This window comes from Macaca mulatta, chromosome 15, assembly GCF_049350105.2.
Source record: "Macaca mulatta isolate MMU2019108-1 chromosome 15, T2T-MMU8v2.0, whole genome shotgun sequence".
Classification (NCBI taxonomy): domain Eukaryota; kingdom Metazoa; phylum Chordata; class Mammalia; order Primates; family Cercopithecidae; genus Macaca; species Macaca mulatta.
In genome coordinates, this window is record NC_133420.1 from 69,779,095 (window position 1) to 69,851,183 (window position 72,089).

Below are 72,089 nucleotides of genomic sequence, written 5' to 3' on the forward strand. Positions count from 1 at the left end.
CCATTTGGAATGGGTATATTTACCCAATGCCTGTGCCCCTATTGTATCTACAGACTAACTAACTGGCTTTTGATTAGGCAGACTCATAGATAGAAGGGACATACCTTGTCTCAGATGAGACTTTAAACTGTGGACTTTTGAGTTAATGCTGAAATGAGGTAAGACTTTAAGGGACTGTTGGGAAGGCATGATTGGTTTTGAAATGTGAGAACATGATATTTGGGAGGAACCAGGTGTGAAATGATATGGTTTGGCTGTGTCCCCAACCACATCTCGAATTCTAGCTCCCATAATTCCCACATGTCATGGGAGGGACCTGGTGGGAGGTAATTGAATCATGGGGGTGTGTCATTCCCATGTTCTTCTCATGACAGTGAATAAGGCTTATGAGAGCTAATGGTTTTATAAAGGAGAGTTCCCCTGAGCATGCTGTCTCTCTTGCCTGCCTCCATGTAAGACATGACTTCACTCCTCCTTTGCCTTCTGCCATGGTTGTGAGGCCTCCCCAGCCACATGGAACTGTGAGTCCATTAAACCTCTTTTTCTTTATAAATTACCCATCTCAGGTATGTCTTTATTAGCAGCATGAGAGCAGACTAATACAGTCGTTTATGTGGCATTTGAACTTAGAAGTGGAATTCCTGAGTTTATCTTCTTCTTGCATCAGTTTGTCCAGTTACATTTGGAGTATCCAGCCAACCTGTCCTGTGTGACTTCTAGAAATAATTATTTTACTCTTGTCTTTCCAATGTGTTTAACTTTGTTTCTCATTCATAAATTAGAATTTCAGCATAGACTTGAGAATACCCTATTTTAGCATTCTCTCCCTCTCTCTCCCTCCTCCCATGCCCATACTACCACCCCCAGTTGTCTTCTTTCTAGGACTTGACCTTGCAACTTCAAGTTGTAGCTACTCTGGTCTCCCTGAAATACAACCTCTGTCTTATATACTCAATAAGTACTGTATTTCGTTTCATTTCTCATTTCTTGTGCCTCAAAACTGCTTCCAGGCAATAAAGTGTTAAAATCATGGAGCTCACCCTTTTTGTTTTCCATCTTATCAGGGAAACTAGCCCCCAATATTTCAACGTAGGTTCTTTCTATTTTCCCTAAGTGTCAGCCTGTCTGAGAAATAAAGAGCAATAGTACAAAGAGAGAAATTTTACAGCTGGGCCTCCAGGGGTGTCATCACATATTGGTAGGACCATGATGGCAACCCCGAGCCACAAAATCAGCAAGTTTTTATTAGGGATTTTTAAAGGGGAGGGGGTGTATGAACAGAAAGTAGATCACAAGGATCACATGCTTCAAAGGGCAATAAAGATCATAAGGCAAGGCAAATTAGAATTACCGATGAGGGTCTGTGTCCCACTGTGCACTGTCTTGATAGACATCTTAACAGGAAACAGGGTTTGAGAGCAGCCAACTGGTCTGACTAGAATGTACCAGGCTGGAATTTCCCAATCCTAGTAAGCCTGAGGGTACTGCAGGAGACCAGGGCATATTTCAGTCCTTATCTCAACCGCATGAGACAGAAACTCCCAGAGCATCTGTCTGTAGACCTACCCCCAGGAATGCATTCCTTCCCCAGGGTTATTCCTTGCTGGGAAAAGAACTCAGTGATATTTCTCCTACTCGCTTTCTGCAAGAAGAAAAATATGGCTGTATTCTGCCTGACCCTGCAGGCAGTCAGACCTTATGGTTATCTTCCCTTGTTCCTTAAAAGTCGCTATTATTCTGTTCTTTTTCAGGGAGCACTGATTTCATATTGTTCAAACACACATGTTTTACAATCAGATTTCATATTGTTCAAACACACATGTTCTACAATCAATTTGTGCAATAGTGGTCCTGAGGTGACATACATTCTCAGTTTATAAAGATTAACAGCATTAAGAGATTAAAGACAGGCATAAGAAATTTTCAGAGTATTGATTGGGGAAGTGATGAATGTCCATGAAATCTTCAGAATTTATGTTCAGAGATTGCAGTAAAGACGGACGTAAGAAATGATAAAAATATTAATTTGGGGAACTGATAAATGTCCATGAAATCTTCACAATTTATGTTCTTCTGCCTCAGCTCCAGCCAGTCCCTCCGTTTGGGGTCCCTGACTTCCCACGACACCATCTATCAGGAATTGCAGGTCTACACTGTCTAAAAATTGTTGTTTCATATGTTTTATCTGTTTTACTGATTTATTGGGGGAGTAAATGCAATCACTATTCAATTCGGCTGGAACACACACACACATACTTCAAGTGTGTGCATGTGTCTACATAGATATTTAGGTAGGCACCCACAAACAAGCACATTTGTTACCAATATCAGTCCTTTATTTCACTCAGATATTTACCTTTATGGGGCTCTTCATTTCTTCCTTCAGATTTAAAATTTCAACATCTGAAGGAAGGAATCTTTTTCTCCAGCCTAAAAATTTTTATCATTTTTTGTGAGGGATTTATGATGACAAGTTATTTTAGCTTTGATCTGTCTAAAAAGGTTCTTAATTCACCTTAGTTCCTGAAGAATATTTTTGGTAGATATAAAATTCAAAATTGATATTATTTTATTTGAAGACAATAAAGGTTGAATTTTATTTGCTTCTAGCTTTTATTGTTTCTAATAAAATATTACCATTCATATAACTTGCCCCCATGTATAAGGTGCATTTTTTTCTCTAGATGCCATGAAGATCTATTTTTTATTATATTTATTGGATTATAGAATACTTAGATCTAGTTTTGTTTTTTTTGTTTTTTTTTTTAAGTTGTCTTGCACTTACTAATCTGCACTTTGATGCCTTTCAAGCTCCTTGGAAATCTCTGCAATTATCTATATTTTATATATCCCATTTTTTCTATTCCCCTGAGACTTTATGACTGTTAAATCACTTTATATTCTCTAAGAGACTGCTTATGCTTTGTCTTTGGACACTAATGTCTTTTGTGATTAAATTATATCATTGTCTATTGACCTGTAATTAGTCTTCTAACAGCCCCATCATTTTTTACTGTTGTATTATTATAGATCCTAAGTATTTTCCTTAAGATATTTTTGTTAGTTTACATAAATATCCTGGAATGCTCTATATTTTATTCATGTTGTTTATGCATTCAGCTAGACCCCTTAACAATTTCTCATAGGTATTTGAAAGTTTATGATTGACAATTCCAACATGTGGATTCTCTTTGTGTTTCATTCCATGACTGTTTCCTCTCAAAAATGTGTATCACATTTTCTTGCTATTCCATAGATTTTTATTTTGTGCTCTACATTTATATAAAAATTCAATGAAGACTGAAGTGAGTTATTTTTATAGCCAGAAGAGTTACAGTCCTGCTCCTGTCACTTCCTTGTTGGAAAACCTGGAATCCTTGGAGAGTTTCCCTCACTTTTTCTTTCCTGCTTCTGTTTGTATGGTGCAACCTCCAGGATTCTGTGGAGGGTGGTGGGTTAGCATTTTGAAGGGCGTACAGTTCTGCTTTTGTCAGAAAATCCTCTGACTCCAGTTAGCCAATCAACACATTGTAATTAAAAGTTTTTAAAAATTAGACTGATTTTCTTTACCCTAAGCTATTACAAATACCTTGCCCTGTCTCTGTTTCAACATGGATGAGAGTACTCCTGGATCTTTTCTCCTTTCATTCTCTGGAGTTTTGCTCATTTCGTTCATTTGTATTTTATTATGTAATGAATGATGAGAAAAAATAATGACAATAACTAAAAATATGTGATTGATATATCTTACTTTCGTTATTAGGAACAAGTGCAACATTTTTTACAGCTTTCTACTTCTGAAACAGAGATATTCATTTTAGCTTTTAATTTCAACAATAAATATTTTATTTCTGAAAGTTTTATTTTATTATATTTAAACTCTCCCTGGTCATTTTTGTAGTGTTTTGTCACTCGCTCTTTGTTTTACTTCATTGACTCTAATATGTTGAAAATTTGAGAGTCTAAATTGTGGATTATTCCTAGAGAGATAAACTTAGTTTTGCTTTGCTCTTCACTAAGGGCCAGAGACCAGAGGGCACCATTTTATTGCCTGTGAATATTTTAATCCTTGCTATATGTGTCTGTGTGTATATATATGTGTGTGTATGTATGTATATACATACACATATATAAATACATAAGCACATGATATATATGTAGCATATGTGTAGTATGTGTGTACTATATTGACACATGCACACATACATATAGTATACACATACTATACATATATACACACACACACACACATACACAAACAAACACATGCACACACACATATGTTGCGGGAAGTCAGGGAGCCCAAACGGAGGGACCAGCTGAAGCCATGGCAGAAGAACATAATTGTGAAGATTTCATGGACATTTATTAGTTCCCCAAATTAATACTTTTATAATTTATTATGCCTGCATTTACTACAGTCTCTGAACACAAATTGTGAAGACTTCATAGACACTTATCACTTCCCCAATCAATGCCCTTGTGATTTCCTATGCCTGTCTTTACTTTAATGACTTAATCCCGTCACCTTCTTCAGAAGCTGAGGAGGATGAATGTCGCCTCAGGACCCTGTGATTGTGTCAACTGCACAAATTGTAGAGCATGTGTGTTTGAACAATATGAAATCTGGGCATCTTAAAAAAATAACAGGATAACAGCGATGTTCAGGGAACAAGAGAGGTAACTTTGAACTGGCCGCCAGTGAGCCGGACGGAACAGAGCTATATTTCTCCTCTTTCAAAAGCGAATAGGAGAAATATTGCTGAATTCTTTTTCTCAGCAAGGAACATCCCTGAGAAAGAGAATGTGCCCTGAGGGTAGGCCTATGAATGACCCCCTTAGAAGCCTGCCGTCTTTTATGGTCGAAGCCAAAGGGATGAAATAAGCCCTGGTCTCCTGTAGCGCTCCCAGGCTTATTAGGACAAGGAAATTCCCGCCTAATAAATTTTGTCAGACAGGTTGTCTGCTCTCAAACCCTGTTTCCTGATAAGATGTTAACAACAATGCGTGCCCAAAACTTCATTAGCAATTTTAATTTTGCCCTATCTGGTGGTTCTGTGACCTTGCCCTGCCTCCATTTGCTTTGTGATATTTTCTTACCTTGTGAAGTATGTGATCTCTGTGACCCACACCCTATTCGTGCACTCCCTCCCCTTTTGAAAATCGCTAATAAAAACTTGCTGGTTTTATGGCTCAGGTAACATCACGGATCCTGCCGACATGTGATGTCTCCCCCGGACACCCAGCTTTAAATTTCTCTTTCTTGTGCTCTTTCCCTTTATTTCTCAACCCAGCAGAGACACCTAGGAAATAGAAAAGAACCCACATTAAACATCAGGGGTGGGGTTCCCCCCGATACACATACATATATATAGTATGTCTACACACATATATATGCATATATCCAGGACAACCTAAATTTTCATTTATGCTGCATATGTCCTATTTAAAATACCTGTTCATTTGTTTATTTATTTGGCTTCATTTTAGTGTATCTTAGAAAACTTAGGGTTTCATTGTATCTTAGAAAATTTATCTAATCACCTGAAAATTCATATATTTAATTCAAACAAATTTTTTGACAATTTATTCAGAAGCTAGTTTCCTGGCATGCTATAGTAAAAGCCTAGAGAGCATTTTATTCATCCTTGATTCTATCGCAATTATCACTGAGTTTCTTGATATACAGAGTACATTCAAAAAGTGTTAATAAAATTGAAAAGCAGTGGTTACATAAATATTAAGTCCAGTAACATATCAATCAAAGGGGAAATACTACAAATTACTAAATCTATTATAATCTCCTGCACACACTTGTCACTAAGTTAGACAGATTTCTATAGAGCTTCATTTTAGATATATTTTGTTTGATGACATAGCAAGGAAGCAAGTATCAAATAGTTTAGATAAGTAGGATGAAATTTGGTGTTAAAATTATAATTAATAGTAAAGATTCCTGGATCAATTAATGCATATCAAATTTGTGAGAGGGTTGTGCTTTCCCTGGAAATAGAGTAGCAATTTTATTTCTTAATAAATGTTCAAATATTGAGATCGAATTACCAGAAAAGAGAAAATCCAGGAACGCCAGAGCAGCACTGTCAAAGAAGACAAAGAAAAAGAGAATTATTTATAGCCATCATACTTGAGGTGTCATTGACACCTACTTGAGATGTTCTCCCATTTATAAGTTCAAGTGTTCTCTTCAATGAATTCTCTACCTTCAACAAAATATTTTACTGTGGAAATGTCCCTGGCCCCATTTCAGACTTTTCACAAATCTTAGCTAAGTATGCAGAATTAGTAGACCTTTAAAATTATGAATAAGTTCATCCCCAATTTTGAACAGCTAAATTATAAATAATGGAAATTTAGACTGTTGGTCAGCATTCTTAAACTGTTTAACTGAGTTTTTTCTTATATTCCACATGGGATAAGATTTTAGCACTTTGGACTGGCGCGGTGGCTCATGCCTGTAATCCCAGCACTTAGGGAGGCTGAGGCGGGTGGATCATGAAGTCAGGAGATCGAGACCATCTTGGTTAACATGGTGAAACCCCGTCTCTACTAAAAATACAAAAAATTAGCTGGGCATGGTGGCGGGCACCTGTAGTCCCAGCTACTCAGGAGGCTGAGGCAGGAGAATGGCTTGAATCTGGGAGGCGGAGCTTGCAGTGAGCCGAGATCTCACCACTGCACACACTAGCTTGGGTGACAGAGTGAGACTCTGTCTCAAAAAAAAAAAAAAAAAAAAAAAAAAAAAAAAGATTTTAGCACTTTGAACACAAGTCTAGCTTCTTAAAATATATCAGTGTTCAAAACCTCAGGAACTAGAAATGTTTGCATTATATGCACAAATAATAGCAAATACAATTCTTTTTCCAAAAAAACCTCCTCTTTACACTTAGCGTGAAACTAGCTATATTTCAAGAGGCTTGAAAGCATTCTTAAAACAGTACTCATCCCCGTACACATCCCACCTCGCCCATTAGGACTTTGAGAGAATGATTTGAGATGAAAATACAGGGCTTGCCTTGCCTTTGTTATTTTCTTTCCTATCTGTGCCCTAATTTTGAAATACTATGGAAGCTTTAACTTCTTCCCCAAGGGCTATCTGAAATCTGCCACAGGGATTAGAATTTGAAAGCATGAGAAGGCAGGATTTGTAGGTGTGAATGAGAAACAAAATGCTTTTTTTTTTTCTTTCAGAATTGAACAAGAGCTTATTATTCATCTGAGGTTTGTGTCTCTAATACACTGGTTCCCAAACTAATAGTGCAATCCTGTAGATCAAGCTTAATGCAGGTATGGTAAAGAGTGTGGTCATTTCTAATAGGTGGTTAGCTCCCCCAGCCATTTAAATAGCAGACAGTAATAAGTACTCAGTGATTGAGATAGAAAATAGATGTCTCATCTAAAAAAGTCAGGCAGTTCATTAATGTATGCCCTTTTAAACCCATAAATGTTTTGTAATACCTATATTTTACAGAAGTTTTAAAAATCTGGTCTAAAATGCCACCGGCACATTATCAGAAACATTTAGAGCTGTTAGAGGCTTCCAACAGATTGTATTATTTATTATACACAGGCTCTAGAGGCTAAGAGTAGCTGAAAGGATGGCAGTGCCAACAGCTGAAAATGAAGAATCCCTAAATAAAGGGCTGGTTACCATTCAGACTGATGTGCAAAGAACTGAAAATATAGTGGAACTCCTAATCAAACAAAATTGAGTTCTATAATTTTTGTGTAACTGAAAGTAGAAATGTTTGTATGCTATTTTATCAAAGGGTATAATTAAAAATAGATCGCTTTCTCCCTTCATGTTTGAAAGAACTTTGATGAACCAATAAGAATCAATAGATATGAAAGCAAATTTTAGATTACAGAGTAATCTACAAAATGTATGTTTGTCTTATCATTATTAATATGATCATGTGAAATAAACACTATTCATATTTAGTTAGTATATAGGTGAATTCTATAAATTCTTAGGAAGTTTCTGAAAGTATTCATTTCTTTTCAAAAATGGAAAATTGTGCTTCTAGTCAAGTCCTTACATCATTCTTAGGCATGAAGCACTATATTAGGCTTGACATTATGACATAAAGGTATTACAGTAGGTAGCTAGTTAGACATGAGCAGGGCAGGAGAGGGCCTCCCCACACCCACAAGGAATGTCAGATGACCATCAGGTGATGCTCAGGCAGTTGTTACATTGTCTCTCTAAAATAATAATGGGTCACAGCCAACAACAGGGAAAGGCAGTCTCCCAAAAGATAAAAACATCTGAAGCTGGTGATCAGTAACCTCCCAATAACATCTCAGAAGTTGGGTGAGTGGACTCAAGCACGCTAACTAAGAGGTAAAATGGCTATCACCTTTCTCTAGGAACACTGGACTAGTAAGGGAAAAATGCCTCAAATGAGCATGCCTACAACTCCTGTAAACACCCTGCACGTGTGGCCCCTCTCAAATGCTAGCAGGTGTCTGTGCATACCAACCTCCCCACCCCAGAGGAAAAATCAGGGGAGAAGGAACACAAGACCCCAGAAGTATGCCAATGTATAAAACCCCAAGTCGAAAGGTCAAACTGCACACTTAATCTGTCAAGTAGTCTTTCTGGCCCTCTTCCAAGTGTACTGCCTCTCATTCCTGCTCTAAAACTTTTTAATAAACTTTCGCTCCTGCTCTACATTGGTCTCCATTTCTGCCTTATGCCCCTCATTTGAATTCTTTCTTCTGAGGAGACAAAAACTGAGCTTGCTGCAGACCCGTATGGATTCGCCATCAGTAACAAAGGTTTGTTGAGGCAATAAAGAAAATATGGTTCCCGACTTTCAATTAGTTCTAGACTCTTTGTCCAGGCACCACAGGAGTCATAGGAGGATGGCCCCAGCAAACTTGTTATTTGTTAACACAGTGTTTTTCAAGATCACTCTAACCACAACATTGTCAGGATTTATCATTTGGGTTGTAGATAAGACCACATGCCTCAATCCTTCACATTTCCAGATTAATGAAAAATCCAGTCTATCTCAACTAAGTTTCAAAATGCTCATTGTCTTAAATATATTTGTACACTTGTGTGTGTGTTGGGTGGTGGAAGTCTGGGGAGAAAAAAAGGGTACACCAGCTGAGCAACAATATAAGGAAGAGAATTGGGGGAGGTAGAAGAAGCCCTGCTAATTCCAGAAAATGTGTGAGAGTAGACGAATGCTGTATGAGCCTGGGAAATGCCACAGATGTGACCGTCTGAGGGAATCAGTGTGGCGGCTAGTGTAGAGCAAGTCCGGAAGGACAACTTTCTCCTTGCTAACACTCAGCTTACAAAGGATTCATTGAGGAAGAACCATCATATCACCTAGAATAATATAAGGATAAGGGAGTTCTACGGCCATAAGGACCTGATTATGGCTATTTTATTTTATTTTATTTATTTTTGACAGAGAAATAATAATTGTATCCATATATTTACTGGGTACCACGTGGTGTTTCCAAGCATGTAAATATTTATTAGTTCTTTGTGGTGAATTTAAAATCCTCTCTTTTAGCTATTATGAAATATGCATTATTGATTAACTCCAATCACCATGCTGTGCAAAAGATGAATATAATTTATTCCTCCTAACTAAAACTTTGTGTCTTTTGACCAACATCTTCCCTTTCTTTTCCCATCTACCAAGTCCCCAGCCCAGCCTCTGATAACCACTATAATTCCCTCTGCAGCTCTATAATGATGAAGAACAGGGAATTTTCCACGAAGATATTAAAGTTTTAAGTTTTACAGTCCTTCACTAGCGCAAACGTCTGAGTTGTGTGATGTTTGTAGTAGTTAAATGATAATTCCCTTTCTCATTCTCATAAAATATTTGCTGCTATATCTAATTTTTGTATATTCCTTAAAGTATATCTGCAAACTGCAATAAAGTCATCGTTAAAGAAAGAAAAGTATCTAATGCAAGAAAGAATGTGCCCTTTATCCAAGGGATGCATCCTGTGCTCTGTCTCCTGTCTCAGACACCAAGCAGAATCCTGGCCTTGCCATCAGTTTTGTTCAAGGAATAGAAATTAATAGTTTGTTATATTCAGTATTAAGAAGTTCAAGCCAAATTGGCCAAGGCAATGTTCAGATTCGCTCACACAATCACTGCTAGGGTGTTTGATTAAATTTCACCTATCTTTATAAATCCTTGACTATTGATTTTTTTAGCTTTCGGTCTTTTGCTGTGTCCTGGGGTTTCCTGCAAGACTCCCGCCAGTGATGAAAATGTACTTTTATTCAAAGTGCGGACTGCATGTCTGGAGGATCCATACCTCTGCCCCAGGGAAATGGTTTCCCTGGAAAATTACACAAGTTTCTTCAATTATATGAATGTATCAGCACTCCAAGTATAGCCAAGGGAATAGATCTCAAAACTACTACCTGTCTGTCAAAAGCACAGGATTTCCTAAAAGAACACGATCCCACTTAGATTAAGCCAGATCAGCAGAAAGACACAGGCCTGGACTATAAAGCGTTGGTCCCTGATGGAATTCCTTCTACAGAATGAGGCTGTGCTGTGTGATAAATATGCTAAGAAAAATTCTCAATAGTAGGACCATTGTTGAGAGGTGTTGTTCATTAGTTTAAAGTGGATATTCTTCTCAAAGGTAACTGTGAGAGAAATATTTCTAGTCTTATTATTGGCCATAATCATATTCCTTAGAAAAATATTAATTTTTACAATATAAATTAGTGAATAACATAAAAGCCATTTTACCCTCTTTATGACAGCCACTTAGAGTCAAATGCGAGGCTCACCCTTGCAGAGATTATACTTGGTATTTCATAGCATGGTTTTTGTGTATTGATCTCACTCCTATTTTCATTTGTTTTCCTGTTGCCACCTCTTTCTTACCTACTTAAAATGTCTTATTTTTTGTAAGCTACAATAAATGAATTTTTAGAAAAGAAAAAGAAACAAATCCACTTATATTCTAATATGAAAAAAGTAAAAGTGTAATAGCAATATCCCATAAACTCTTAAGAAAGATAACACAGAACAATGATCCATACAGGATATAACCAGATATAGAGGAAGTGAAATTTGTGCCTTGTATTTATGCAGCACCTTGCATGTGGTAACTCTTTGCCCCTAATAAAGGATATAAGAAAGGTGTAACCTAGGTGAGGCAATATAAACATATTAAAACTACCACCAAACATCAGAACATAATCAAAAGTTTCTATTAAGCTAACATAAGTTTCTCTGGAAAGAAAAGGCTTGTTTATAATATTTATAAACATGTACTATGTACCATTTATTTTGGAAGTCGTATGGAGACAACAATAACAAAATAAACACGATTTATGCCTTCATGGAGTTTGAAGAACAGAGAGAGGGAAAAGGAGAGAGAGGGAAAGAGAGAACAAGAGAGAATGTTCATATAATCATACAAATTCATTATTATACAATACATATGCTTGGAGTAGCTTCTAATGCCAACTACTGTGTAGATCCTGGGATATAGCCATGAACGAGATAGACAATATCCTGTTATCATGGTACTTTCATTTCAGTGGGATACGTGGGAAATAGATACATTTGATGGTAAATAAATAAGTACAATTTAAAAATTTCATCAAAATTAGAGGATAGAGAATAACAGGAAAAGATATTTTGGTTATAGTAGTAGAGAATAATGTATATTTTCTCTACTACGTTAGAAACGTCTTCATCTTAGTCCATTTATTAACTTCCTTTAGTACATTGTGTCATTAATAAAAGAGTCCCAGTGCTGAAGTGGAAGGGAAGTGGAAAATGGACTAGACTTTTTATGATATTTAAATTTTTTAAAAAGTATAATCTGATTTTCAATTCCACAAACGTGGAATTTACAGATGTCTAGGTATAGATATTTATAAATACTGCAAGGATCTCTGCCAAAATGCTCACAGGAATCATTTTTTACACCACTTTGAATCTGATATAGTTCTAAATGAAAAGTCAAGCACACAGAAGATACTCAACAAAATTTTTTGAATAAATAAGGAGCTAAGAATTAACATTTCCACAGCATTGCGATTTATAAATTATTTTAAATGGACGTACTGTTTTCAGACTTGGATAATTCATAATCCTTGCTTTAGGACACTATATTATCATCATTGATCCAAGAATAGTCTTCGTTCAGTTACGTTCATTTCATAATATGCCCAGCAAGCCATAGTTTACAAAATTTCACGGCATATTTCTTAATAACTCTGTGAGATACAGGTATTATTTCTATTAACTGGTGTGATAAAAGGCTTCAGTACACTAAGTAACTGAATGAAGCTGCCAGTGAGGAAATAACATATCATGGTCTGTTTAGTGCCATACTGTGGAATGTTTTTCATAGTTCATTCCTAGGTTTCAGTGAGATCTCGGTAGGTGGTTGATATGTATTAAATATCACATTCAATGAGATTTCCATCCGTGTTTAGAAAGATTGCCAGCATGGATTATAAAATCAGATAGTTAAAAGAGTGACAGATTGAAGAAGATAAATATGAGCCAGGTCCAAAGGTATATTGGGTGGAGGGGAGAATATAAAGAGTTGGAAGGAGATAAGAGTATTAGAGTTGGGGTAAGTGCAAGATGTGAACTCCTGATACAGACAGCAGGGAAATGGGTGTGGAGTCTCATCAGAAATAGCACCTGAAAGCCCAGAGCAGGTAGATCTTCCAGTCCAGTAAGCAGATGTGACTTTCTGAGGCTAAGTCAGGATTTAGTTAATGTAAAGAGATGGAAGGCAGAGGAAAACAAACAAGAAGCACCAACAAGGCTAACGTCTGTGGATTTTCTCCAGGATTTCTGAGTTTGGCAAACATCTAAACTGCTGAGGAATCCCAAGATGCTCTAAAGGAAAGTTGGCTGTAAGTGGATGCTACTAAACTGAATGATTTCTTTAAAAACCAAATTAATAAATTCAAGTAGAAATTACTAGAAAAAAGTATCTTCTAATGAATCTTCAACCCATGAGTATAGGTGTCCAGCAGAAGAGTATGCAAAATGGAAACTGACCTGCTCTTTGGTTTTACAATATGTGAAAACTATGGTTGGCTAGATATCTAAAATAAAGTATGTGTCAAATGAATTAAACATTTCTTTTCTGACTATCCATATTGATTTCTTTTCATGAAAACTGTTTTTGAGTAAGAATAGTAATGCTGGACTTTTTCCTATATCTCAACTTCATTGCACTCCTAAACTTTCCTATGTGGTACATAAACACTGGAGTCAGAGCAAACTTTCTTTTCTCAAATCTTTTATTTCCTTTGCATGTAACATCTACAAGGAGAGAAAGAAATGGAAATTTCCATTTATTGGGCAGTATCTGAAGTCAAGTGGTATAGATATCATCCCATTTATATATTAAACTATCCAAATTCTAGTTTTCTCTTTCATAAATATAGACAATCAACTGTATTTAATTCATAATGTAATTGTGTGGATCCTATGAGACATATGGATAGTGATTGTAAAGTGATTGTATCAGTGTTAGGCCCATAACCATATGACTGTTTAATGAAATATCATTTAATATAATGCATTATAGCACAGAGGATGGAAACAGGTGGCCCAGGTTCTAATCCTTGTTCAATGATTTTGGGCATATTACTAAGTCTCTATGACTCAGTCATAAAGTGGATACAAAATTGGAGCCTGCTTTATAACATTATTATGACAACTAAATGAGAGATATGTAAATCACTAATACAAATGCTTAATACTAATTAAGTGACAAATAAGTGGCAACTCTTATTAGCATATTGTGAAAGAATAGAATGATAATTTTACACATATGCAGGGATTCTTAATTTTTGTGTGGTTGTAGATGCTAAGTAAATGAACTTTAGGGATTCTTCCACAGGAAGAATAACAACAATAAAAATTATATTTAAAAGCACATTCACACAACTTTTTAAATATAATTTAAGCATTCATGAATCCTTTGATGACCATCTGTGGATTGGCAGGTTACAATAATATTTTGAATATATTTAATTATTGAATAATATTTTTTATAAACTATAAATTATAATATAAAAACTACAAATATATGTTTTATTTATATTGTATATTGTGGAACACTTCAACAAATATTTCACTTGCTTTCTAAAACATTTTTGAGAAAAATTTAAAAATATAACCTGGGAGGTTTATAATTGATGTCATCTATTTACAGAAAATAAAATCTCTCAAAAGTTATCAGTTGCTAAATTTCTGAAATGTAGTTTTACTGAAGAAAAGAACAGCATGGCACCATATGACAAAAATAATACACTATTCTACTACTCAAAATGTCCAATACTTCTCAAAGTAAGCAACATGAATATGGGAATTTTGCCAGCATTGAATTACTTATAATGGTTCACAAGTCTCTAGAAGAGTCCCTCAATATTTAAGTAGTAGAATTTTAATATAAATATTACATCGAATAATATTTTTTCTAAAGAGATAAAATTTAAATTTGAAGTGTTATTATCATATAAACAAGTAACCGCTTATTCCATTATTTAAAATCTCAAGATATGATTTGGTTATACTTCAAAATACATATTAAATTTGCTCAGCGAATTGAACTGTGTTTTTTAACATGCTGTGAGTTCTGGATTTTGAACATGATGTGAGTTCTACGGTACAATTTACAATTAGTTTTTAATGCTGACAATTCCTTATATAACTTACACAGCAAGTAGAAAACCTAGTGTTCCTGTAATAGGTGAGAAACCAAAATGTTTTCTAATAATAAGAGAAAACCATCATAGTACCTGGGGGTGAGAATGATCTATGAACTGGAGGGGAATTCTGACTGTGGATTTTTTGAAAGTCACATCTTTGACATGCTAGGGCTCTGTTTAATTTTCTAATTGTAGAAAATGTCAAGATGGGACAGTTGAAATGGTCCTAGAATCATGAAACAAGTAATGCTTGTTTCCTTGAGTTATCCATTTCTATCTTCTACTTTTCTCACCTTCCCTGTGAAAGCCCTTTTATATCACAGATGCAATTCCATCCTCTGCCCACAGTACAACTGTTCCCAATCTTGCCTTGGCCAGGTACACCCATCATCCCCAAATCCTTCTTTACTTGGCAAAATACCTTGCTCCAAAACTAATTTAAACAAATTCTTATCAAAAGTACTAATAGATGATAACTTTATTAATTACTACTCAGCAGCTTATAAAAAGGCAAATAATCGTGTTTATATAATAATGTATGGGAAGATAATACTAAACTAACTAAACTACACCAACCGGTTGTTACTGCAAATGAGTTACTGTATTTATGACACTTAGAACAGTGCCTCATATGTAGAAGATGCTCTGTATGTTTAACCAGTATTATTATTATTATCACATATAATGGAAGTTGTGGAAAACAATGGAGGCTAGAGTTTAAAAGAAATAGTATGGGCTTATCACTCACTCCAGTTAGAATATAACTTAATTTCATTATTAGTTTGCTGATAATTGCTCATATTATGCCATTTATTCATCTTAATTATATTCATATATCACCAAGGATATAAATGATCTAAAGGAACGAAAACATAATCAAGTATGAATAGTCTAATATACCTCTCATTAGGAAAGGAGTAATGAAGACTTAAAAATTGATTTGAAAATAATTGACATATTAACAATCAGTGCTGTCTGAAAATGAAGTGGGCTATTAGTAGTTTACCTTTCCTGTAAAGATGGGCAAGTAGAAGTTTAGACAACTGATTAATAGGTGATATTTTATAGAGATATATACAACATTAGAACACTTCTACAGTAGTTCTAAACTTTTCCTCTGGTATTTATATCTGAAAATATATATCACCAATCAGATCGATAAATACTTATTAAGGGGCTCCTATGTGTCAGGCACTGGGCAAGACAATAGTGGTGAAATGATGAATTATATAGCTTGGTCTCCTGTCTTATGTGGCACAAGTTATAAATGAATAATAAATTTGTTATGCAGTTGTGAAAATGTATTAAATCATTACAAGAGTATGATGCACTAAATTAGGTTTCAAGTGTGGCACTCCAGGGAAGGTAATAATCTGGAAGGCACTGGCTTTTAGAAAGAGATAAAATATGGAATTTGGGACAGTCTTCAAACACAGGAAATTGTGAAGTTGTGGAATTTAATTAAAAAAAAAATAGGTTTACTAAGAAGTGAGGGTAGAAAGAGGCACTCTCGCAAACCTGAAACTGAGAAAATTGAGGAGAGTGTGCTGAAAAGAGCTGAAGAGGGGCAGGTAGTGTGATCTGATCACAGAAAATCATGGCCATGGTACCAACTACAGATTTTTTCCTAGGACTAAGCCATTGCAGAACACCATAAGAGAACGAAGTAATAAAATGTGCACATATAAAATATTTCTTACACATGAATATTTTATAGTTTAAAGAGTATATATTATTCATTATTGCCATTAATGTATAGAAAACATTTATGATTTATATCAACCCATAGAAAGTTTAAGTAAAAGTTAAATAACTTACCAAAAGGCTTCAAACTATTCTGATTGGAGAATGTGCCTTAGTTTTAGGATAGGTTTCCAAGCTAATAAAGTATTGAAATATTTCTATCCACAACTCAGATGCACAGAAATCTGAAAGAGTATTCATACACATTAGGAGGCAACAGATATTTCAAGGGATTTGGAGAGGCTGAAAGGGAGTGAAGTCAATAAAAAAGATGCATTATTTTGATGGGGAAAAATAAGTTCAAAAATGAAAACGGTGATGGTGATGCCTCACATAAATTTCAGAAATATTTTTCGGATTCATCAAAATATGACTACACCCATTCTCTCTTTTTCTCTTTCTCTCTCCCCTCCCCTCATGTGTGCGCCCGCACACAAACACACACACACACACACACACACACACACGATATTGTTTTGATACATTTATTCCAGGAAATAAAACTGAAAGCCTGGAAGAATTACTCTTAAGATGCCTTCTTGCATAATACTGTGAAGGGAACCCACCTATATGATGTACATTACTGAATTTCCAAAACTGTGTTGAGAAAACATGACATTTTCATGTTATAAATTGTAGACATAAGCTCTAAGGTGTTTTATTTTTTTTTGGCAGCTATTTGGGGGTACTTTTTAAATTTTTATTTATTTTTTACTTTAAGTTCTGGCATACATGTGCTGGACATGCAGGTTTATTAGACAGGTTATACATGTGCTGTGGTGGTTTGCTACACCTATCAACCCATCATCTATGTTTTAAGCCCCACGTGCATTAGGGAACTTGTCCTAATGCTCTCCCTCCCCTTTCCCCCTACACGCCAACAGGCCCCAGTGTGTGATGTTCCCCCCTCTGTGTCCATGTGTTATCATTGCTCAACTCCCACTTATAAGTGAGAATATGTGGTGTTTGGTTTTCTTTTCCTGTGTTAGTTTGCTAAGAATGATGGTTTCCAGCTTCATCCATGTCAAAGTGAGTACAATGAGTACTCATGTCGAAGTGAGTATAATGAGCACAAAATGAGTACAAAGGACATGTACTCATTAGTTTTTATGGATGAATAGTATTCCATGGTGTATATGTGCCACAATTTCTTTATCCAGTATGTCACTGATGGGCATTTGGATTGGTTCCAAGTCTTTGCTATTGTAAATAGTGCAGCAGTAAACATACATGTGCATGTGTCTTTGGAGTAAAATGATTTATAATCCTTTGGGTATATACCCAGTAATGGGATGGCTGGGTCAAATGGTATTTGTCATTCTAGATCCTTGAGGAATCACCACACTGTCTCCCACAATGATTGAACTAATTTAGCCTCCCACCAACAGTGTAATAGTATTCCTATTTCTATGCATCCTCGCCAGCTTCTGTGGTTTCCAAACTTTTTAACAATTGCCATTCTAACTGGCATGAGATGATATCTCATAAGCTAAGTTTTAAGAAGTCATTTTGTTTTATGTCTCTTTTTTAGAAGCTTTTTACTTTTGCTCCCAATTATATACAGATATAAAATGTGACCAGCTTTCAAAATTTGATGTTTGGTTTCCACCATGCTTCTGTATCAATAAAACTTCATAAATTCGAAAGAAAAATAATCTAGTTATAATTTCATATATTTTGCAATTTTAGTACCTTTTTTATCCAGGGATTTCAAGGGACATTTATAACATTAATTAAGCTTCAAATCACCAAGTATTCTTACTACACACATTTCACAGATGGTTAAGTCATTGCACTGAGATGTTAAAGGATTTTCACATAAAGTCTGTTATTGGGCAAAGTGGAATATAAAAATCCTGATGTGTGTTTGTAGTAACCCCTAGCCATCCCACATTCTGAAAAGTGGTCATAAAAGTCAAAAAGACTTTTTTTCATCTTTTTATGAAATAACTTAGAGTCTTTATTATGTAACATCTGAGGGAGACCTTAGGGAATAAGGTTATTATCATATCTAGTGATCATAAAGTAAATGCAATAAAATAACACATATTTATTTTTACTAATAAGTATTAAAACGGTTTTTACATGCTAAAAACTGAGAAATAGTACAGGAAAAAATGACGATATTTTATCAACCTCTTTGGTTCAAGTTGTTAGAGAATTATATTTGTTTTCTATGGCACTTTTAAAACTAGTAAAATGTAGTACAGTGTTTGGTTTGTTTAACACTCCCTAAAGACAGGTGCAATAGGAGCAATTTTATAGAATTTTGAAAAGCATAATATAGTGTGCACATGTACTATGTTATTTCTATTAATAACTACTTGAATATCTTTGAAATAGAATCTGAAAATAGAATGTTATTGTAAACTGGCTAGGTCAAAAGATGTTTAGAGAAAATGTTAAATATTCTAACATAAAATGGTTGAAGGATATAATGACCAAATCACCAAAGAATAATAAAATGGCCAATAAGCCTAAATCAAAGTTAAAGCAAATTTTTAAAAATGAGTAAGATTATTTTCATCTATTAAGTTGATGACATACATATATATGTATCATTTTGTACAGATAATATTTTATATTAAAAAACATTTTAATGATAGTGTTTTTTAATGTATGAATTTGTGAGACAAATTTCAAATATTCCTAGTGGGACTATAAATTGGTACAATGCTCTTGAGAGCAACTTTTTTTTTGAGATGGAATCTGTCACCCAGGCTGTAGTGCAGTGGTGCAATCTCAGCTCACTGCAACCTTTGCTCCCTGGGCTCAAGAGATTCTCCTGCCTCAGCCTCCCAAGTACCTGTGATTACAGGCACCTGCCACCACGCCTGTCTAATTTTTGTATTTTTTAGTAGAAATGGGATTTTTCCATGTTGGCCAAGCTGGTCTCAAACTCCTGGTCTCAAATGATCTGCCCACCTTGGCCTCCCAAAGTGCTGGGATTACAGGTGTGGGCCACTGCACCCAGCCAAGAGCAACTTTTGGATATATATTAGAAAACTAGAAATATGCCTAATATTTGACCTACTATTTCCACGTCAAGAAATGTGTCCTGAATAATTATAAGTTTAAGTAAAGAAAAGTCTGAAAGAATATTTTGTGCAGCTCTATTGGCCACAATAAAAATCAGAACCTAATTAAATGTCCACAAATAATTTCTTTAGTAGTTATGGCACTTACACATGTTTCACTCTTATGTAAAACTATGTAGAAGAATATTTAATGAGATTATAGAATACTCACAATGTAATATTTTTAAAGTCTATTATGGAACAATATTTCGTACATACATGAAAAGAAAGAAAAATGTGTATACCAGAATATCAACAGTAGTTCTCTCTATGTGTGAGAATTAATCATGTTTTTTGAGTTTTTATTTTAATTTTCTACAATGTTCTTATGTTTTAAATTTTTTTATTAGCTGTGTTTATTATTTATATTTTTCATTATTTTTCAACTTTGAATTATTTTCTCTTTCAAAATGTTTTTAATATTTTTTGAAATAATTACAGATTCACAGGAAGTCACAAATAAATGTGCAGGGAGGTACCACAAACCATTCAATCAGTCTCTCCTCAGTGTTAACATCACGTAGAATTACAGTACAATATCAACACCAAAAAACTGGCTGGCATTAGTTCAAGTAACAGAGGTTATTCAGATTTCACCAGCTACACATGTACTCATATTGGAGTGGGAGCAGTATCTGGGTATGTGTAGCTCTATGCAATTTCATCACAGACAGCTTTGTGTAACTAAAACCACTATTAAGATACGTAACTGTGCTGTCACAATCACCAAAATTCTACTTACAACCCCCTTGTAGCTGTTAAATCCCCTGCCCTCAGTACCTGGCAACTACTAATCAGCACCCAGCTCTCTGCTTATTTCACAAATAGTCGATAAATAGGATTATACACACAGTGTCTATTCTTTTGAAATTTATATTTTTAATCACAATTTTCAGAAGTCCATTCACAGTGTTGCATGTATCACTAGTTCATTTCACTTTATTGCTGAGTAATATTCAAATAGTGTGAATGTGCCACACAGTTTGTTTAACCATTAACCACTGGAAGATATGTAAATATTTTCCAATTTAGGGCTATTGCAAATTCAGACCCTATGAAAATGTATGCAAATTTCTGCTTGAAAATAAGTGTTCACTTCTCTGGTATAAATATCTGAGAGTGCAATTGCTAGATTTTAAGTCAAATAATTTTCCCTAGTGATTATAGCATCTAACATTACCAACAGTAAAGTACGATGAATCAAGTTTCTCCACATTCTCACTTAGGAGTTGATGCTATCCCTATTTTTTAATTGTATCCATTGTAATAGGTATATAGTGCTATCTCATCGTGGTTTTAATTTGCATCCTTCTAATGGCTAATTATGTTGTACATATTTTCATTCACTTATTTGTCATCTGTGCCTCTTTTGTAAAATATATATTCATGTCCTTTTCCCATCTTGTAATTGGAATTATTGTTTAATGTTCAGCTTGTAGAGGTTTTTTACATTCTAGATACAAGTCCTTTGTTGAATATGTGGTTTGCAAATATTTTCTCTCCATTTATAATTTTTCTTTATATCCTCTTAGGATGTTCACAAGCAATTTTTTAACATTCTATAAAGCCAATTTTATAAAATTTTCCTTTTATATATTATGCTTTTTGTGTCTAGTCTAAGAACTCTTGCCTAGTCTTAGGTCCCAAAGATTTTCTTAATTTTTTCTAAATATTTTATAGTTTTACATCTTACATTAAATTCATAATCCTGTTTGAGTTAATATTTGCATATGATGTGAGGCTTAGGTCAAAATTTGTTTCCTTTATTCATAGATGTCCAATTCCTTTTGCACAATTTATTGAAATGGTGACAAATTTGTTGACATGATTACTCCTCTTCCAATGAATTGCCATGCCCTTTTCTCAAAAACTTGTTAGGCACATTTGTGGGGCTATTTCTAGGCTCTCTACTCTGTTCCATTTATTTACATTTATTACTTTTTAAAACATTATATAATATAAAACTTTGAAATACTTTGGAATGCAAGGGTTCTGCCTTTGCCAAGTATGTGTTTGAGTTGTAATTATATAGACCATTACAAGATAGTTGTAACAATAATTCATTTGTTCGCTTACTCAGTAATTTATTCAACATACTTTAAAAATAAAGAAGACAGGAGATTCCTCTACAATATGATGACATAAAGAGATTAAAAAAAAAAAAAAAAACTCTTCCCCAAAAAGTAATGTTAGAGAATGACAAAACTGTCAAAGACAACCATTGTAGTGCATTGGAAATTGAACAAAGGCATACAGAGAAATACTGAATTTCAGGTAACAACAGTAAGCCTCTATGGCATTTTGAACTAACGTTGTTCCTATCACCTCTGCAGACCTGTGAACATAAGAGTTCAATCAGAGTAGGTAAAACCGTGAAATTCAGTGTCTTCCTCATCTCTGTGGGAAGATGTGTACCTTATTGGAAACTGTCAATAAATGTGGTACTCCTAGTGGAAAGCAAATGGGAGGGCCACTAGCTCTGCCACTCTGAGTTTGTAGCCTGCTTAAGGTAAGCAATGGTCCATTGGACTAGGTAGGTTATAAAAGGGAATTCCAGGAAATTAGATGAGGATAGAGGGCCTGAAAATTTCTCCAACTATATCGGTTTGACCAGAAACTATATACATGTCTGGCAGAGACCAGAGCAGAGTCAAACCATCCAAAACTCCATGACCTATGGAGTACATGTGAACACATAGATTAGGAGAGAGTCCTAAAATCTTCCCACGTTTGAGGAACATATAATCTGTGAAGCTCAAAAAATCTCAGAATAAGCGCAGAAAGATCCACACTAGCCACATTATTATCAAGTGGTCCAATGTCAAGGACAAAGATAAAATTTTTAAAACAGCAAACAAACAACAATAACAAAAAAGTACTGACACATCATATACAGGGAAAACAATAGAGTTAACAGCAGATTTCTCATCAAAGGCAGCAGAGTCTAGAAAACAGTGGAGTAATAAATCCAAAGTGTTGAAAAAGGCCAGTATTATTACCCTGATACAAAAATTAGTGAAGGGCTGAATTATATTCCCTTGTATGCAGACACCACATTTTCTTTATTCATTCATTCATCAATGGACATTTGAAGAAGGAAATCCTACCATATGAGACAAAATGAATGAACCTAGAAGACATTGTGCTAAATGAACTAAGCCAGTCACAGAAGAAAAATATTTCATGATTCCACTTCTATAAGGTATCTAGTATGTTCAAACTCACAGAAACAGAGACTAGAATGGGGATTTTCAGACACTGAAGGGTGGGAAAAATGGAAAGCAGCTGTCCAGTGGGTCTAAAGTTGCATTTGTGCAAGATGAATATGTTCTGGAAATCTGTTGTAAAACATAGGGCTTATAATTAACAAAACTGTATTGTACATTTACATTTTTAAGTGAGTAGATCTCATGTTAACTGATATTACTCCAATAAAAAATTTTTTATATTCGCATTATTTTTAAGAAAATTAGTATTTATGTTTAAATATAAGTGTTGGATTTTCTTGGACCAGTGGGAGGAAACTTGGACATGCAGGGGAGAAAATTCTTCAGCTCAGTAACTGTTTTTGTTGCATTTTCTCTTCCCTTCATCATACCTTTCTCCACTTAGCCACTTAGAGCACTCGTTTGCTACCCTGTTTATTCTCAGAATTGGTTAAATCAGTTTCCACTAGGGGTGGGGATGTTCTCTGGGTGCTGCTTTCTCTAGGTCTTCCTTGAGCTCCCTAATTTCCCCCATGATGCCCACCACACCACACCGTCACAGCTATTTGCAGTAATTCTGCTAGGTTTGAATGCCCTCTGGTACCTGTTCATTTACATCTTAAAGGGAATTTGTCAGAAATCCCTAGGTCCTTCTCACTAATGGTGTAAATTGTGGAGATTTTTTTCATTCCCATTGCTGTTGCCTATTATTTTTAAGTGAGGAAGTGGAGAAGCAGTGATACTTTGCTGTTTTGCTCCTAATGAACACTGAAACACTAAGAGTACTGTTTAAAACAACGATTATAATCAAAAGAGCGACAAAAAATAACTACCAGCATTTTGAAGGAAAAAAAGCATACTGAGAAACAAGGTGGTGAAATCTGACTTACTTTTTATTTAGGAAAAAAAAAGGTTAATGTCTAAAATTAAAATTTATTTAGCAAGATGGAGGTAAGCACCAGAAGAGATGAAAATTCAAACTGATAGCAGTTATTTGTTTGCGGGAAACACGTATTGTGGTGGAGAGTGGTGTAATGAGGGCTTTTAAATTTTCTTCATAAGCTAAAGAAAAATATAATGAAAAACCAATTATATTTTTTATCAACATAAAATCTAACAATGAAAGTTTAAAAATCATAATAGCTTAAGAAAGAATAATATACCTAGGAATAAACTGAATAAAAGAATGATATAATTTGTACAAATGAGGACAACAAAACTTTACTGAGAAAAAGACATAAACAGACACTTTATGTTCATAAATTGAAAGTTTCAGTGGAGTTAAAGTGGCCTTCCTCCCCTAAAAAATGTATAGATAAAATACAACATGTGTCAAATTCATAGGCATTTTTTGAAAGAAGTTAATGAGCTGACTTGAAAAGATATGGAAAAACGACTCTGAAAAAGAACAAAGCTGGAGGACTTTGATTTCAAAACTTACTGTAAAATTACACTGATTAAGACAATATGATAGTAGGATATGGATAGGCTTATATGTAAATGAAAAATAAATGAGAATTCAGAAATAAACTCTTACGTATTTCTGGTCAATTGATTTTTAACACAGATGCCAAGACATTCAATAGGTAATGGACAGTCCTTTCGCTAAATGGTTCTGAGACAATTGAATAGCCAAATTAAACAACAACAACAACAACAAACCCTCACACCCCTTTCTAAAATTACACACAAAAATTAGCACAAAATACATTAAATGCATAAGTGTAAGAGCTAATATTTTCAAACTTCTGGACAAAAACAGATAAAAATAGTCCACAGGCAGGGAGAATGTGTTTGCAAATAACAAATCTGATGAATACCTTATATTCAAAACAATTAAAGAATACTTATAACTCAATAAGACAAACAAGTTCGACAAGAAAATGGACAGAAGACTTAAGCAGGCATTTCACCATAGGTATACAAGTAGCTGATGTATATAAATGAAAAGGTGTTTCATATCATTCCTTAGTAAAAAATGTAAATTAAACCACAATGTCATCATGTTACATACCTAACAGAAGACTTATAATAAAGAAGACAATACCAAGTACCGGCTGGGAGGTGAAGAAATTGGAACTTTCATACATTGCTGGCAGAGATGTAAAATTACATGTCACTTTGGCAAACATTTTATTCGTTCTTTGAAGCAGGTGTCCCTAACCCGCAGACCAAGGACTGGTACTAGTCCTTGGCTTGTTAGGAACCAGGCCACACAGCAGGAGGTGAGCAATGGGCAAGATAGCATTACCACCCGAGCCCAACCTCCTGTCAGATTAGTGGTGACACTGGATTCTTATAGGAACAGAAACCTCATTGTGAACTGTGCATGTGAGGGATCTAGGTTGTGTACTCCTTATAAGGATCTAATGTCTGAAGATCTGAGGTGGAACAGTTTCCTCCAAAAATGATTCCCCTATCTGCCCCTGTCCAATCCATGGAAAATTGTCTTCCACAAAACCAGTCCCTAGTGCCAAAACCACTGGGGACCACAGCCTTAAAGTGAAACATAAATCTGCTCTGTGACCCAGCAATTCCAATCCTAGTATTCTACCCAAGAGAAATAAAAACATATGTCCACGCGAAGACTTGTAAATAAAAATCCTTAGCAACATAATTCATGTCAGCCCAAATCTGGAAACAATGAAAATATTCATGAGTTGGTGATTTCATAAGCAAAATGTTGTATACTATACAATGAAATACTCTTCAGCAATAAAAAAGACGAAATAATGAACTGCAAATAACGAACCTCAAAAACATATTAGATTCAAAATATTTTGCATTGTATGATTTAAATTATAGAAGACAGATTATGTATGCAGACTGAAAAGCAAACCAAAGGTGCCTAAGACTGAAATTAATTTGAAATTAATAATATAAATTAGTTTAAAATGCTATCAACATAATTTTTAGAGTGATAGAATTATTGAAAAACTGGATAGCAGTGATGGTAGTAACATTTCACTAAAATTATTAAATTGGAAATGACATTGGCAGAATATTATCAGGTACATTATATCTCAATAAAAAAATTTATAAAAAGTGATACGTGATTATTTTATGTCAGACATTATTGGGGGAAATGGAGCACTAAGGTAGTTGAATATAAGCCTAAAGAGGTAGGTAAGAGACAAATTTTTAATGTCAGATGCTATGCACTGACTGATTTTGTACCCCCAAAATTCATATATGGAAGCCCTAATCTCCAATGTTATAGGATTGAGCAGTGGGACTTTGGGGAGGTAATTAGGTCATGAGAATGAAGTCCTTATGAATGGGACTAGTACCCTTTTAAGAGGATACAGGAGAGAGATGATCTCTGTCACAGCCATGTGAGGATATATCAAGAAGGCAACCAGCCATTCTGTGAGTCAGACAGGGATTCAACAGACATCGAGTCTGCTGGCACCTTGATCTTGAGCTTCCCAGTCTACAGAACTGTGAGAAATAAATATTTGTTGTTTAAACCACTTAGTAAAATTTGCTTTATGCCCCAGCATATGATTCTTTTTTGTAAACATTCTAAGTGCACTTGAAAATGTGAAAATGCATTCATAGACTTGCATTCAGTATTCTATACCTGTCAAGAAGCTTAATTTAGTTAGTCAAAATATTTCTTACTTAAAAAACATTTTATAAAATAGTAAAACAAAACAAAACATCTATGATTCTCCAATTATATTTAACCTCTAGCTATTCCATCTGCCTACAATGCCTTCTTCTACCAACATTTATCAAAATTCTCCTAGTCTTTTCAGGTCTAACTCAATTTCCATCTTTTCTAGAGGGCTTTTTGTTTCCCCAGTTGGAAATACTCTTTTCATTTTCTAAAATCTGTAGCACTTTATTTATATCTTTATCAAATATTGTAGACATTTATGTGTCTATTATTCACTTAATAGACTATAGCCTCCTGAAGGTCTGGAGTGGGAAGAATTGATATTTAATTCCCAGAAATCTTTGCCTTGAGTATGCCTCAAAAAAGTTTTTTATGGTTGAATGAATGAATATAATACAAAGACTCAGGTCTAAGATGGAGATCAATAATTCTACTTATAAGTTTTAGTCCATTTTTATAGTCTACTCTTATCCTTCCCTTTTCTCATCTTGAAAAAAATATTAACTTCATTACTTAAAAACTGGTCTTATTTTTTTAATTTCTCTTTGGCCTTAATAAAACCATAGTTATGCAACTTAAACCTTGAGGCTACTAGATTCTTTCAAAACAACTGTATTTGAGTTGAGCTGCCAGTAAAATAAACTAGAGAATATTGAACAGGTCGCAGAGCTTTGTAAAAAGTCATGTAAAGGCACTAAATACTACATCATTTTGTTAACGAATTTAAATACCTAATGAGAAAACAAAATGGAACAAATGAATATATTGCCATGATGAAGTTTGTAAATGCAATGGAGATCAGTAGAGCAGAGGGACGGGACCTTTTTTCAAAATTAAAATGGCTCACACCTTAGTTTTTAATCTAAGAAAATATTTTAGGTAGAAAAGCCTTACCATCCACATGTAGATGAAGCCTATGCTTGAAAAATAGAATCTATTAGTAAAAATGCTAACATTAAAATCTGCCCTTTTCAATTTTTTTGAGTCATTAGGAAATACTAAAGGAAAATTGTTCTGCATGAAAGTAAAGTGCACAATAACTCAATAATTCATTTTATAATTAACTTATTGAAGGAGTTTAGAACATTAAGTCCTCAATTTTTTTCCATTATTCTTTCATATTCCCTAGAATTTGAATAGGTTTACTGAGATTTTGAATTCCATGCAACCTTTTGGCTGGAAATGTCATAAAGCATGTTTAAGATCCCAATTATGCCATGGAACCTTTACAATACTACATACTGCATATTCAGTCATTAATTCTGTGGCATAAAAATACAATCTAGAGTAATTTTTATCTGTGAAAAGTGTACAAGAGCAGACAAAGCTGTAGACAACCCATATTTAACCTCATTTCACCAAAGCTCAACTCCATTTCAGTTGAACAAGGAAAATTTTCAGTCAGGGTTGAGATGTTAAAATTTCACCATCCCAAGTTGAATAATCCAAATGAGAAAACCTATAAAGTGTAGTTGTCCAAACAAAACATAACAATGAGAAAAGAAGAGCTCAAGAAAAAAAAATATGATCCGTGAACAAACTGTTACTCCAGGAAACATGGAAACAAATGAATACAAATAGGCACCACTGCTCTGAAAGGACCTAAATTAACAAGTGGACATGGGGTAAATGTTGTATAATTTAAACAACAAAACCCACTGTTGAAGAGTGAAAATAAAACTCTGTGTGTGTGTGTGTGTGTGTGTGTGTGTGTGTGTGTAAAACTATGTGCGTAAGATCATACATTAATATGTGCAAATCAAAATTGACTTGTTTTGCTATCTAGCTTGCAATTTTCATTTTATCTTCAAAGTATAAAAAAGAACCACAGATACTATGTGTAATGACCATTGTTGGACAATATGTTTTATTCATTTATTCAAACAGAAAATGCTGGAATTCATTTAGCACCTTCTATGTCTCTGATACTGACCTCGTTATTGTAACTAGATATAACGAAATTTAAAATGCACTTTCTGTCTTTTGGTAATGCAAAAGACAGGCACGTTTAACAGAGAATTATAAAACTCTACTGTGCATACTTTATATTTTTAAAAAAGTTCTGACTACGTGCTTATTTCTGTATAAAATTATTAAGTCACACACACACAGATGTTATGCTTTGAGTTTTAAGTATAAAATCTATAGGAAAGAATTATACAAAAGTAATCACTATATTTTTTTCAACATATGTGTCTCCTAACATACTGTTGACATTCTCTTATCAATCTTTACACAATACCACATGAAATATTGTAAAAGCAATACCACATGAAAAATGTACTTTATAATCAAGAGCTATGAAAATATTTTCTCAATGATTATATTCCTCTTTTATACTGTGTCTGAAGGAAACTCTGACTTCCATTAGAGACTTAATCATTAAAAATACCATAACATTGGACTTTTCTCACTGAACTTTTTATCCACATTCATGTTCTTTTCTCCATATCAGTGATTTTTTTTAACTTTTTTAAGGATCTCTTCCTTGCATCTGTTAAAATTCAGTAATTATTTTGTGCAAGAAGATAGGTTACTGTGATAGCCTAGGGTTCATAATGACTCCCTCTGCCCTTGCAGATCAGAAGAATCGGGGAAGGCTGGAAGGTATTTAGGGAGTGAGTGATTGGGAAAAAGCCTTGGGAAATGGGCAAAGATTCTCAGAAACACATGTTGCGAATGTGAAGAATACTCCATTAAAGTGATGACCTGCCTTCAGATAGAAGATAGAAATTGAAAGATAACTTGGTAAGAATGCACATGAGAAGGCATTTCTGATGGAAGAATGCAGCCCCTTAACTATACGGTTCCAGGACCAGGTCTAAAAAATGAAACAATACAAACAATATCATTTATTTTAATAAGTCAAGATTATATTTAATCATTAAAAGCTTATTTTTTGATACTACAACACTATTAGTAATAATGAAAGTTTTACCTATTTTTCACCCTGCCCAAATTTTCCACCTGTATTTTATTCTGCATTATGCCTGTATTAGTCAGGGTTCTCTTAGAGGGACAGACCTAATAAGATAGATAGATAGATAGATAGATAGATAGATAGATAGATAGATAGATAGATAAAGGGGAGTTTATTAAGCATTAACTTACTTGATCACAAGGTTCCACGATAGGCTGTCTGCAAGCTGAGGAGGAAGGAGAGCCAGTCTGAGTCCAGCTGAAGAACTTGGAGTCTGATGTTCAAGAGCAGAAAGCATCCAGCACAGGAGAAAAATGTAGGCTGGGAGGCTAGGCCTGTCTCTTTCACTTTTTCTGCCTGCTTTATATTCGTTGGAAGGTGATTAGATTGTGCCCACCAGGTTAAGGGTGGATCTGCCTTCCCCAGCCCACTGACATAAATGTGAATCCAGACACAACCAAGATTAATACTTTGTATCCCTCAATTCAGTCAAGTTGGCAATCAGTATTAACCATTACAATGCCATTATGGAAACCCCTTCTTCTAAGACAACCTAAGCTTGTAATAATTACTATTAGCCAAGTAAAATTTTAAACAATACAATTGTCATTACTAATGAACAAATGAATTGTTTCTCTAAAAATACAAAAGCAGTTTTTAATAAATATTTCATTTTTAATTATTTTCTCATACATATAATTTTTTAATAAATCAAATTTGTAACTGAAATACATGTGTCTTCTGCACTATCAATATGAAATTTTCACAGAAAATTTCTTTAAAAAAATTAAAAGTTGGAAAACAACAGATGCTGGAGAGGATGTGGAGAAATAGGAACGGTTTTACACTGTTGGTGGGAGTGTAAATTAGGTCAACCATTGTGGAAGACAGTTTGGCGATTCCTCAAGGATCTAGAACTAGAAATACCATTTGACTCAGCAATCCCATTACTGGCTATATACCCAAAGGATTATAAATTATTCTACTGTAAAGACACATGCACACATATGTTTACTGCAGCACTGTTCACAATAGCAAAGACTTGGAACCAACCCAAATGCCCATCAATGATAGACTGGATAAAGAAAATTTGGAACATACACACCATGGAATACTATGCAGCCATAAAAAAAGGATGAGTTCATGTCCTTTGTAAGGACATGGATGAAGCTGGAAACCATCATTCTCAGCAAACTAATACAAGAATAGAAAACCAAACACCACATGTTCTCACTCATAAGTGGGAGTTGAACAATGAGAACACATGGACAGAGGGAGGGGAACTTCATACATTGGGGCCTGTCAGGGGGTGGGAGGTTAGGGGAGGGATAGCATTAGGAGAAACACCTAATGTAGATGATAGGTTGATGGGTGCAGCAAACCACCATGGCACATGTATACCTATGTAACTAACCTGCACGTTCTGCATATGTACCACAGAACTTACAGTATAATAATAACAAAAAAAATGGTTTTATTGCAGAATTTAAGTAACTATATATCTTATATTGCAAATGTTTCCCTACCTGACTTTGTATTTAACCACAACATTAATGAATAAATATACAAATTTTTTTTTTTGTTTTGGCCTTAAGTCACATTTTATTTTATTAATATTTATTGTGATACTGTTGCTTTAAAATATTTTATACTCTTTATTTTTGCAACTATAAATTGAAGGCTAAGAGGCAAGTTTAAATGCTGAGGAAGTAGTTTCAGATAAAATATCATATATAATCATCACATGATTATATTTATCTAACGGCCTGACTTTATAATGGTTGAGCCGAAATTTAATTATCAAGACAATTAAAAAAATATCTACCTACTACCATGTTATCCCATCCACTACCCTGACATTTCTGAAGCTGTGGCCAGTGGACATTCCCCATCTAAAAGCTAAGCATGCCTAGGTGACTGCTACAGTGTTTTCCAGGTGACTCATATTTAAATATGTTTGAGAAATGCTAACTATTATGATCATTTAATATTGGCAATATGCCAATCTATTAGAATCTCTAAATACTGTTTAGCTTTATTTTATACAGAAATTGCTAGACTTAAATGACTTAGTTTACCCCCAAACACATATTAACATCTAAAGCACAATCTGGGAAACACTGTCCTAAAATCCTTTAAGTGTTTAATCTGCTTGATACAACGGACTGTTCTCATTCTTTTGTCTTTTCTAATTCTACTCACTGACATTTTATTAAGTGAAAACTACTCCAAGTATCTTCCTTTACTTCCATCTTTACTATTCTCTTCCCAAGACACGCTGATCAATAGTTTATAGTTAGTGCTTAAATAGAAAACTGTCTTCTTCAATTCCATTCTTCTTTGTTTCTTTTCTCCCTCTCTCTCTCTCTCTCTCTCTCTCCACACACACACACCACACACACACACACACACACACACACACATTTACTTAGCCAGAAAAAGGAAAAGGAAAATAAGGAGGGTGAGAGGGATACAGCATATAAGGAGGAAGGGGGAAGGGAAAAGGAGAGAGGGGAGGGAGTAGGAAGAAAGAAAAGAAAAGGGAGGAGGAGGAGCAGTTTGAAAGTCTTCACATATGACGCACTGTGGAAAGTGAAGGAAAATAACAGCCTAACTTTGAGAGACATTCAATCTAGTTAAGGATATATAAAGATAAGTGCTATCTATAACAGATGAGAACAGAGAGAACACAAAAAGGCAAAGCCAAGGGAAGGACCTGAAAGATTAATGGCTTTTCATGTGATAAAGGAGAAAAGGAAAATATTAGAGGACGATGTAGAATGATCTCAGATGCTAAATCAATGAACAGATGCTATTGGACTTAACAGTTTGACCCTCATAAAGTCACTAAATACCTGGGTAAGAACAGTTCCAGTAATAAAATTCCAGCAATTCAAGTCCAGAAACATATTGAAAGAATTATATACCATAATAAAGTATAATTGATCACAGGAATACAAGGTTAGTTTAACATCCAATGTCAATGAATGCAATACACTATAGCAATAGAATAAAGGACAAAAACTAACATCTATTGAAATGAATAAAAGGCATTTACAAATTCAACACTCACTTATTAAAAAGAAAAACTCAACAAACTAGGAATAGGAAGGAACTTCCTCAATCTTATGAAGGATATCTATGAAAAATCGAAATTTAACTTCATACTTACTGGCAAAAACCAAAATTCTTTCTCCTTAAAATTAGGAGCAAGATAATGATGTCTGCTTTTGTTGCTTCTATTAAATATTGTACTGTAAGTTCTACTCAAAGCAATTGCCAGGGAAATTAAAGATTGAAAATGAAGCAGTAAAACTATCTCTCGTTAAACACACCTTGCATATGGAAAATCCTAAGGAATACACATAAAAACTGGAACTAATAAACAAGTTCAGCAAGGTTGTAGAATACAAAGTCAATGTTTCACAAATACTAGTATCTTGAATACATAAAAGGCTCCCAAAACTCAATAGAAAAAAAAATTCAGTTACAAAATAGGCAAAAGACACAAACAGTTTACTGAAGAGTATAGATAGATGGAAAAATGCACATGAAGAGATATTCAACACCATTAGCCATCATCAAAATGAAAATAAAAGCCATACTGAGATATCATTTCACACCTGTTTGGATGATTATATTTAAAAAGTTACACAATAATATGTTTTAAAGAGATTGTAAAGAAATCGAAACTCCTTGTACACTTCTGGTAGCAGTGTAAAATAGTAAAGCTGCTTGTAAAATAATTACACAGTTTAAAACATAGAGTTACCATATGACCCAGCAATTCTACTTCAACATAACACTACAAATAAATGAAAAGTTACGTTCACATAGAAACATGTATATGAATGTTCATAGCAGGATTATTTATAATAGCCCAAAGAGAAAACAATTCAAAAGTCCATCAAATAATGACAGAATGAACAAAATGTGGTATACCCATACAACAAAATGTTATTTGTCTAGCCATACTTAAAAAGGAATAAAGTCCTGGCCGGGCGCGGTGGCTCACGCCTGTAATCCCACGTGAGGCCGAGACGGGCAGATCACGAGGTCAGGAGATCGAGACCATCCTGGCTAACACGGTGAAACCCCGTCTCTACTAAAAAATACAAAAAACTAGCCGGGCAAGGTGGCGGGCGCCTGTAGTCCCAGCTACTCGGGAGGCTGAGGCAGGAAAATGGTGTAAACATGGGAGGTGGAGCTTGCAGTGAGCTGAGATCCGGCCACTGCACTCCAGCCTGGGCGACAGAGCGAGACTCTGTCTCAAAAAAAAAAAAAAAAAAGGAATAAAGTCCTGATCTATGCAACAAATAGATGAACTTCGAAAACTTTATGCTAAGTGGAAAAAAGCTAGTCACAAAAAAATCATGTAATTTCTTTTATCTGAAATATCCAGAATAGAAAAATCTACAAGTGATAAAAGATATATTATAGCAGGCGTGGTGGCTCACTCCTGTAATCCCAGCACTTGGGGAGGCCGAGGCAAGCAGATCACTTGAGATCAGGAGTTCGAGACTAGCCTGGCCAACACGGTGAAACCCCATCTCTACTAAAAGTACAAAAATTAGCCGGGCATGGTGGCACACGCCTGTAGTCGCAGCTACTCAGGGAGGCTGAGGCCGGATAATTGCTTGAACCCTGTAGGCAGAAGTTGCAGTGAGCTGAGATTGCACCACTGCACTCCTCCAGCCTGGGTGACAGCGTGAGACTCAGTCTCAAAAAAGAAAGGAAAAAAGGGTAGATTACTGGTTTCCTAGAGCTGAGAGGCGGGGAGTTGGTTGTAAGGAAATGGAGACTGCCCACTAATAAGTAGGTTTCTTTTGGAGGTTATGAAAATGTTCTGGCCGGGCAGGGTGGCTTAAGCCTATTATCCCAGCACTTTGGGAGGCCGAGGCGGGCGGATCACGAGGTCAGGAGCTCGAGACCATCCTGGCTAACACGGGGAAACCCCATCTCTACTAAAAATACAAAAACAATTAGCCGGGCGAGGTGTCAGGCGCCTGTAGTCCCAGCTACTCGGGAGGCTGAGGCAGGAGAATGGCGTGAACCCGGGAGGCGGAGCTTGCAGCCAGCCGAGATTGCGCCACTGCACTCCAGCGTGGGTGACTAAGGGAGACTCCGTCTCAAAAAAAAAAAAAAAAAAAGAAAATGTTCTAAAATTAGACAATAGTGATGGTTGAATAGTGATGGTTGAATAACTCTTTGAAGACACTAAAAACCATTGAATGGTCCACTCTAAATGAAATAATTGTTTGTTATGTAAATTATATCTCAAAACATCTGTTAAAAAATAACAGTTCAGGTAGATTAAAGTAGGCTATGATATATATAGCAAAAGAAGATGTGAAGATTCTACTTAAGGCATTGATCTCTGTTCTAATTCACTGAATATTTACTACCCATTTTTCTTTTCTTCAAATTTTGCACATCCATACCAAGTGACGATGGCAGTGGTTATGGTAACTTTGTAGGATAAACAGTCTACATAATGCTCCTTTGTGGGTCTGTGGTATTGGCTACTTTGAAACTCTACCAATTTCTGACAGATGAGTACTTGCAAAGTTTATTTTAAAATATCTTTAATAATAACTCACCCTTTCCCAAGTTTCCCAAATACTTTCCCAAGTATTTGAGCCTTAATGAAATTATAGACATACAGTGCAGCTTTTTACATGTGAAAAACTATCTGGCAGGTGGTCTTCCTGATTTTCAACTGAATACTTACTATCTGTTCAAAGTACAGAAGCTCATTCAGCCTACTCAGGAATTCATATGTCTTATCTCCGTTTGAGGCACTACTAATAAATTATGAATTTAACAAGTTTCTGTGAGCCAAATTGTCTTCTTTAACTTATTTTCAGGGTATCTTTGGGAATACATTTCCATAAGAAATGTTTTATAATCAGTAACTATAAAATTCTAACTCATATTAGAATCAGTATTCTCTAAAATGATTCCATGACTGTTCTCCATGGACCAAGGCATTCTGTGAAAGGGCTGGGTTGCTGGGGGACTTCTCAGTAGGCCAGTGTACATTAAGATTCTTCAGAATGAGGATAAAATGTGTGTCACAGTTTTAAAGCACATAAGATTTAGAGATGGAAAGATCCATGGTAAAATTCTAGTTCTTAAACTCAATAATTGTGACAGTTTACAATTAAAACTTAGTTACTTTGTCTGTTAAATTGGGAAAATAATGATACCTAAGGCAGAGGTATTGTGAGAATGAAATACAACAATGCATTTGTCCACTCAGGCGGCCATAATAAAATACCATAGACTGGATGTTTCAAACAACAGACGTTTACTTTTTCACAGTTCTCTAGACTGGAAGTCCAAAATCAAGGTGCTGGCAGGGTTGGTGTCTGCTGAGGGCACTCCCCTGGGGTTGCAGAGTCTTGCCTTTTGGCTATGTGCTTTTCTTACCTCTTCTTTCTAATGGTGCAGAGAGTGAGGGAGTGAACCCTTTGCTGGATTTTCTTATAGGGACACTAATCCTATCAGATCAGGGCTTCACCCCGGTGACCTAATTTAACCTTAATTACTACTTCCCTAGAGGCCTCCCTTAAAATACATCCACATTGAGGATTAGGGCTTCAACATATAAATTTTGAGGGGACACAAACATTCAGTTCATAATAAATAATATTTAGAATGTACTTACAGTTCCTGGTACATAAATCCCAAATTAAGAGCAGTTTTCATAATTATCATTATTGTTATCATAATTTTCATTATTATTCTTAATAATGCTACTCATCCATGAAAAACTGTATATACCTATATATCCCAGAAACTCTATCCTACCAAAGAAATTAATAGGTGGCAAGTTTGATGGTTCTGGAGTTAGGCAGACCTGGATTCCAGTCCTAGCTCCACTATTGACTATTTGCAAAAGAAACATTCTGAGCCTCAAATTCCTCGTCTATAATAATGGGGTAATGATTGCCCCTCATTCATAGGCCTATTAAGAGGACTAAATGAAAAAAACTTATGTAAGTGCTGAGAGAAATACCTGACAAACAGTGCTCAATGATGATAGCTTTTACTATCACAGATACAACTTTCGTAAATTTCTACAGTGAGTCCTTGTAGGCACACCTCTAGGTTTGTACCAATGTGTCCTTGTAGCCACACCTCTAGGTTTGTCTCCAATTCTTTATGTTGGAGAAAACTGAGAACTTGATTCTAAGTACTGGAGGACATATATGTAACTCACTCAGCAGCACCAATGCATTAAATGAAAAATGCAAAACACATCCTTACTTTTCGTTATCCAATGTCAGATAACTACTCTTTCTGAATCTGACTCAAATTGCTTCTAAAATGCAAGTTAAGTGGCATACCCTGTGTCTGGTTTTAAGAATGGCACATATCCTTTACACTTGCATCTGATCAGAGCTACTACAGAAGTCTCTATGCTCTTGGAGACCAGGGCTATAACTATTCTCATATTTAAAAAGGAACTTTCCATTACTTCTTATAGTTAGAAAACAGGGTGGTAAGGACTAATAGCTTTCATAAAATGGCCACTTTTTTCCTGGAAAAGTTGTCTTCTTGCCTCTCAGACAACATACTGTTGGAATATGTATGGATTTTACATGACTTTTTCTCGTCTATGCTGAAAGTTTTCACATCTTTTATGGCAAACATAAGCCTGTCAGAAAGTCTAACAAATGAATCTACCACATATAGATCTGTCCAACTAGATATGTCAACAGGATTATATCCATCAGATTAAGTGTACCAACAAATATTTAAAACGCTTTGCCTGTTACCCATGTTTTCCTAATGCTGACCTCTAGGCTCAGTCCTGCCAATCTGTGGAGCAGATGACCATCTGCAATTCACTCTGCTAATAGGTAGATTCTGGTAATTTTCTTATTTAGACTGCCCATCATCAGTTTCCAATACATTATTTTAGATAAACATAGCCTAGGCATTATACTTTCTTAGTATAATAAGTATACTCATTATACTAAGTATAAAGAATTCCTAGATGTGCTAATGGCCCCTGGAGCCTACACCCACACCCACCTTTCCACCAACAAGGAAAGAAATCACAGCTCCAACTATAACCACGTTTGTCAGTCCTTTAGTCCTTGGAAAATATATTCCAATTTATGTTTTAAGGTAATAATTCTATTTCTGCTTGATTGTTCTATTGTTTATATCAATGATACTCCTCACTGCAAAAACACTGCATCTATTAGTTTCAATGGATGTGAAATACACAATTCCTTTAAGTACTTAGTAAACTTTGTGAATATTAGGTGCAGAGTTTGTGCTTCCATTATTCACTTTCTTTTCTTCTTAATATTCTGGACCTATTCAAATGCTGTTCAAAATCTGAAAAATAGAATAATTCTTTCTGTAAAAATGTACAACTCTGATATTTATTAATATTCAGAGGCATGATGTTTCTTTTTCTTTCTTTTCTGGGATATTTTAGAGAGTGTTAATTCTTCATAAGGGGCCTATTATGTTTTTCATGTTGTGAACTGCTAAGATTCTCAGCGTCTTAAAAAGGCACAGCAATCCAGGAACAAATAGACATTTAAAGAGAAGAATGCTTATTACACTGCCATGTGGCCACTGGGTACTCATTAAATATTAGTTGATGTTCAACAAATTGAGTGGAATGTAGTTAATTTCTGTATAAGGAGACTGCAAAGTAGAACTTCGGTTATGACTGAAACTAAAAGAGAAGGTTTAAAAATGAAGAATAAAGTCTTTCTCATAAAAGTTAAATTGGTATTCTGGCTGTCATAAAATGCCATACAGTATCACTGTGATTGTTATATAATACCAATCAAAATATTATATATTGACACTGGATATTTTGACAAATATAGGGCTTGTCCAAAGTTGAAAAGCCTTTTCTCGTAATATTCTGATCACTTTAATCTTGTAATTGATTTGAGGTAGGAGTAAGATGGTTAAAATAACTGATCTATAAATAATCTGTAAAATTATGTGTTAGTAAATTTTTATTTCAGTTGAGCCTTAGCTACAGACAGACAGTTAAAGTGACTTGCTTTTGTAGGGATTTGTTTATGCCACAGACTGGTCATTGAAACTGATTAACCATTGAGCTAGTGTTCATGGCCTCATTTTCCCACAAAAATATAACTACAATATGCACTGATTACATATAAAGTTATAATTATAACTATCATAGTCTAATATAATATATCCTCCTGGAATATGAGGAACTTTTTGACATCTGTTATTCCCTGTTTATATTCACAAAGCAAAAAAGGCCTGTAAATGACTTCAAGTACTATTCTTCTCTGTCTCCTTTAGGAAAGGCAGGCTGCAGGTTTGAAAACGTTGCTTGTGTCATTATGATGAATAGGTATACCCTCACTGTTGGGTACAAGGTTCTATATGTGCTCCTTAAATCAAACTTGTTAGATGTGTTGTTCAAATCTTCTGTATCTGTGCTATCGTAGTGCATGTTCAGAGGAGATAGTGCTGTTGGTGATACCCTGGACATTTATCTCCTACCTTATATCTACTATAGGTTCCTGCCTACTTTCCAAGCCTTATTGTCTAGATATGCTACCAATTTTGCTATTTCTTGCATCTGAAACAAGAACCTTATGCAAGCAAGAGAAATTATTTCAGATGCAAAGAACAGCCTTTGAAACCAAGACTGCATTGTAGACAGGAGATTTGGAGTAAAATGGAATAAATGCAAGCTTGTCTACTATCACTGCTAAGGACAATGAAAATCCCATTATCATGAATGGATGGGCAGCTGGGTGTACAAGACAGATATGAAATAGAAAATTAAAGTATTCCCTATGATAACCATGATTAAAGAACTGATTGAAAGCAAGTTTGAAGTAAAGGAGGGCTCCTTATTTTTTGCCATGATAGACTTGTCTGATGGGTAAAAATAATTCAAGGAATACAGTATAAGGTGGCTGTCTCTAAGGGCACTGAACAATTTAAAGAAAAAAAATGACAGGGTCAAATCTGTAAAATTTGGACAGGGATCCAAGATAGTTGATTACAAGCAGTTGTGGTGCACAGCCTTCACAGAGAGGAATGGAAAGGCATGAAGGAATTCAGTACTTCCAACTGAGATATCAAGATTCTTGCACTGAGATTGACTAGGCAAACAGCTTGACCCACAGATAAAGAAGAAAACTAGGGTGGTAGGCAGGGCTGGGGGACAGCCCACCCAGAAGTGGCATGAAGCCAAAGGAACACGCATCCCCCAGTCAAGGGAAATTATGAGTAATTGTACATCCCCACCTGAGAAACCATGCTTCTACAGATCTTTGCAACCCATTAATCAGGAGAACCCTTCATGAGCCATGCCACCAGGGCCTTGGGTCTGATACACACAGCCATGTGGAGTCTTGGCAGAGTAGTCGCTCAGGCACAGAGATCCAGGAGTTTTACACACTCTGGCCCCAGGATTCCTGGTAAGGTGTGAAATTCATTTGTATATATCCCTAGGAAGGGAGTTGAATCCAGGGAGCCAGAGTCAGAGTCATTCTGCAGGCCCCACTTTCACAGCACCTCACAAGTTAAAACCCATTGGTTTGGAATCCCAGTCAGCCGATGGCAGTGGGTAGAGTCCGTCTGAGATGGGTCCAGTTTCCTGTGGCAGCTGCCATCTCTGCTGTTCCACTGACACACCTGCTCCAGCCTGCTGGCTATGGATAAAACAGATGGTCTGGATGAGGAAGGCTCCCTCACAACACAGCACAGCTCCCTTGCCAGATCATCACCAGACTGCCTCTTTCAGCAGGATGCTGATCCATTCCTCCTCACTTGGCGAGACCTCACTGCAGGAGCTTCAGTCAGTTCAGCCAGGGTTCTACAGACAGAGCTTTGACCTCTCCCTGGGACACAGCTCCTATGGGGAGAGGTGGCCCCCATCTTGCAGTATGGTTGACTCAGCCACTCCAGCCTGCCTGCTTTGGAGAATACAGGTGATCTGGACAAGGAAGGATCTCCCTCAGTGTAGCACACATGTTCTACCAAAAAGCAGCCAGACTACTTCTTTGAGTAGATCCCTGACCCCATTCTTCCTGACTGGGTGAGACCTCCCAATGGGGGTCTCCAGCCACCTCCTACAGGTATGTATGGGCCAGCAACAGGTCAGTACCCGCCCCCCAGGATGAGGCTTCCAGATGAAGGAACTGGCTGCCATCTTTGCTGTTTTGTGGGCTTTATTGATGATACCTCCAGGTATGGGAGAAACTGAAGCAACTGGGCTCTGGAGCAGACCCCCAGCAAACTGCAGCAGCAGTGTGGTGGAGTGGCCTGACTGTCAAAAGAAAAACAAAGAAACAAAATCAAAGAACAACAACAAAATCAAGAACAACAACAAAAACATTAACAACAACAAAAAAAAAGATCCCACAAAATCCTCATTCGAAGGTCAACAGCCTCAAAGATGGAAGGCTGAGAAGCCCACAAAAATGAGAAATAATCAACACAAAAACACTGAAAACTCAGAAAGGCAGAATGTTTCTTCTCCTCCAGATGACTGCAACACATCTTCAGCAAGGACACAGAACTGGGCTAAGGCTGAGATGGCTGAACTGACAGAAGTAGGCTTCAGAAAGTGAGTAATAACAAACTTTGCAGAGCTAAAGGAGCATGTTGTAACCCAATGCCAAGATGCTAAGAATCATGATAAAACAATACAGAAGCTGATAGCCAGAGTGCCCATTTAGGGAGGAATATAACCAACCTAATGGAGCTGAAAAACACAACATGAGAACGTCACAATGTAATCACAAGTATCAATAGCAGAATAGATCAAGTGGAAGAAAGAATCTCAGAACTTGAAGACTATCTTTCTGAAATAAGACAGACAAAAAAGAATAGAGAAAAAATAATGAAAATGAATAAACAAAACCTCTGAGAAATATGGAATTATGTAAAAAGACTGAACCTATGACTGATTGGGGTACCTGAAAGAGATGGAGTGAATGTAACCAAGTTGGAAATCATACTTCAGAGTACCATCCAGGAGAACTTCCCCAACATAGCAAGACAGGCCAACACTGAAATTCAGGAAATGCAGAGGACCCCAGTAAGACATTCCATGAGAAGATCAACCCCAAGACACATAATCATCAGCTTCTCCAAGGTTGAAATGAAAGAAAATATGTTAAGAACAGCCAGAGAGAAAGGCCAAATCCTACAAAGGGAAATCCATCAGACTAACAGCAGACCTCTCAGGAAAAACCCTAGAAGCCAAAAGAGATTGGGAGCCAGTATTCAACATTCTTAGAATTTCCAACCCAGAAATTTATATCTGGCCAAAGTAAACTTCTTAAGTGAAGGAGAAATAAGGTCATTTTCAGACAAGCAAATGCTGAGGGAATTTTTCACCACCACACCTTCCTTGTAAGAGGTCCAGAAGGAAGCACTAAATATGAAGGAAGGAAAAACAGTTACCAGCCACTACCAAAACACACTGAAGTACACAGACCAGTGACACTATGCAGCAACCACATAAAAAAGCCTGCAAAATAACCCACTAGCATCATGATGACAGGATCAAATTCACAACACTAACCTTAAAAGTAAATGGGCAAAACACCCCAATTAAAAGACACAGCATTGCAAGCTGGATAAAGAGCCAAGGCCCATTGGAATGCTGTCTTTAAGAGGCCCATCTCACATGCAAAGACTCACATAGGCTCAAAATAAAGGGATGGAGGGAAATTTACCAAACAAATAGAAAACAGAGAAAAAAGCAGGTGTCACAATCCTAGTTTTGGACAAAACAGGTTTTAAACCGATGAAGATAAAAAAAAAATGACAAAGAAGGGCATTACATAATGGTAAAGGGTTCAATTCAACAAGAAGAGCTAACTATCCTAATTATGTATGCACCCAATATAGGAGCACCCATTTTCATAAAGCAAGTGCTTAGAGATCTACAAAGAGTCTTAGACTGCCGTACAATAATAGTGGGAGACTCTAACACCCGACTGTCAATATTAGACAGATCATCAAGACAAAAAATTAACAAAGACATTCAGGACCTGAATTGAGGTCTGGATCAAGTGGACCTGATAGATAGCTACAGAACCCTCTACCCAAATTCAACAGAATACACATTCTTCTCATGACACTTACTCTAAAATTGATGACATACTTGGAAGTAAAACACTCCTCAGCAAATGCAAAAAAATAACTGAAATCATAACAAACAGTCTGTCAGACCACAGTGCAATCAAATTGTAAGTCAAGATTAATAAATTCACACAAAAGCACACAACCACATGGAAATTGAATAACCTGCTCCTGAACGATTCTTGGATAAACAATGAAATTAAGGCAGAAATCAAGAAGTTCTCTGAAATTAATGAGAGCAAAGAGACAACATGCCAGAATCTCTGGGATACAACTAAAGCAACATTAAGAGGGAAATTTATAGCACTAAATATCCACATCAAAAGCTAGAAATATCTCAAGTTAACAACAAAACATCTCAATGAAAAGAACTAGGGAACCAAGAGCAAGCTAACTCTAAAGCTAGTAGAATACAAGAAAAACCCAAGATCAGAGCTGAACTGAAGGAGATAGAGTGCAGAACTGTTTGATGTTGGAGGAAAAGCAAAGATGTTGAAGGAGTCCCACTGATTACCTGAGGTCAGATACACACAGGGCCTGCCTCATATTGAGGCAGAATTCTCCCTACATGAGCCTTCTGAATATAGAGTGATAAGAACACACATATATATGTGCACATATGTATATATATACACACATATGGGCCAGGCACAGTGGCTCACACCTGTAAGGTCAGGAGTTTGAGACCAGCCTGGACAATATGGTGAAACCCCATCTCTACTAAAATTACAGAAAATTAGCCAGGTGTGGTAGCACACGCCTGTAATCCCAACTACTTGGGAGGCTGAGTCACGAGAATCACTTGAACCTGGGAGGCGGAGGTTGCGGTAAGCCAAGATTGTACCATTGCACTTCAACCTGGGAGTCAGAGTGAGACTCTGTCTCAGAAAAAAAAAAAAAAAAAATATATATATATATATATATGTGTGTATACACACACACACACACACGCGTACTCACCCACCCCTTTGGGAAAGGGGACAGAAGCACAGAAAAGAACGCTGAAATCTAATGAAGCAACAGAATACCAAAAAAAAAAAAAAACCTCTTTGACATTACGGGTCTCACACTAAAACAAAGTATGAACAGAATATCACTTCAAAAATTCATTGAAGTCTGTAGTACAACAAAGGTAAGTATAAAGCAAACTTTTATACAAATTAGGTTGATTCAATCCTCCACAATAACACCATGACAGAATAAGACATTTTCACATTTCTGGGCATAACTATTATTTTCTTTAGTCTCTGGTTTTGTTAAAAGTCTGGCATTCAATAAGAATTATGAAATACAAAAAAATATCAAATGTCATGTGTTACCAAAAGATAAAATAATCAGAGGGAAAAAATTCACATGTGGCACAGTTTTTGGAATTATCAGATGGGACTTAAAAATTATTAAATAGAGACATTATTTGGCTAAAATGTTAGGGACAGATGACATGAAGAACAGAGAGAATTTCAACAGATAGATAAAAACTATTTTTTGAAACCCCAAGATAATAGAAATTTAAAAAATGTCAGAAATAAAGAATTTCATCAAAAATCTTATCAGCGCATAGTTTCAATATAAGAACGGATCAACTAAACAGAATACAGTGCTATAGAAATTCACTAAACTGAAATACAAAAAGGAAAAATCATGAAAAATTGAATGAAACGTTCAAGATCTATGGGACAATATATAACAATCTAACATGAATGCACATAGAGTCCTTGGTGAAGAAAAGAGTGGGTAATAAGATATCTGAATTAGTAATTGTTGAAAAAAAATTTTTTAATTATTGGCCAACAATAGCTCACATACCCCAGAAAATCAGAGAACCCAAAACACAATAAATGAAAAGAAAAATCTAGTTACACTTTAGTCAAAGTGCCAAAAATCAGACATTAAAAAGAAATCCTGGAGGCAGCCAGGGAAGTAAGGAACACTCCATAGAGATGAACAATGATAAGAGGTATAGTTTACTTCTCATAAAAACAGTGAAAGCCAAAAATAATTGAGTGACATGTATAGTGTTGAAAGATAATAGAAACTTAGCTGAAATATTCTTTCAACGTGAGTTTTGAACGTGAGTTTTCTTCTGGCTCCTGTTTCAGACGCAGAAAACTGAATAGAGCATTACTCCCACATAGATGACAACAGCAAAAAACACACCATGTAATCTAAAAAGTCAACTTTTCTTGAACCCATCAAAGAGTTGTGGTCACAGGAAAAACAGCTAACCCAAAATTTAAGAAAGGCAAGTACAGCCAAAGAGAGACAAGATGTAGTAGTTGCTTCTCCCTGGAGAAGATGACAGGTTCCATACGAACTGCTAATAAAAATTAGGTTTTTGTTTGACAAAGGTTAACAAAGGTTGCTAAAGGTTGAGTCTGGGCTAGAAAGAATACACAGAACCCCCATGAATCACAGACACAAAGGAGGTTCTCAACCACTTGCAGATCCTTCCTCACAGATTTTACTCAGTGCTCAAAAGAAGATCAGGGACAGGGCAAGAGATCTGAGAAAATTTCCTTATGGTGCAGGTTTGGGAGGAAGGATCAGCAACTATTGCTGGAGAAGTACAAAACTTCACTTGAATTATTCTCCTCTATCTTTCCAAAGAATAAAAGGCTTACATTTCAGAGGAAGGGGAGATCTCCCTTAGGGTACAAATGAAGACCCACACAAACTGAAAACCACCAAAATGCCACTCAACTGAGTAATGGATAAACTATGGTATAGGCATACAATGCTATACGTTCCGGCAAAAAATGAACAAGTGGAATTGATACAGCAACAACATGGACAAAACTGAAATGCACTTTTCTAAGTGATAGAAACAGACTTAAAAAGCCACTTGCTGCAGATTCCTGTTATAGGACTTCCTTGAAAAGGCAAAACTACAGAATAGAATACAGATCAATAGTTGCCAGGAATTAGGGGTGGAAAGATAAGCTGACTACAAGGGGGCAAAGGGTAATTATGAAAGCTGATAAAATTGTTCTCTATCTTGATTGTGGTGATGACTATATGATTATAAGCATTTGTCAAGGCTCCCAAAACTGTATGATAACTAGGGTGAATTTTATTGTATGTGAATTATACCTTGTAAAAGTTGATAAAAGAAAACATTAAGTAATTTAGGTAAGATAAGTACATTTTGGATAGAAAAAAAGAATTCCTCTTAATAATGTAAACTAAAAGGAATTATAAAACAAGTACTGTGTGCTAAAGGGATATACAGTCATGTGCCACATGATGACATTTGATCAACAATGGAGCACAGGTATGAAGGCAGTCCCAAAATATTATAGTGGAGCTGAAAATTTTCTATTGCTTAGTGACATTATAGTCATTCTAAATGTATTACTGAAGTGTTTGTAGTAATGCTGGCATAAGCAAACCTACTTCACTGCGAATCATATAAAAGTATAACACATGTAAGTACATACAGTACGTAATACTTGATAGTGATAATAAATGACTGTTACTGGCTTTTATATTTACTATACTTTTAATCATTATTTTACAGTGTACTCTTTCTACTTATTAAAAGGCAGTTAATTGTAAAATAGCCTCAGGCTGGTCGTTCAGGATGGGCTCCAGAAGAAGGCATTGTTATCACAGTAAATGACAGCTCCTTGCGTGTTATTGCCCTTAGAGACCTTCCAGTGGGACATGATGTGGAGGTGGAAGACAGTGATATTGATTGTCTTGGCCCTGTGTAGGCCTAGGGTAATACGTGTGTTTGTGTCTTAGCTTTTAACAAATAAGTTTAAAAAGTAAAAAAAAAAAAAAGTGAAATATTAATTTTTTAAATCAGAAAAAGCTTATAGAATTATGATATACAGAAAGAATATGTTTGTATAGCTGTACAATGTATTTGTGTTTTAAGCTGGGTCTTATTAAGAGTCAAAAGGTTAGGAAATTAAAAAGTTTGTAAAGTAAAAAAGTTACAGCAAGGTAAAGTTTCATTATTGAGGAAAGAAAAAATCTTTCATTGTTGAGAAAAGAAAAATCATTTTATAAGTTTAGTGTTGCCTAAGTGTCCAGTGTTTATAAAGTCTACAGTAGTGTATAGTAACGTCCCAGGCCTTTGCACTCACTCACCACTCACTCACTGACTCACCCAGAGCAACGTCCAGTCCTGCAAGCTCCATTGTGGTAACTGACCTACACAGGTGTACCATTTTTATTGTTTATACAATATTTTAACTATACATTTTCTATATTAGATACACCAATACTTACCATTGTGTTCCAATTGCCTACAGTATTCAGTACAGTAATATGTTGTGCAAGTTTGTAGCCTAGGAGTATTAGGCTATACTATATGTCCTAGGTGTGTAATAGGTTATACTATATAGGTTTGTGCAAGTATATTCAATTATGTTCCCACAGTGATGAAATTGTCTATGCACTCATTTCTCAGAATGTATCCCTGTTGTTGAGCAATGCATGCCCAATAAGTGTTGTTTGTTTGTTTGTTTGTTTGTTTGTTTTGTGTATTGACCAGGAATCCCATAGTCTACCTAAGTTCACTTATTAAGCTATCAGTTTCATTTTTGTAGATTGCTTATAATTTCCTACATTCATAATCGTCATATACATGAATGGAGTCTTTTAATTTTCTTAGGGTTAATCAATTAAAAACTACATGAGATCTAACATTCACTAGGTTTTATAAAAGAGTCACTTTGAAGAATTAAAAGAAATAAAAATCATTATCTCAAAGTAAGGACAGTGTCATACTTCTCAAGTTGTAGTAATAACTTACAATTCAAATAAGCATTATAATTTATTCTGGAGAAAACCACCTTTAAAATTTTTAATAAACAACAAAACCCACAAAACATCCTTGATATTTTTTCCCTATCTTCTGTTTAAATTGTTGCTGTGTCTTTTAAGACATGCATCTGACCCAAAGTATATTTTCAGAATATTTTGGCTGCATTAGGAAATTATCTATGCAATCAAATAATTCATCTCCTTTTTTGATATTTTCAGCATTCCCTATTCTTGCCTAACATGGAAATGTTTCAACAGCAATGATATTATTGGGATTTATCAGTTTTCCTCTGAGATATTTAACAGGTCTATCAATACATCACATTTTAAAAGATGCAATGAACAATAACTTGGAAAATGTATGTACACTTTAAAGGTTATTTGGAATTTCCAGTTGGATTACAAGCAATGGGAAGAAATGACATAACTCCTACTTAAAAATCAAGATATCTCAAGGCTTGAAGATTGTGTTCATTAATTCTCATCTGAGGGCTTGAATCAAACCACAAACCTATTCACTATCAATTTGGCAACTACTAAGGCATTCTTCATTTTTATAAATTTAAGTATTCAAGCTCTAATTTTTGAGAATAACTTTGCAACACTTAAACCAATTTAGCTTGTACGAGGAATCCACCCATTAACCCTAGTTTTATCTATAAGGAATCTGTAGAACATGGATTTTTATAGACCTATCATGATATATAGCCATTGCCATATTTATAAATAGTAGCTGTTACTTAATTACTAATTAGAAAAATATGTATTTTTGAACTTTGAAATATATAGTAAAAACCATTTACCATTGTATAATGCCTTTGTCTTTTTTGATCTTTGTTAGTTTAAATTCTGTTTTGTCAGAAACTATGATTCCAACCTTATTTTTTTTCTGTTTTCCATTTGCTCGATAGATTTTTTTCTCCAACCTTTATCTTGAACAAATGTGTGTCATTGCATGGGAGATGGGTCTCCTGAAGACAGTATTCCCCAGTGGGTCTTGGTTCTTTAACCAGCTTGCCACTCTGTGTCTTTCAATTGGGTCATTTAGTCCATTTACATTTAAAGTTAGTATTGGTATGTGTGGATTTGATTCTTTCATCATGATGTTAGCTGGTTTTTTTGCAGACTTGTTTATGTGGTTGCTTTACAGTGTTTTTGTAGGGGCTGGTAAGGGTCTTCCCTTCCCATATTTAGTGCTTCCTTCAGGAGCTCTTGTAAGGCAGGTTTGGTGGTAACAAATGCCCTCAGCATTTGCTTGTCTGAAAAGGACCTTATTTCTCCCTCATTTATGAAGCTTAGTTTGGCCGGATATAAAATTCTGGGTTGAAATTTTTTTCCGTTAAGAATTGTGAATGTTGGCACCCCATTTCTTCTGACTTTAAGGGTTTCACCTGAGAATTTTGCTGTGTTTGTATGTAACCTGGGCTTTCTGTGTAGCTGCCTTTAACATTTTTTCTTTTATTTCAACCTTGGAGAATTTGATGATCATGTGTCTTGGGGATAATCTTCTTGTGGAGTATCTTACTGGGGTTCTCTGTATTTCCTGCATTTGAATGTTGGCATCTGTAGCTAGGTTGGGGAAGTTCTCATGGATGATATCCTAAATATATTTTCCTAGTTAGTTCCATTTTTCCCATCTCTTTCAGGAACAACAGTCAGTCATAGATTCAGTCTCTTTACATAATCCCATATTTCTCAAAGGTTTTGTTCATTCCTTTTGATATTTTTTCTGTATTCTTATATGCCTGTCTTATTTCAGAAAACAAGTTTTCAAGCTCTGAGATTATTTTCTCTGCTTGGTCTATTCTGCTATTAATACTTGTGATTGCATTATGAAATATTTGCAATGTGTTTTTCAGCTCTATCAGGTTGATTACATTCTTCTCTATACTGGCTATTTTTTATTTCAGCTCTTGCAATGTTTTGTCATGATTTTTAGTTTCCTTGCATTGGGTTACAATGTACTCCTGTAGCTCAGTGAACATCATACCTATCCATAGCCTGAATTCAAGTTCTTTCATTTCAACCATCTCAGCCTCAGCCTGGTTCCAAACCCTTGCTGGAGCAATGATGTGGTCATTTGGATGAAATAAGGCACTCTGGCTTTTTGAGTTTTCAGCATTCTTGCACTGAATCATTTTATCTTTGTGGGTTTATCCACCTTCAATCTTTGAGATTTCTGACACTTGGATTTCTTTTTTCTTTTATCTTATTTGATGACTCTGAAGGTTTGATTGTGATATAAGGTGAATTTAGCCAACTGGCTCAATTTCTGTGTGATTTTAGGGGCTCATAGTTCAACTCCCAATTCCTGAACTGCATGCCCTAATTCTGGGGACTTGTTTTGGTCCCTGACATTGTTCTCTGGATCCTCAAGGATTGGAGTCCCCTGCACTGCAGGGGCTGAGGTGTCACAGCTGCAGCAGAGTGCTAGAGGATGCAAGGGTGCTGCCTCCCTGCAAGTCTTCACCACAGTGGTAGAGACAAGGCAGCTGGGGGGCAGATGGGTGGGCCTGCTGGAGACTGTGTGCTGTTGCAGTGGAGATGGTATTGGCAAGGGGCTAGATGCTGTCTGGTTCAGGTCGGGGGGCCTACTCTGTGTCCCACAATCAGGAGTGATTGTTCATGATGTGGGAGGATTCTTTGCTGTCTGTGCAGTATTAGCTCAAGGGCAAGATGTTGGCAAGGGCAGGGCTTGCTTGCTGCCTCTGTGCTTGCCAAGGCTACATCTGAAATGATGGTCAGGGAGTAGGTGAGGGGGCATTACTGAACTCCCTCATGCTGGTGGGGCAAGTAATGCAAACCCACCTGTACAGATATGCACCAGCAATTGCCATGGGCTCAGGGGAAGCTGCAGTTTTCAGAAAAGGCTTTTGATAAAATTCAACATCCAATCATATTAAAAACTGTCAATAAACTGGGTATTGAAGGAACAATACCTCAAAATAATAAGAGCCATATATGACAAACCCACATCCAATATCATACTGAATGGGTGAAAGCTGAAAGCATTCCCCCTTGAAAACCAGCACAAGACAAGAATGTCTTCTCTCACCACTCCTAGTCAACATAGTATTGGAAGTCCTGGCCAGGGCAATCAGGCAAGAGAAAGAAGAAAAGGCATCCATATAGGAAGAGAGGAAGTCAAACTATCCCTGTTTTCAGATGACATAATTCTATATGTAGAAAAAACATAGTCTCAGCCCAAAAGTTTCTTACGCTGATAAACAACTTCAGTAAAGTCTGAGGATACAACATCAGTGTGCAAAAATTACCAGCGTTCCTATACACCAACAACAGTCAAGCTGAGAGCCAAATCAGGAATGAAGTCCCATTCACAACAGCTACAAAATGAATAAAATACCTAGAAATACAGCCATACAAAGGAAGTGAATGACCTCCTCAAGGAGAATACGAACTTCTACTCAAAGAAATCAGAGAGGACTTAAACAAATGGAAAAATGTTCCATGCTCATGGATAGGAAAAATCAATATAATTAAAACGGCCATGCTGTCCAAACAATTTATAGGTATGAGCCTTCAATACCCAGGATGCTATTCCTACTAAACTACTACTGAGAGTCTTCACAGAACAAGAAAATCTATTTTAAAATTCATATGAAAACAAAAAAGCCCAAATAGCCACGGCAATCCTAAGCAAAAAGACAAAGCTGGAGATATTATGCTACCTGACTTTAAGCTATACTACAGTGCTAAAGTTACCAAAACAGCATGATACTGGTACAAAAACAGACATGCAGACCAATCAGAATAGATAAACCAGAAATAAGACCACATACCTACAACTATTTGATCTTCAACAAACTTGACTAAAACAAGCAATAAGGAAATGATTTTCTATTTAATAAATGATTCTGGGATAACTGGGTAGCCATATGCAGAAGATTGAAACTGGACCCCTTCTTTATACCATGAACAAAAATTAACTCAAGAAAAATGAAAGACTTAAATGTAGAACCCAAAACTCTGAAGACCCTGGAAAACAACCTAGGCAATACCATTCAGCACATAGGCATGGGCACAAAGATTTCGTGAAGAAGACATCAAAAACAGTTGCAACAAAAGCAAAAATTGATAAATGGGATCTAAGTAAACCAAGGAGATTCTGCACAGCAAAAGAAAATATCAACAGAGTAAACAGACGGCATATAGAATGGGAGAAAATTTTTCACAAACTATGCATCTGACAAAGGTCTAATATCTAACATCTATAAGAAACTTAAAGAAATTTACAAGAAAAAAACAAATCACCCCATTAAAAAGTGAGCAAAGGACATGAACAGACACTTCTCAAAAGACATACATGTGGCCAACAATAATATGAGAAAAAGCTCAACATCACTGATCATTAGAGAAATACAAATCAAAACCACAATGAGATACGATTTCACACCAGTCAGAATGGCTATTATTGGCCGGGCACAGTTGCTCACACCTGTAATCCCAGTACTTGGAGGGCTGAGGCGGGTAGATCACTTGAGGTCAGGAGTTTGAGACCATTCTGGGCAACATGTGAAATACCATCTATAGTAAAAATACAAAAATTAGCCGAGTGTAGTGGCATGCACCTGTAATCCCAGCTACACAGGAGGCTGAGGCAGGATAATCACTTGAACCTGGGAGGCGGAGGTTGCAGTGGGCCAAGATCATCCCACTGCACTCCAGCCTGGGTGACAGAGTGAGATTCTGTCTCGGAAAAAACAAAACAACAACAACAACAAAAAAAAAAAACGGCTATTATTAAAAAGTCAAAAAATAAAAGATGCTGGTGAGGTTGTGGAGAAAAAAGACCGCATTTGCACTGTTGGTGGAAAATTAGCTCAGCTTTTGTGGAAGACAATGTGGTGAATCCTCAACAACCTGAAGACAGAAATATCATTCAATTCAGCAATCCCATTACTGAATATATACCCAAAGGAATATAAACACATGCACAAGTATGTTCATTGCAGCACTGTTCACAATAGGAAAGACATGAAATCAACCCACATGCTTATCAATGATAGGCCAGATTTTTAAAAAATGTGGTACATATACACAATGAAATACTATGCAGTCATAAAAAAGAACAAGATCATGTCCTCTGCAAGGACATCAATGGAGCTGGAGGTCATTATCTTTAGCAAACTAACACAGAAAATCAAATATTGTTCTCACATATAAGTAGGAGCTAAATGATGAAAACACATGGACACATGAGGTGAACAACACACACTGGGACCTATTGGACACTAGAGGGTGAGAAGAAAGAGGACCAGAAAAAATAATTTATGGGTACTGGGCTTAATACCCGGGTGATGAAATAATCTGTACAACAAATCCCCATGACACAATTTTATCTATATAACAAACCTGCACATGTATCCCTGAACTTAAAATAACAGTTAAAAAAAGAAACATAGGGCCAAAAGAAATCTACAAATTCAATACAATTCCCATCAAAATATCACCATCGTTCTTCACAGAATTAGAAAAAAATAATTCTAAAATTCATATGGAACCAAAAAAGAGCCCACATAGCCAAACCAAGACTAAGCAAAAATAATAACTCTGGAAGCATCAATTTACATGATTTCAAACTGTAATATAGGGTGATAGTCACCAAAATAGCATGGTACTGGTTTAAAAATAGGCTCATATATCAATAGAACAGAATAGAGAACCCAGAAATAAACCCAAATACTTACAGCCAACTGATCTTTGACAAAGTAAACAAAAACATAAAATGGGGAAAGGACACCCTTTTCAACAAATAATGCTGGGATAATTGGCTGGCCACATGTAGGAGAATGAAACTGGATCCTCATCTCTCATTTTATACAAAAATCAGTGCAAAATGGATTCAGGACTTGAAGACCTGAAACTATAAAAATTCTAGAAGATAACACTGAAGAAACGCTTATTGCCATTGGCTTAGGCAAGGATTTTATAACCAAGAACCCAAAAGCAAATGTAATAAAAGCAAAGATAAACAGCTGGGAAATAATATAACTAAAGAGCTTTTGCATGGCAAAAGAAACAGCAGAGTAAAACAGACAACCCACAGAGTGGGAGAAAATCTTCACAATCTATACACCTGACAAAGGACTAATATCCAGAATCTACAATTAACTCAAACAAATCTGCAAGAAAAAACAATTCCATCAAAAACTGGGCTAAGGACATGAATAGATAATTCTCAAAAGAAGATATACAAATGGCCAAAAAACATATGAAAAAATGCTCAACATCACTAATGATCAGGGAAATACAATCAAAACCACAATGCAATACCACTTTACTCCTGCAAGAATGCCCATAATAAAAAAAATAAAAAATAGTAGATTTTGGCATAGATGTGGTGAACAGAGAACACTTCTACACTGCTGGTGGGAATGTAAACTAGTACAACCACTACGGATAACAGTGTGAAAATTCCTTAAAGAACTATAAATACAACCACCATTTCATCCAGCATCTCACTACTGGGTATCTAACCAGAGGAAAATAAGTCATTATATGAAAAAGATACTTGCACATGCATGTTTATAGCAGCACAATTCATAATTGCAAAAATATGGAACCAAAACAAATGCCCATCAATCAATGCGTGGATAAAGAAATTGTTATATATATATTCCATCATATATATATATATTCCATCATACATATATTCCATCATACATATATTCCATCATATATATATTCCATCATATATATTTATTCCATCATATATATATTCCATCATATATATATTCCATCATATATATATATGATGAAATACTACTCAGCCATAAAAAGGAATAAATTAATGGCATTCACTGCTACCTGGATGTGATTGGATACTATTATTCTAAGTGAAGTAACTCAGGAACGGAAAATCAAACATCGTATACTCTCACTCAAAAGTGGGAGCTAAGCTATGAAAATGCAAAGGCATAAGAAAAACACTTTGGGGGGAAAGGGTGAGAAGGGAATGAGGGATAAAAGACTACAAATAAGGTGCAGTGTATACTGTTTGGGTGTTGGGTGCACCAAAATCTTACAAATTACCACTAAAGAACTTACGTAACCAGACATCACCTGTTCCCCAATAACCTATGTAAATTTAAAAATACATATTTTTAAAGTTAAAAAATATATATAAAGAAAGAAGGCAAACTTTAAAATAACCTGTCATTCTGATAAACAGTAATATCTGCTCAATATTTTAATAAATTTCAAATATTTTTTCCAAATTTTTCCTGTATACATATATTTTCATGGGATATGAATTATACTATATGGTTTTATCTACATCTTCCATGGAATATTGTGATCATCTTTTCATGTCATTTAATATTATTGTAATGATTGCATACTTCAGGTGTCTGTGTGTGTGTGTGTGCGCATGCGCACACACACATGCGTACAGCATGCACAATCTATTATTTTAACATTTTATCTCTCTTATCTAATGTTTAATTGGTTTAAGTTTTTAAATTATAAATCATCTGAATGGTTATTTGGATTATTTTTCTCTACTAGTCTTCTTTAATCTAGACTTCTTCTACATATGCTCTCACTCTCATTTTCTTGCTCTTTCTCTCTCATGTTAGTACTTAGAATATTACCGGTTATAGTAAGTAAATAAAATAATGTATGACCTATCATTAAATACTTATTCAGCCTATCTTATTTTATCCAACTCAGTTCTTTCATATGTTCTGTATTTTGAACAGACTTTAGGTATCTTTCTGCCTGAGTTAGTCAAGCAACCAACCTATCTTATGCCTTAGGTCCTAAAATCCCACTTTATTTCAGTACATCTTGACAATGTTTAACTTTGTCCCTATAGATGGAAGCCAGTCAACCAAAGGTTGGCACTGTCATAAGATTACATTGCATAGTCCATGGAACAAAAATATGTGTGCTTATGAGATGCATTAAAGAACAGCAAATTGGCTATTTAACTACTTTTTATTTTTATTTTTTTTTTGAGACGGAGTCTCGCTCTGTGGCCCAGGCTGGAGTGCAGTGGCGCGATCTCGGCTCACTGCAAGCTCCGCCTCCCGGGTTCACGCCATTCTCCTGCCTCAGCCTCCCGAGTAGCTAGGACTACAGGCGCCCACAACCGCGCCTGGCTAATTTTTTGTATTTTTAGTAGAGACGGGGTTTCACCGTGGTCTCGATCTCCTGACCTTGTGATCCGCCCGCCTCGGCCTCCCAAAGTGCTGGGATTACAGGCGTGAGCCACCGCGCCCGGCCCTAACTACTTTTTAAACACAGTACTCCTGCCCTCACTCCAGAGTGATGACTTGGCCATTCTGACCAATGCTCTTTATGACACATGTCACCAAGGAAGCAAAATGTATGGAGACAAATCGAATGAAATCCCTTTAAAATAATCAGAAAAGAAAAACATACAGAAAGAGAAAGAACAACCCAGAAACTACCACCATAGATGATGTAAGCCCATAAGAAGAAAGGAGAGAAGAAAATAAGACTGGTCAGTGTTGACAAAGCAGTAAAATCACAGCCTTCTGTCCATTTTTTCCATGTTCCATAAAATGATGACTTTAAAATGTTATTAATCTCATCCAAAGACACTCATTCATTTGCTACCCTTCTCCCTTTGTCTTCATTTCCAAAGGCTCTTTCCTTCTTACTCATCTTTTGTAGAAAACACTCAAGATAATTCTAGTCCCAGATGTTGAATCATCCACAGGATTCAAGTCTTCCTGGATAAAGTCCCAGACACAGTGGAGCAGAGAAAGTTGTCTCTTTAATCCAGTTCCCAACCCCTGACATACCCTGCCCCTAAGCATGAAAAAAGAAATGATGGTTTTAGGACACCAAGTTTTGGAGTGATTTGTTACAGAGCAATAGATAACTCATAACATTTTCTTGTCGGTATCCCTCTATTAACTTTGAGTTCTGTGTTTCCTTTACAGCTGGCATCATACTATAGATAACAAGACCTGGGATGATGATGGTGGTGGTGGTGGTAATGGCGGAAGCAGGAACATGTGTGCCTTTCATTAAATGCTTCCTGAGTTCTAAACAGTTTGCTAACAGATTCTCATGTACTATCTCATTTAATCTTGATAACAAATCTTTGAGGTATGTCTTATAATCTCTATGTCTTAGGAAACTGAGGCTTAGAGATGTTATATTATTTGCCACGTTTGCTAATGTAAACCATATAGATAGCCTTTTCCATCATGAATCTTTCATTCTAGACAAAAATGCATATGCAATTTTTAGAACAAAAATGAACACATAATTTCTGATTATGGCAAGTCCTATTAAAAAAACTCTCGAGATAATGTGATAGAAAGCAACAAGGGCAGAAGAAAGTGTGGAATTTACAGAGAAAGTTCGGTAATGAGCAGTCCTTAGAAAGTGATACTTGAGCTGAGAGCTGACAGAAAAAAGGATTCAGCCATGTGAAGGGCCAAGGGAAAAGTGAGTTAGTACAAGGTCACTGAAGCAGCAAAGAGCTTAGCCCATCTGGATACAGAAATCAGGCTTTGAGATTAGAGCTTAGTTACCTGGGGGAAGGATGATACTAAATGCTGTGGGTATGCTTGGCAGGAAAATCTAAGATATGGTAAATCTTGTATCGAGAACTTTGGATTTATTTCTAATTGAATTGAGAAGACTTTGAATGTTTATAGAGGAGAGCACTGCAAAACAAGATTTTTATTTTTAATTGACCCTTGGCTGCTATCATAAGAAGAATGGTTTATTTTTTAAACAAGCACAGGCTTATTCTCTTATCTGGAATTATTCATTATTCTCTTGGCATTTATCATTCATCGTAATGCAAGCAATTTCCAGCAATTACTTCTGCTGGGTGTAGCCCACACGTAACTTTCCAATATCAAAGAAATACTTTCAAACTGTTTTATGAGCCTACTCTGCTTTTCTGACACACCCTTAGATGGGTAATACTGCCTTCACAGAGAACAGTACATACACTAGGCATAGATCTCCGTTCATTTTAGGAAATGCCATTCTAGTCACACTCTGTCATCCATTCACTCTAGAGATATTTATTGACAATCTAATATGTGCTAGGCCTTCTACTAGGTAAACAGGAGCGAATAAAGGGACATGGATCCCACTTCATGAAATTTACAGTCTGCTGGAAAAAAAAAAAAACCATATAAAACAATATACACATGCACACACACACACACACACACACACACACACACACAGAGAATCTTAAATTTGAGAAAAAGAACAAAGTATACTGTGAGAATAACAAGAGAATTGAAATTCCCCAACTTTAGCACAAACCATCCTCACTTTGTGGGTATAAACTGATAATAGTGAGATCTGCTTTCCTAGTAGCTGCACACAGATTTACATTAAATGTGCAATCACTATAGTGAAATCTTCAAATTAACACCATACTTTAATAACAGAAGAAAAGGAAAATATTCTTGGGGGAAAAAGATGAAAAATTGAAAGTAAACGGACAAGAAAGCTTATTTTATCTGTGTTTTATCTGATAGTTTCTTTTTTAGTTGTAAAATAATAAGTAGTTAATATGAATAGCTACCATTTAATAAGTCCTTAATGTATCCCCTTTTGTCTGATCTACAACCGTATAAGAAATATAATATCAGCCCAATTTCATGGAAGAGGGCATTAAAGATTATCCAAGATATGAAAGATACAAATGATGGTGCCAGCAGATAACACTTCCTTTAGAGCTTTCAAATTTCCAGGCCAATTCATGAACAAATACTTCCTGTTTTACTATTCCTAACTCTGGAATAATTTAGAACTTCCACTGAATTTCTTTGTAACCTTAAAGCCCTAACTTTGAGTTTATAAGACTTCCTCTTATTCTTCTTTTCTCAGGGAATTAAAGAGTTTGAGGCTGTTCATCTTGGCGTTTTTCCTATTCTTGCAATTTTCCGCATCAAGGTATCATGGAAACAGAACCTCAGTGTTATATTATTTGGCAGCCTCTGGAATGAACATACAAGGGCATCATCAACAGAGTCCATTGAGGAGTAAAGATGGGTCTCTGGTGTCCCAAGTCACTAAGGATCACTATTCTCTTCATTTAAACTCAGTTCTTTCTCTCACATCGACTTCATATTCAGCTGTCCTCAGCAAACTGCAGGGTCACCATGATTTCCTGATTCACCCTTAATATGCTGCCTGCCACTAAATATATTAACAGGGCCACTGACTAAGCAAGGAAAAGATGTCACTGACCAGGCCCTGTGAATTTTTTTTTTTTTTTGAACTAAAGCCACACATATTTCCCTTTGGAACTTAGAGTTGTCTAGATGGAGAATTCTAAGTATCAACTCAAGTCCTCCCCAGCCACTCAACACCCATGCAATGTCATTGGTTGTTATTCACATATTTACTTAGTAAGTCTTGAATTTAAGGACAAACAGTCTTGCATGTCTTAACCTCAATAGCTTGATGACTCCAAAGCAGTTATCTACTTTGAAAGTGTTACTAGACAAGTGTCACATCTCTAAATGCTCACACAATAAAAATGTAAGATTCAGTAAGTAATGGTGCCACATTTTCTGCATGGAAAAATGGTGATACTCAAAGCAGTTCTGGGGAGGCATGGAGGCCACCAACAGATGAACATAGATCAGAGACATCAAGAATTCCAAATATCGACCCAGATACCCTCCTCTTCCTGCTCTCACGCTGCTCATGGATGGGTTTTCCTGAGTGAGCACTGATAACAACTTCACAAACCAGAAGTTACTTTGAACATGGGATCGTGCGAAAAAATCTCCACGCTAACATCAGTATAAATATAAAATAAATAAATGAGGTGAGAGAGAGAGGACAAGGTCGAATTCATCCTCTAGAGTCCTTAGAATAAATCTCCACTACAGTTATTCCCGTAACAGCTTCCCAGATCCCTTGTTTCCTAAGTTCTGCTATTGCCACAAAGCCTTTGGAAAAACACTCTAGAGAGGAAATCTCAGTTCTGTTACTATTATTCTTTCTTTAAATTCCCATTAATATTTTTATCTGGCCGACAGTTTCTAAGTAGTCTCCACAGTGTCTTACTACTACGTGATTACTTGCATTCTCTCTCAGAAAACATGCAAAGACCCCACAGGGTAATGTTCTTAATATTTCATAGCCCCTATGAGACTTCGAACTTGACTTTTCATAGAAGTATCTGTTATAAGGGGAAAATCTGTCGTCAGAGAAGAAATAAGTCCATCCTGAGACTATTCTGTAGACTTTCATCAGAGCCTCTCATTTTCTCCTTCCTGAAACAAAGTAACAATAATAAAAATAGCTACGGGCCAGGTACGATGGTTCACACCGGTAATCCTAGCGCTTTGGGAGGCCGAGGTGGGTGAATTGTCTGATCTCAGGAGTTCCAGAGCAGCCTGGGCAACTCACTGAAACCCCATCTTTACTAAAATACAAAAGAAATTAGCCAGATATGGCGGCGTACGCCAGTAGTCCCAGCTACTCGGAAGACTGAGGCAGGAGAACTCCTAGAACCCGGGAGGTGGAGGTTGCAGTGAGCTGAGATCACGCCACTGCACTCCACTCTAGGTGACAGAGTGAGACTCCGTCTCAAAATAATAATAATAATAATGAATAGAAGCTATCTTTTCTGCAACAGTGGCCACCTCTCCTCAGAGTGCAGATAGCATTAGGCTAAGCTTCTTCCTCTGCCTTGGCCTCAAATACAGGCTGGCCTGGAAATTTCTAGTCCCCAAATGAACCAGACATCTTCATAAGGAGTCAGGTGTGTTATACTAGCAGCTAAATTAAACTTTTCATCTCTCTTCTCTTCATCCAGAAATAGAAGTTGCAGGGATTAGATTTAGACAATTGTTTATTCCAGATTTCGTCTCTGTAACACCTGCTTTCTTTCAGAGCATGGGTCAGCAAGCTGTGGTCTGCAGACCAAATGCAACCATCCCTATTTTATAAATAACATTTGATTGGAACACTACCACTCCCATTGATATACATGCAGTCTGTGGATTTCTCTCAACACAAGCACAGAGTTGAATAGTTGTGACCATATGATCTGTAAACCTAAAATACTTACTGTCCAATTCTTTAGAAAAAGAAAGTGTCCTGACCCCTGCACTAGAGGATTTTTGAATAGTTTAAAATCTTTTTCCTCTTTGCATTGACTCCCTAGCAATCTGGCACTCTTCACTGCTTAGGCTAATGTAGCTTTCTCTACTCAGGAAATTCCTCCAGAGTTCCGGCCAACTTTGTGTGTTTTGGCCTCTGGAATCCAACCAGTCAGCATGAACAGGAACTTCTTGTGTTCTAAGAAGATAACCTTATTAAAGGAATCCCAAATAATAGCCTGAATCAGTCTAAGATGTAATTCGTAAATCCCTTACACCTCTGGTTTCCTCATATTCCATAAGTGTTTGCCTGAAAAGCAGATTAATTGAGATACAATTCATGTTCCAAAAAATTCACCCATGAGAAAGTGTACAATTCAATAGTGTTTAGCATACTCAGGGATTTGTGCCACCATCACTGCAATCTAATTTTAGAAAATTTTTATCACCCCAAAAAGAAACCCTGCACTCTTTAGCAGTTGCTCTCAAGTAGCCTACAGTATCCTAAATCATAGGCAAACATTAATCTATTTTCTGTCTCTCTATTTTGCCCATTCTGGACATTTTACATATATGCATTCACACAATAGGTGGTATTTTGTGACTAACTTCCTTAGCGTAACATTTTCAAAGTTTATCCATGTTTTTGCATGTATCAGTATTGCATTTCTTTTTATGTATGGCTGATTAACATTCCATTGCTAGAGATACACTACATATTTTTCACCCATTCATGGATTGGTAAATATTTAGGTTGTTTAACTTTTTAGATTATTATGAATAATGTGGCTATGAACATTTGTGTATAAACTTTCATGTGGACATACATTTTCATTTCTCTTAGGTGTATACCGAGAGGAGAAATTGCCAGGTCATGGTAATCATATATTTAACATTTTGTGGAGCTGCCAACCTGTTTTTCAAAGTTGCTGCATTCCCACCAACAGTGTAGGAAGATTCTATTTTTTTCCATCCTTACCAACATCTATTATACTATTGCTTAAATCTTTCTTTTATTATAGCCATCCTTGTGGGTGTAAAGTAACATCTCATTGTGGGTTTGACTTGCATTTCCTTAGTGACTAATGGTTCTGCGCATCTTTTCCTCAATGCCATTGGTCAAATGCTTATTGGCCATTTTAATTTTGTATTTGGAGAGTTATCTACTGACATTCTTTGACTATTTCTTAATTGGGTTATTTCCTCTTTTATGATGTTGTGAGAGTTCTTTATGTGTTATGGGTATATGTTCATTATCAGATACATATTTGCAAATATTTTCTCTCATTCAATGATGTATTAGGCTGTTCTTGTATTGCTATAGAGAAATAGCAATTTATAAATAAATGAGGTTTAATTGGTTCACAGGGCTGCAGGCTGTACAGGGAGCATGATGCTGGTATCTGCTCTGCTTCTAGGGAGGCTCCAAGGAGATTTTTTATGCACAGTGTAAGGTGAAGTGGGAGCTGGCATCTCAAACGGCAGAGAGCAAGCAAGAAGAGAGAGTTGGGGCAGAGGAGATGCCATACACTTGTTAACACAGCCATATCTCATGAGCATGCACTATCTTGAGGTCAGCACCAAGCTACGAGGGCTTCACCCCCATGACCCAAATACCACCCACTGGGTCCCACCTTCAACATTTTGGATTACAATTCATCATGAGATTTGGTGGGGACATATATTCAAACTACATCAAGTGAGTTGTGTTTTTGACTTTCTTGACAGTACCTTTTAAACTGTAAAAGTTGTTTTAATTTCAGTAATGTCCAATGTATCTATGTTTTCCTTGGTTGTTTGGGTTTTAGGTGCCATATCTAAGGAACTCTTCCCTAATCTATGGTCACGAGGATTCGCTTCTAAACTCTTTTCTAAAATGTTTAAGTTTAAACTCTTATATTTAGGTCTTTCATCCATTTTGAAGCAATTTTTGCATATTGTGTGAGGCAGGTTTTTAATTTCAGTCTTCTGTATGTTGATATCCATATGCGGCAGCATCATCTATTGAAAAGCCTGTTTCTTCCCAATTGAAAAATCTTGGCACCCTTCTCCAAAATGAGTTGGCCTTAAATGTGAGGATTTATTTCTGGACACATAATTCTATTCCACGGATTTATAATATGTCTGAGATGTGAGTTCTCCCAGAATTGTTTTGGTTATTCGGCATCTCTTGCATTTCTATGAAAATTTTAAAATTTTTAAATCAGCTTGTCAATTTCTACAAAAGATCCAGTTTTAATTTGATAGAGACTGCTTAACATTATGTTTTATATGCTGTCTTTGAAACGTAAGATAACTTGCTGACATAATACATATGTTATGCTGGGTAACTGATGGGGTCAGCTACACTAAGCAGAAAATATAAATTTTGCAAAGACTGTCTGGGAAGGGAAATGTTGAGACCTCTGAGTACCACAGAAAGATTCTTGCTACCTAGACTGCTAGGAGAGTACTCTAGCATCACTCCATTAGTCTAGGAAAATCTTACTTGAACTTAATCAATTTATCATGAGACATTCCTTTTCTCTCTAGCATCTCACACTGTCGCTTTACTACTACATTGCCATGCAAATAATAACATTAGCTGCTGCACATGGGGCCAGTCATTGTTTAAAATACATTATTTGTGCAACATATTTAATGCTTACAATTATATTATTGAGTAAGCAATGTAAGTTTTGCTATACCAATAAAGATATAAAAAGTCAGAGGATAACAGCTTTTATTTGGGTAGAAAGTATTAGAAATGGAATTTGGACTCAAACTCAGCTACCTCTTAAAGTTAAGCCCTTAATCAGTATTTACAATTTCCTCCTATAACCAGTTAATAAATGTCTTTAGAATAAATAATCAATCAAGACTAAATGAGGCTTCTGTAGTGCCAATAATTTGTGCTGCCTTTCTAAGCTTTGAAAGCTTTCTAAGCTTCCAGAGTGACTATGACATAGAAAATATAAATCCACAAATTTAATGTAGTTAGAGACCTGAAAGGCCTACATATCATTTACAAGAGCACCTAGAAGTATTTATCACAGTAAAATTATGTAATGTATTGGATGTGTTTCAAAATAATCTATGGAGACTAAAATTGGAGAAGGGTGATAATGAATCAAGGTATGTTGAAAGCATTGCAGATAGTGATTGATACACTAGGTTCATTATATTATTTTATCAGCTTTTGAAGATCATGATAATGTTCACAGTAAAAGTTATTTTTTATTAAAATGTCCATCCCACCCAAGGCTATTTATAGATTCATTGCAATTTCTATCAAAACTCCAATGTCATATTTCACAGAAATAGAAAAACCATCCTAAAATTCAAATGGAATCAGATAAGTTGCAGTTTTAAAAGCTTTTGTTTCAAATGCCCTTGGCTAAATAACTTCTCTCACAAAATTAGTAACCCTGAGGAAAAATAAAATAAAATAACACATAAATCAAAGTAAATACATGAATAAAACCAACAATAACACCAAATTATTTATGTGCGATGTATTTTAAATGGATGATCCCAACATCCTAGGTCATTTTAAAGATTCTAGTTTTTCTCTTCTCCTTGTAAAGGTCATAGCTGCCACTGCGTCACATGGCAGTGCAAACCTGCCTCAGCCATGTTCTAGGCCCAGAATCATTTCCCTCTGCTGTTGTTATGAGCTGTTTATCAACCTCTATGTGATAAAAATCACTTTATTTATGAGTCTGAACTTGATAGAGTTCAAGCTTTAATTTTCTCCCAATGTTTCCATCAACCATGCTCTGTGAAACCCTTCTTTACTTTCTTTTAACTACTGCAGTGGCCATGAGAATGTTTCTCATAGACTTTCAGCTGCAGAGGACATAGTAGACCAAGAGCCTCAGGTGCTGTCATTTGAAACCATTCAGGCTTTCCACAGACTGCTCTCACCCAATGATGGAGTGCAGCAGGAATACTAAAGCAAGTCCATTCCTGGAAGACATGGACCTCATCTGATTGGCAACTTTGGCTCAAGGACTCTCCAAGCCCCATGCTGAACCTTCCCTAGACTTCATAACTGATTATGATATTTCCACCTAGCCTTCCTCCCCTGCCTCCTTCACTAGGAGTCAGTACTGCATTGTCATATGGTGCCTTTCTCTCCCAGCTTTGCCAGGCTTCTGCCCCAGTTTCTCTTACAGGTGCTTCCCATAATACAATTCTAGCTTGTTTCATTTTTTGAAATGAGTCTCCCTCTATTGCCCAGGCTGGAGTGTAGAGGTGCAGTCATGGCTCACTGCATCCTTGACCTCCCAGGCTCCAGCAATCCTCCCACCTCAACCTCCCGAGTAGCTGGCACTGCAGGTTTCATTTCATGCCACCATGCCTAGCTAATTTTTGTATTTTTGGTAGAGACAGCGTTCTGCCATGTTGCCCAGGCTGGTCTCAAACTCCTGGCCTCAAGTGATCTGCCCACCTCGGCTTCCCAAAGTGCTGGAATCACAGCTGTGAGCAACCATGCCTGGCCACAATTCTGGTTCATTTAAAGACCTTGGTAACTGATTCTTGGAGGACTGCTACTAACACAGCTACATATTGGACACATTCTGTAACTTCCAGTCACTTTTAAGTACAAACTCTTTCAGACTTATTTAGATCTTGTGTCTTGTATGGTATTTAATGTTTATCTCTTTCACCTCAGACTTCTGAGAAAGAGGCTTGAGTAGAGAAGGGTTGTAACTCTCTAGTTCTCAGGTTGCTTTTAGAGCCCCGTTTCTGCTGTACCCTTTCATTAAATATTGACCTTAGCTCAAGGGTGTCTGTTGCAAGTGTAGATTCGGTTCATGTGAGCTCCTCAAGGGACTTCACCTAATGCAAAGTTCTTTCAAAAGGGAGATCTCATTCTGGTTTAATTTCTTTCCACTCTTTGCCACAGCTCCAGCCTCTGTTGTTAGAACCGTTACTAGATAGGGGTCCCAGTCCAGACCCCAAGAGACAGTTCTTGGATCTTGTGCAAGAAAGAATTCAAGGTGAATCCACAGAATAAAGTGAAAACACGTTTACTAAGAAAGTAAAGGAATGAATGAACGGCTGCTCCATAGACAGAGCAGGGCATTCCCAAAAGCAAGAGGAGGAATGAATGCACCTTAGGTACAATGCTCGTTTATATATAAAATAACAGAGCAAAAAACCACGGGGGAGATGTGCTCCGCTACAAGGGTTTGTGACAAAGGATTGTTAATCTTTGTGTAATCACTATCTTCTGTAAGAATCTATATGATTATCTATGAAACGAAACATTCTTAAACTAAGAATGTATTTATTCGTAAGATATCAGGACATCAGGACATTTCCTGGGTGTGAAATTGGCTGGGTCAATTAAGTACAGGGTGTGTTCAGTAAACATTATTAACTTGCTTCATTAACTGTAAATATCCTGTGACTAAGAATGCCTAAACTCCTGGGAATGCACACCAGTAGGTCTCACTTTCATTTTACCAAGGCCCTAATCGAGATAGAGTCGCTCTGCTTCCAATGCCTCTGACAGAACCGTTATCTCAAGAAGCAGTCTTCCTGGGTGAGGAGCCTGCAGAACAGCTCAAGGTCACCTTCTTCCAAGATCCAATGAACCCACAAAAACACGCATGTTTTTGCCTCACCAGGGGGTAGGAGGCTGACTGCTACAGGGCTGTCCCGAAAGGCATATATGTCATTCAGATCAGCAAATCACTTCCTAAGAACACTTCCAAAGAGAAATTAAATGTCAGTCTTCCTTTCTTTCAGGCATTCTTCATCTCTTAAACCTTTTTCTCAGAACCACATTTACTCAGCTTGTGGGTGGGAAACAGGCTCCTCCTCTTCCACAGCAGTACAGGGTATCAGAAATCACTCACTCCCTTCTCGACTCTTCCAGAGGACTTCAAACGGGTTCTCTGACAAATCTGATGACTCATTAGTGGTCTCATGTAAGCAGGGTAAAGGACATAAAATCCAACAGTTTGAGTGGAAGAGCTAATCTGACCAGGACTGACTAAGTCCTGAGAAGATGACTGGTCCTAATTACTTTAGGCTTTCTTTAGAACATGGGGATTGTTTGAGACTTCTTTCACATCAGTTTAAGGTCCCATAATTTAATTTCCAGGAATTTAAAAAATTTATGAAATATTCTGTGACACTAATTTGCTCCCCTACAAAGCTCAGATTCAACCCTCTGTGATAGTGCACCCCTTCTAGTACTGCTGACATTTAACACCATATCTCTGGCCTTTAATTCTACCTTGATGCAGTTCACAGGGGTTCTCTTTCATAACATAGCTTCTGAATCTGCCACTCCTCTGGTCTAACCCAGGAAATGGATGGAGAAGACTTAGAAGTTTGCTGGCATGAACATACTTCCTCCATTAGTATTTGAATGAGACTTCAGTGATTATTAGTTCATCATCCCCTATCCATTTTATATGTCTTATATTTCATCAAAATTTGACAGCAGAATTATTTTCAAATTCAGACGTATTTGCCTTACAACACCCATGCAATATTTAAAAATACCAGTTGCACTACCATAACAAATGATGTTTCTGTCCCAGGTTGTTCTGAGTGCCCCAGTTACTGCTTCAAGATTGTGTTTTTTAAGGAAAAAATGTTTGTTGGGTTGCATGATTCTAACACTAAATGGGGCTCTCCCCTTTCTTACATGCTATTTCTCAATCATCAGTGTGTCCCGAAAGATTGTTGTGTTTTCTGTACATGGAACGTTTATTGCAAGGGGCCCAACTCTCACAGACACAGAAGAAGCAATAGGCTTAGCCGCATCTCACTGCTTATCAAGACCTGCTATCTATGTCTATAAAGAATACTGATTGCTATGATACTCCATGTGGTCTCAAATATATTTCCGTTATTTCTGTTCTTCCCCAAATTAGTAATTATTTACCTTTTAATCATTTATGAATACTACATTTCAAGAATCTAAAAATTCACTTTTGTTCAATCAGACCTGAACTCCTAACCTGTATATAAAATGATATTATAGGGATGTTGGAAGTCCTGAAGAGGAAATGAAGAGACAGGTTTTCTACTAAAGTTAAAGACCATAATTTGTTTCTCTTATCATTCACTGAGCTCCTGTCATCCTTCCCAATATATGAAATTTTCTTCCAATCGAACCCACAAGTGAGCACCCCACTTAAATTTAACTTCGATAGGAAACCAGTGAAGTGAAATTTTCACAAGCAGAAAGAGAGCAATACTCACAACACAAAATGAAAGGGAAAGAGATTTTATAGTTCTGGATGCAATACTTCATGCTACTCGTTTTATGAACATTTTAGGATAGAAATTTTGTTCCTTGATTAAAAAATTGCATCTCTATAGACATTTTAGAATAAATTTTAGTTACGAGATTTAGTCCTACACTGATAGTTTTCTTCCTTTCTTTTGTTTGTTTGTTTGTTTGTGATGGAGTTTTGCTCTTGTTGCCCAGGCTGGAGTGCAATGGCACGATCTTGGCTCACTGCAACCTCCGCCTCCCAGGTTCAAGCGATTCTCCTGCCTCAGCCTCCCGAGTAGCTGGGGTTATATGCATGCGACATCACACTGGGCTAATTTTGTATTTTTACTAGAGACAGGTTCGTCAGGCTGCTCTCGAAATCCTAATCTCAGGTGATCCACCCACCTAGGCCTCCCAAAGTGCTGGGATTACAGGCGTCAGCTAACACACCCAGCCAGTTTTCTACCTTTCTAATGCAATCTTGAGAGATAGCATTTGGAGTCTTGCTCATTGTAAATTGTAAAATGGGATCTAATTTGTGACTGACTTCTAGTCTCAGAGAAAAGTTTTGGCACAGGCTCTCCTCTATTCATTCTAGGAGATGTCTTGCAAGACCATATTGGCTGTCTCACCTATTTGTTCCTGAGACACAGCTCATTCCAGATCAGCCTTTTCCCTTTCAGAAACACTCTGGAATAGTGTTTAGTGGAGCCAGAATATTCCTCAGTCAACAACATGTTTATTTCTTGCCACAGGCATTTTGGAGTCTTCATTGAATTTTCCTTAACTTGTTGCCTTGCATAGATTAATTTCTATCATTGAAAAAATACAAAATTGTAATGAACCCCAAAATTTATCTTAAACATAAACAAAAGGAAATTATCAGATAAAAATAAAGACAGTAGGAAAGGGAGGGAGGTAGAGTTAAGAGAACTATAAAGGTCACATAGAAACACTAACAGACAGTGACACTGACAAAGAGAAGCTGCAGGGCCAGAGAGGTAAAGGATTAATCCCTGATGCAAGAAGAAAAACATCCTCCTTTGATGCTTCAGTGATCAGTGGGTGATACATCACAGTGCGTCCGGCCCAGAAGAAGTCTCATTGTGACTGTTCACATGTGACTTTTCTTCTTGAGTTTCATCACTCTTCCTGTCAATAATTCTGTCTCTGTGTGTGTATTGTAGAGAGGGGGAAGGAGTGTCAGCTTAGTATTTCAAGAATAAACCACTTCTATATATTTTTCCACAGGTTTCAAATATACTGACAAGAATTTCCACTTGCCTAATTAGTTCAACTTCAACATAATATTTATTGTATCTTCTCTAACATATTATTTTAGGATGCATGTATACTAAATATGGTAGAGTTTTATTTTCTTAATATTTTATCTCTGGTAGTCACTTAACTTTCATTTTATATATATAAATGTATAAATATATATATATACACACATATATAAATATATATGCTTATATAGATGTGTGTGTATATATTTATATATATGTATTTTTTTGAGACAGAGTCTTACTCTGTCACCCAGGCTGGAGTGCAGTGGTGCGATCACGGCTCACCGCAAACTCCACGTCCCAGGTTCAAGCCATTCTCCTGCCTCAGTCTCCTGAGTAGCTGGGATTACAGGTGCCCACCACCACAACTTGGCTAAGTAGCTTAATTTTTAATGGAAAATATCTGTAACTCTTGGAAATATGTATTTCATATTATAATTATTTATGAGAAAATGCTCTGTAATCTTCCCAGGATCTATATTTTCTTTAGGAAGCATAATTAAAAATGACTATAGTTAGATTTACTGAGTCCATGCCCACTGCCAGGCACTCCAAGTAGTTTATAAGCATTGTTTTGTTCAATCCACTATGTAACTTTATGAAGGAAACAATATTTATTCCATTTTATAAACTGCAAAACTAAGGCACAGAAGACAAAAAAAAACCAAAACTCACAAATAACTTTTAGAGTTTCAAACGTTTTTCTCAGGGTTTTCTAATCACCTGTATTTTTTTTAATTATTTGTTAATTTTTAAATTATTTAATAATTGCCTAAAAAGCAATTATTTGTTTGTCTTTCCTTAAGAAACTTAAAAAAGTTTACTTAAACATATTTCCTCAATTTCTAGTCTATCTCACATAATTAAGACACTTTTATTTAGATTAACTAAGAAATTCTAAATCTTAATAAAATGCATATGTGGCCGGGCGCTGTGGCTCACACCTGTAATGCTAGCACTTTGGGAGGCTGAGATGGGTGGATCACAAGGTCAGGAGATCAAGACCATCCTAGCTAACATGGTGAAATCCTGTCTCTACTAAAAATTAAAAAGAATTAGACGGGCATAGTGGCAGACACCTGTAGTCCCAGCTACTCGAGAGGCTGAGGCAGGACAATGGCATGAATCCAGGAGGCAGAGCTTGCAGTGAGCCGAGATCATGCCACTGCACTTCAGCCTGGGCGACAGAGCGAGACTCCGTCTCAAAAAAAAAAAAAAAAACAAAACAAAATGCATATGTACATTTATTATCCCCAGACCTTAGGGAATTCATTTGAAATTGTGTCCTCTAAATTAATGTCCTCATCTTCAGATCTTGAAACCCCTAATAGCCACAAAAAAATAGCATGAAATACTAGTGTAGACAATGGACAAAGTCATCTGCCCAGTGCAGAAACAGAGTAGGTTAGAGAAGGGCAAAATGAAGTTTCCCTTTTCAGTACTGAGCAGTGCCTGGTCATCTAGACTATAGAGGAACTGGAATCTGGGTCCTCCTCATATCTTTTCATCCAATTCTCACTCTGCTTCAAATCCTGACATTCCAGATTAAAATTCACTTAATAACAACACCACACACATTTTTTTTCCATGATTATACAGCCTGTGGAGTAAAATATTTAGCATAAAACTAGCACTAACTGAACAAAGTCATCACAAATCCAGGAAAGGGTAAAAGTAAGAGACAGAAATAATACAAGAAAGACATGAATATTGACACTATCTCTTGCTATAAAGGGGATATAAAAACACCAGAAATGTGATATCATTTCTGAAATGTATGCTTCCCCTGTCTCTTGCAGGAAAACAAAACAAAACAAAAACAAAAAACCTATAGGAGTGGGAAGCACAGCTCAACTATACTAGAGATAGGAACCTTCTGTTTACTATCTGAAAATATACTCCTATTTACAACTCCCACTCCCTACTAAGACATCTACGACATCTCAGATACTCCTACAACATTGTGTTATTTTTTTGTTAGGCTTATTTTCTCTTAGAAGATGTCTATTATGAAAATCCATTACTATAAGTTTGTTAATATTTTATGGCACAATAGAAAGGTTTACATTCATCATTCAACATAATGTGACACTCTGGAGTGAATGGGCTCTCCTTTTGTGTTTCCCTTTCTCTGGCTTGTATTGCAAATAAACAACGTCTGCCAAGTCTGCTACATACAGCTCTAGACAGTAACTAAGCTTTCCTCTCTGTCTAGTTAGCAAATGGATCTGCATGTCTGCATAACAGACTGTGGGTGGGTTTCCCGGTTTCCGTATCTATAAGTATTTACCCTCTTTCCACAATGTCCCTTATTTGCAGAGGGTCCAAAATTGTTATTAATTTTTGCACATGTTTGAGTGCTCAAAGATTTATTTTTCTCTCCAACAAAATTTGAACAGATTTATTTGGGGTTTTTCTCTGGAATAAGGATTCTTGACGAAATTCCTCTTAACATTAAAAATCCTGTTCACAATGTAGGGCTTAAGCAAAACAAACAAAGAAACAAAAAAAAAAACACAAGTCTTCTTAGAAAAGCAGGGTATTGAAGTAATTATCTCAAAAAAGCATGGAGCAGCGACCTGGACAACACAGAAAAGCTCTTGCATACCAGTCTCTAGGAAATGTCACTGTTTACTTTCCCAGGTACCAGCTTTCTTCCCTCATTTCCAATCCGGGGATCATTGTTTTCTGAGTAATCACTGGTGACTACTAGACAATGGAAAATCTGAATAGGAATCCAGAATATTGAAACACAATCTTTTGAAAATCAATATAATTAGATAATAATACAAAGAGAGACTAACAGAAAGTAGTCGTTAAAGAGCGCGGGTCCTCAAACCCCTGCCATGGACTAGTACTGGCTCGTGTGATTAGAAACTGGGCCACACAGCAGGAGGTGAGCAGTGGGCAAGGAAGCGTTTCCACCTGAGCTCTACCTGCTGTTAAATCAGCAGAGGCATTAGATTCTCATAGCGGGAGGAACCCTACATGAACTGAGTATGCGAGGGATCTGGGTTGCATGCTCCTTATGAGAATCTAACTAATGCCTGATGATCTGAGGTGGAAAAGTTTCATCCCCAAACCCTTCCCCCACCCTCCACTACCACCACCCGTGGAAAAATTGTCTTCCACGAAACTGGTCCCTGGTGCCAAAAAGTTGGAGACCACTGGTTGAGAGTCAATCTCAAAAGCTACCTTACAACCTTTCCTTGGGGTCTCTTGCTTTAAAAAGTAGGTTCCATAGAGTGTTACTGCTAGAATATAGTCCATTTATACATATTTCCATATTTCATGAGGATTTTATATCTTCTGTGGGA

General features: G+C 36.2%; 1 long non-coding RNA gene across 1 annotated transcript; it reads left to right on the forward strand.

Moving 5' to 3' along the window:
- The first annotated feature begins 12,274 nt into the window (after positions 1 to 12,274).
- LOC144334809 (uncharacterized) lies at positions 12,275 to 58,663 on the forward strand. The gene is made up of 3 exons (XR_013405049.1): positions 12,275 to 12,898; positions 56,104 to 56,272; positions 58,028 to 58,663. It is a non-coding gene; the product is annotated as an uncharacterized LOC144334809 (long non-coding RNA).
- The last annotated feature ends 13,426 nt before the right edge of the window (positions 58,664 to 72,089 follow it).